The sequence below is a fragment of the Brassica rapa genome, chromosome A02, assembly GCF_000309985.2.
Source record: "Brassica rapa cultivar Chiifu-401-42 chromosome A02, CAAS_Brap_v3.01, whole genome shotgun sequence".
Classification (NCBI taxonomy): domain Eukaryota; kingdom Viridiplantae; phylum Streptophyta; class Magnoliopsida; order Brassicales; family Brassicaceae; genus Brassica; species Brassica rapa.
The window spans coordinates 19894503-19966370 of record NC_024796.2 but is presented as its reverse complement, the minus strand read 5'-3'; the positions used below and the strand labels follow the sequence as shown (position 1 = coordinate 19966370).

Sequence of the window (71868 nt, the reverse complement as noted above, 5' to 3'; positions counted from 1 at the left end):
CAAGATGAGGGAAATTTGAACAAATTCTTTATTGCCGAAAAAGTGTCAAAAATATTGAATACAAGGCAAATATTTCAGAATGCGGGAATATACAAGTATTCGTATAATTACTCACTCCCCCCCCCCCCTCTTTTTGAAGAGGGGCAGATAGCTGAACTCGTCCTTCGTCGAGCTGCCTACATACCCCTTTCGGGGATCAAGCCATCTTGTAGTTATGCTGTTTGTGCGAGTGTGTTTACTCGACTATCGTGTTCGCGTCGGCCGCCTTAGTTGCAGGACCGACGTCTTCTACCGGTTTTTTTCTCCTCCAGTTGGGTTGACACGATGGGCTCCAAAACTGGTTGTTTCCTGGCCGTTGTTTGAGTCGACGATTCTGGACCATCTTTTTCCAAAGCGTTATCAGTTAGTGCCTGAGTCAGCTTCGCCCGTTTTGGTTTCACTATTGTGGATGTAGTGATTTGCCTTAGTTTGTGTTCGGCCAGGAAGCAACTATCTTTACTGTGTCTAGCATCCCCAGATTGCGGCAATTCCGTTATTAGTCGAGAATTTGATGCCTAAGTGATAAGTCGGCTGGACTGCCTTCATGGCGTTTGGCCAAGGCATGCCCATGATGACGTTGTAAATGGCCGGGTAGTTAATGACCGCGAAGTCGACAATCTTCGTGACTTCTTTCGCAGTGACGGGCAGTTTAATCGATCCGATAGTCATTGACGTCGTGCCCTTGAAACTGGTTAGCGGCTTGGGCGATGGTACGACTTCTCCTAGCTTAACGTTCATTCTCTAGAGAGTATCGCAGAATTGCTCCTCGGCCAATTCTTCCTGTTCGTCCCAGAAGATAGCTTCTTCCTCTTTGGTCATAGGGGTATCGGATGTGCTCCAATCCATGTATCAGTACATGGAACCAGTTCAGCATGGAGATCAGGACGTTCTGAACAATTCAACCGAGGTTCGCCCATCCGACCGTACCAATCGGACTAACCGAGCCGTGTACCGGATCGACCCGCGTCCGAAATGGAGTTTCAGTTTGAACCACAACCAGACGACCACACCAGAGCTCGTCTTTCCCGACCATCTCGACATTCTAAGGACAATAGTCGAGCCATACTTAGCTTGGGTCGTGAAGAACCCAAAGACGGACATGCATTCTCACCCGGCGAACCATTCGAACAGTCCCGTGTGTCCTTCTTCTTACTACCATGCACCCATCTGGTTCGGATGAACCTGGACAGTAGCCGAAGGTTCATCCTTGACCAATTTCTACGGAAGACTGAGTCTTTGACTCATTTATTATATCTAGTCAATATCTCTATTTCCAATGTATTATTTTCTGTGTTCTTATTTATTTCTATTTACGGAATGACAAGATGATTAAGCTGCGTTTTTCGTGAGTTAGCGTATGGTGCAGAAGGAAGGTGATTGTTGGGGTCAAAAACGGTTACGACGGAATTACCACCCGAAAATCCTCGGAGATCGTATTTCCGAAAGAGTTACTAAAAGAAGGGATGTAATTTTCGTAAAAATAACCTATACGAGGTTTTTACGAAGAAGTATCCTTTGGGATTCAAACCGAACAAACCAAGCTCGGTCGCTACGTAGCAACCAAACCCGAGCCAAGCTCGGTCGCTACGTAGCGACCGAGCGATCGTCCCGCTCGGTCGCTACGTAGCGACCGAGCTCGAGCCAAAGCTCGGTCGCTACGTAGCGACCGAGTGATCGTCCCGCTCGGTCGTTACGTAGCGACCGAGCTCAGCCAAGCTCGGTCGCTACGTAGCGACCGAGCGATCGTCCCGCTCGGTCGCTACGTAGCGACCGAGCTCGAGCCAAAGCTCGGTCGCTACGTAGCGACCGAGCGATCGTCCCGCTCGGTCGTTACGTAGCGACCGAGCTCAGCCAAGCTCGGTCGCTACGTAGCGACCGAATGATCGTCCCGCTCGGTCGCTACGTAGCGACTGAGCTCGAGCCAAAGCTCGGTCGCTACGTAGCGACCGAGCTCAAGCCAAAGCTCGGTCGCTACGTAGCGACCGAGCACTCGTTTCGTTCGGTCGTTACATAGCGACAGGGCTCGAGCCAAAGTTCGGTCGCTGTGTAGCGATTGAATCTTTCCGAACATCGATACGACACCAGTCCTTGCATTCTTGTCAAACCCTCGAATGCTATCTCCCGAAGACCGTAGCAAGCTTAGTCCATGTTTCCCGCTATTCTAATTCATCGATCAAACTTCGCGGATTAGAAACCGCGGAAAACTCGTAGTAAACGTGTCGAGTCGGAAGACGGCCCAAAGGGACCTAAAACACGACTCGAGGCCCATCCTACGATTTTTCCTAACCAAAAGCTCGTGAACCACAGCATGGTTCACGCTTGGCCCACGAGGAAAGATAAATGTCAAGTTTCCGCGGATAAATACGGAAGTTTTGAAGATAATTGTGAAGATCGGGAAAAATGGAATATCTCCATTTTTATGCTATGACGGCTTAAAGGCAGAAGAGTAAAAGCGTAAACCGACCTTGGAGCTAGTATATAAGGAGTCCTAGGCGAGGAGCAGGAAGGATAACTTTTTCAGAGCAAACTTAGCACTTAGAGCAATTTAGGCAATTTTCCGTTTTTGTTATTTCGAGCTGCGACTCAATTAGGTTTAGCCGTCTTAGGGTTGCTAGAACTAGGAATCTCGCCGACAGCTCTCGAGCCCAGGCTTATACCTTGTTGTAACGCTCATACGCAGATTCGGAATAAGATCTACTTTGCTCTCTTTTCGATTTCTTATTTTTATCGTTGTTATTCTCGTGTTCTGATTGCTTGACGTGTGGTAATTAACAGATATCCGGGTCCTCTGGGAAATTAGGGTTTTCCTAGTTTCCTTATTTAAACGGAAATCGACAGTGCGAATTTTGGTTCCCACAGTTTAGCGCTAGAAGGAGGGGGATTTACGGATTAATCTAACCCGCAAAAGCCACACACAATCTGACATATCAACCAACGACGCGGATAACGTGCAAACTCCTCTTAATGGAGGCAGCGGCACCGATCTCCACACTCCAGTAGCGGACGTATCCGCGGCCAACGCGCAAGCCAACGCCGCGACGCTCGAGGAGTTCAAAAAGATGTTCGCCACCTATGAGAAAAGGTCGGAAGAACAGGACAAGCTCGTGAATACCTTGACCAAACATGTTGAAACCTTAACGGCAAGGACCCAAGCTATCCGTCCCTGCGGAACCACCAAATTCCGCGGGAAGAGGCTCGACTTCACCACCCCACTCGATAGAGCAGGACTCACGCGGGAACGACCTTCTGGTCAAAACCCTAGCGAGAAATCTCTCGTCGAAAAGGGGAACCCTGAAAATCTTCCGCCCCCCGCAAAGGACTCGGAGGATAACAAAGCCGAACGCATTGACCTGGATCCTAGCGATGTCTCCAACGACACCGACGAGGATGTCGACAGACATCCAAGAAGGACTAGAAGCCGATCCGCTCGGGAAGGCTCCCCGTTCGAAAAACCAATGACGGAAGAAGAAGAAGTCGCCTATTGGAACGAACAAGAGGAGCTGGCCGAAAGGCAAACCGAGCTCACTCGCAGTAAACGCCGACAGGCTCGGAAATCCACTGACGAGACATCGGATATCCGCGATCTTCGCGACTACATCACTAAGACTGCGGCAGAAGTGAGAGCCGTAAAGTCTCAAATCCATCATGCTACTAGTGCTGCCCCCGAGATCGATCGACTGCTGGAAGGAGCTCGAAAGACCCCCTTTACCAGTCGCATTTCGGACATGAGGGTGTCCGATCCGGGAAAGATCAAAGTACCCAAGTACGATGGTACGGCCGACCCAAAAGCGCACCTTCAGGCTTTCCACATCGCGATGGGAAGAGCAAGACTGAAGGACGGCGAAAAAGATGCCGGCTATTGCCGCCTGTTTGTCGAAAATCTTGAAGGAGCAGCGCTCGAATGGTTCGCACGCCTTCGTCGCAACACCATCGGGAGTTTTCGACAGCTCGCATCGGAATTCCTCAAACAGTACTCTGTATTCATAGACCGGGAAACCTCCGATGTTGACCTCTGGAGTCTCTCCCAGAGGGAAGACGAACCCCTCCGCGAGTTTATCAGTCGGTTCAAGCTGATAATGTCCAGGGTCAGCGGGATAAGCGACAAAGTGGCCATCGACGCGCTGAGAAAGACGCTCTGGTACAAGTCGAAATTCAGAAAATGGATAACTCTCGACAAACCGCGAACGATCCAGGACGCCCTCCACAAAGCAACGGACTACATCATAGTCGAGGAAGAAACTAAAGTCTTATCGCAAAAACATAAGCCGGCAAGACCATCCTCGAAAGACGCAGATCCGAAGGGGAAAAAGAAGAACTCTCGTAACGACAAGTACGTCCATCACGAGGGGGAAGATCTCCAAGGAGCGCATAACTATGCGATCAATTCGGATCAAGGCCGGACCACGGGCAACACATGGACTCGCAATCAAGGGTATGACGAGAACACCTTCTGCGAGTTCCACCAATCCCGAGGACACTCCACGACCAATTGCAAAGTCTTGGGAGCAAGACTGGCCGCGAAGCTACTCGCTGGAGAGCTTTCGGAAGTAACTAGCGTCAAGGATCTCATCCTCGATTCTGATCGGCCTCCAAAGACGGATAGAAATCCGCCCGCTGAAAAATCCCCTCAACGAAACCAACCTGGGGATAAACGCGGTAGGAGGCCGGATGACAAAGGGAACGATAACAATCGTCGCAGAGTCAATATGATCATCGGAGGATCACAATACTGCGGCGATACCGTGTCGGCCATCAAGGCTTACCAACGGAAGGCAGAATCAAGCGCAAATTGGCCTACATGGTCTCCTCCTCGAGACGGCCAAAGTTTCTCGATCACCTTCACAGAGGAAGAAGCCGGCGGTATCGACCAACCTCACTGCGACCGGCTCGTCATAGATCTCGTCATACGAGATTTAGAAGTCGGAAGGGTACTCGTCGACACGGGAAGCACGGTCAACGTAATCTTCCGCGACACTCTCAAGCGGATGAGTATCAAACTCGGAGAAGTAATTCCAACGCCAAAACCACTCACGGGTTTTTCAGGCGAAGTGTCGATGACTCTCGGATCAATCCAATTGCCAGTCTTGGCCAAGGAGATCACGAAAATCATCGAATTCGCGGTAGTCGACCATCCCGCTATCTACAACGTGATCATGGGAACCCCATGGCATGCAGGGAGTTCCTTCAACTTACCACCTGGGTCTCAAGTTCCCAACGCCGAGCGGAGTCGCGGCCATCTGGGGATGCCAAAAACAGTCGCGACTATGCTTCCTCGCGGAGCATAAGTTAAGGCAAATCACGGCTCCTGCAAACGGCAAACGCGCGAAGATAGATCGATCTTCAGCCAAAAGCGCCCCGGGAGAGGACGAAGTAAAATCGTCTATCAACGCAAACGCATCGGACGTCGAAGCTCGACATAAATCCGAAGCCCACGCGACAACTCAACCGGAACATCCGGAAAATAGCGTCGACCCAGCCACGATCGACACGGTCAAGGCGGACATCGCGACATCTACCGCCGAGTAAGAACACTCGCGGCATGAAACAGAACTACGAGATGGCTTGATCCTCGAAAGGGGTACGTAGGCAGCTTGTCAAAAGACGAGTTCAGCTATCCCCCTCTCTAAAAAGGGGGGGGGGGGAGTGGGTGCGTATACTCGTATACTCCCACAATCGCCATTATTGTAATCGAGTTTTTAGAAACTTCAAAAAATTTTACAATATACACTGTCTTTTTTATCGAAAACGCTTACGCTTCAATTTACGCTCGTCTGCGGCCTCATCCGGCCCAAAAATCGTAAAGATTATCATCTTTCAAACACGCAAAAATACACGTATAATCCTCGAAATAACTGCGAGACGTCGCAAAAGTTAAAATTCGAGGACAATGCTAACAAATTGTCCGAACGCGACCACCAAAAACCTTACACCCCGTTCGTCGATTGGCCCCGACGAACACGCCAGCCGTCTTAAACAAACGCAATTCGATCACTCTTTTGATCTTTAAAAACGTCCAGCACAAGGACAAAAGCGCGCTACAACAAAAATCCGAAATTTTGGTTTAGCACTTCCAGTTGATTCTGAGAAGATGCTCGATTCGTACCATACAAGTCATATAAGCCGAGAACATATCGCGGACTTTAAATCGGTGCGAGTCAGGAAGAAATCGCAACAGGAAAAACGATAGCCGGCTAGTCACCGCACAAACCTTAACCGAAAGTAAACCTAGGTCTTGCCCTAAACCCAACGCTCTGGTCTCAAACATCTCAAGGCATGATATCTAAAAGATACGAGATCATAAACCATGCCTCTCCGTTCGTATCTCAATGTTCTCGAAAATCGTAAAGACAGATAAATTTTTACGAAAATCACGAACGAACCAACAGATTGAACGTCTAATTAGAACTACATACGAGACGACAACTCGTATTTACTTCAACCCTACTCAGGAAAACTCGAAACATTTATCATATAAATAAACCGCGTAAAGCGGCAAGGGATTCAAAGCCACCAACGGCCAGTCCCGGAAATACAAATACGGCCATCTAGGCCTAAACGAAATCCAAATTCAAAGGGCCACATTGGCCGAAAACAAGGATAACTGATCCATCCCTCATAATCCAAAGTCAAAGTCCCCGGACAACGAAGCACCAAACGCATCCGCGGGACGATCCACTTCCTCGCCACCATCGTGAAAATCGATCGGAACCTCCTCGGTATCAGGGGAAACCGGGATAGAATCTCAGAACCCTTGAATCCTCTCGTCGATCGGAGAGATAAGCGCCTCAGCGCGGGCACGGTCACTCATCCCACTCTTCATCAAGCTCATTTCCTCTTCAAACACGTAGTCATCGGCTCGCGTCCTCCAAAGACTTCCGACCGAACCACGGCACTCGCGAAAGTCACCCACCGAGGTAAAGGCATTATTGAGGTTCCCGTACTCGACCTGGAACTGCGATGCACGAGTCTTCATCACCTCGACGATTTTCTTTTGCCTTTCCTCTCCGCTTTACGAACAGCCCGCGCATGATCACGAGTAAGCTGCGCCTCTCGCTCCAGCATCTCACCTTGCACGCGAGCGAGATCCCGCTCCGCTTTCTCCGCCTTGAAGCGGTAGACCATGGCTTCTCTATGGCCCGCCTCAATGGCCGAGCCCAGCAAGCTCAGGCCCTGCAAAAGCGATTGGCATGATATGAATATATACATGGGACAATCACCAAAAAATTCTCAAAAAAAACTAACCCCATTGATGATGCGAGATCCTTCCGCAACGACTCTCGGCCTCGCCGATTCTTTCGTAGGAGGAGGAGCATCAAAATCCGATGGCAGCCCAGGAAAGAAATCATCGAAATCCGGAATAGGGGCCTCGCTCGAACCGCTTCTGTCGCCGTAAGCAAGGTTCGGATCCCATCCTGGAAGCATAGAGTCATCCATCGAAAACTCTATGTCGCCAAGATCGACATCTTTTCCCTTCCAAGAGCTCGACTCCGGCGCAGCTGTCGGAGCTTCGACGGGATTCTGGTCGTCGGGTTCGGAGTCGCTTCCCGTGTCCGCGTCCAAAGCAGGACCAGGCTGCACAAATCTCAGTGCCTTCCGAACCCTCTTCGGCGTAAAAGAAGTCTAGAAGAAGGGACCATTCCTGAGAAGATCCCTCACCGAAATGATGTCCTCGGGGAATGGAGCAAAAGGGTTGATGAAGGGACGATCATTCGGCAACCTCCGGAACAATGGAATGCAACTCCCTTCGATGGATGCAGCGTCTATACGGACAAAGAAAAAGAACTTCTTCCACGAGTTGAAGTTCGAAATAAACTTCTTAACCACTGACATAAATTTACGAGGGACCAACCTATGCTTATCCGTATCCCTGACAAGTTGAAGCCTCAAAAGCGCTTCATAATGATCGACGGAAAGGGAAAGGCCATGCTCGTAGCATAGGATCAGGATCCCAATAAGGTGCTGAATGGCAAGGGGTGTCAACTGACTTATCGCAACTTCGAAACGATCCAACACTCGGACGAGAATTTCGGGTATGGGGAACCAGAGGCGACAACGCACTACGAACGCCTCATAACAAGTAAAGTAACCCTCCGGGGGGTTGTTAGCACATTCCCCGCGGCAGGGAACCCGAAACTCCACAGCATCCGGGATGTGGTAGAACGACCGCATCGTCGCGAGAAACTCGTTAGTAGTCCTGCTTGCATCCTCTTCCTCGACTCCACGATGGACCAGGACCGGGAACGGCTTCTCCTTGGGAGGGGTCAACGAGCCATAATGAGCAACCCACCATGCCTCGTTCTCGGCAGGATGCACCGAGTGAGGCACGAACTCCATCTTCGGAACGACGAGCTCTTCGTAAGGACTCGCGGACGAAGATCCTTTTTTCGCAATCTTTTTCTTGCTCGACATCTTTACACTTCTCTTGAGAGAATAGAGGAAAAGGGTGGAGAGAAAGATAAAAAGTTTTTTGAAAGATCTTAGAGGAAAACAAGAAAGTGAAAAAATTATGGAACAAGTTACCTCTCTTCTTATAAGACATGAGTATTTACTATTCAAGCTCGGACTTTCGGATATTAATTCCACCCATCACGCCTAACTTGCCAAACATGCCTAACCGCACGCTAGGATCCTACGATGCATGATCCTAACGGGCTGGGGGGCTAACTGTTGGGGTCAAAAACGGTTACGACGGAACTACCACCCGAAAATCCTCGGAGATCGTATTTCCGAAAGAGTTAGTAAAAGAAGGGATGTAATTTTCGTAAAAATAACCTATACGAGGTTTTTACGAAGAAGTATCCTTTGGGATTCAAACCGAACAAACCATGCTCGGTCGCTACGTATACACGCCGTCCGGTCGCTACGTAGCAACCAAACCCAAGCCAAGCTCGGTCGCTACGTAGCGACCGAGCGATCGTCCCGCTCGGTCGCTACGTAGCGACCGAGCTCGAGCCAAAGCTCGGCGCTACGTAGCGACCGAACGATCGTCCCGCTCGGTCGCTACGTAGCGATCGTCCCGCTCGGTCGCTACGTAGCGATTGTCCCGCTCGGTCGCTACGTAGTGACCGAGCTCAAGCCAAAGCTCGGTCGCTACGTAGCGACCGAGCACTCGTTTCGCTCGGTTGTTACATAGCGACCGGGCTCGAGCCAAAGTTCGGTCGCTGTGTAGCGATTGAATCTTTCCGAACATCGATACGACAACAGACCTTGCATTCTTGTCAAACCCTCGAATGCTATCTCCCGAAGACCGTAGCAAGCTCAGTCCATGTTTCCCGCTATTCTAATTCATCGATCAAACTTCGCGGATTAGAAACCGCGGAAAACTCGTAGTAAACGTGTCGAGTCGGAAGACGGCCCAAAGGGACCTAAAACACGACTCGAGGCCCATCCTACGATTTTTCCTAACCAAAAGCCCGTGAACCACAGCATGGTTCACGCTTGGCCCACGAGGAAGGATAAATGTCAAGTTTCCGCGGATAAATACGGAAGTTTTGAAGATAATTGTGAAGATTGGGAAAAATGGAATATCTCCATTTTTATGCTATGACGGCTTAAGGGCAGAAGAGTAAAAGCGTAAACCGACCTTGGAGCTAGTATATAAGGAGTCCTAGGCGAGGAGCAGGAAGGAGAACTTTTTCAGAGCAAACTTAGCACTTAGAGCAATTTAGGCAATTTTCCGTTTTTGTTATTTCGAGCTACGACTCAATTAGGTTTAGCCGTCTTAGAGTTGCTAGAACTAGGAATCTCGCCGACAGCTCTCGAGCCCAGGCTTATACCTTGTTGTAACGCTCATACGCAGATTCGGAATAAGATCTACTTTGCTCTCTTTTCGATTTCTTATTTTTATCGTTGTTATTCTCGTGTTCTGATTGCTTGACGTGTGGTAATTAACAGATATTCGGGTCCTCTGGGAAATTAGGGTTTTCCTAGTTTCCTTATTTAAACGGAAATCGACAGTGCGAATTTCGGTTCCCACAGTGATGAGTTGTCGTCTCACATCCTTCTTCAATGTGAGATGTTTTGTTCGAGATCTGTTTCGAGAGTTTTTCCGCGAGATATAGACTTCGCGGGGTATCTGAAGATGTTGAATATAAACATAGAGGCATGGTTTTAGGATCTCGTAACTTTTCGCTATCATGCCTTGAGATGTTAGAGACCAGTGCGCCGGGTTTAGGGTAAGACCTAGGTTTACTTTCGGTTTTAAGATTTATGCGGTGACGAGCCGGCTATCGATTTATCTGTTGCGATTTTAACATGATTCGTACCAATTTAAAGTCTGCGATAGGTTCTCGGCTTACACGACTTGTTTGATACGAATCGAGCATCTCTCCAGAGACAATTTTTAAGCCAACTGGAAGTGCTAGACCAAAATTTCGGATTTTGGATTTCTTTTATAGTGATATTATTCTTGTGTCGGATGTAAGAGAGTAATCTTCGTGAGATGGCTATGTCCGTTTTGGACGTTCAAGAGTTCGATGTGATCTGCACCGGACTTGGCGGCAGATGTCGCCGTTTTGAGTTTTTGCGCAAAATAAATGTTTGGATGAGGTGTTTAGCATGTTCATTGTTTTTCGTGATGAAGGTTTCGTTTTGTCAGTCGGGAAAAAATAACTCTTCAAGCATGTTTGCGACGTCTCGCGATGCCAAAGGTTGCTTTTCCCTAGCGACTGATTTGTTTTCAAGGGCGTGAAAATAATTTGCGGATAAAAATGTTTCGCTTGGTTAAAATGTGTCGGAAACATCGAGGGCGTGGTCAGATGTTTCGAATTTGAGAGTATACGAGTATACATATCAATTCCCCCCCTTTTTAGTGAGGGGGGACAGCTGAATTTGCCTTTCGACAAACTGCCTACGTACTCCTTAAGTAGATCAAGCCGTCTCGTAGTTCAGTAATTGGGAGGTGGTTTGTTTAGTGATAGTATTTTTTGAGATGCATTGCGTTCCAGGTTCTTGGAATTTTTACGCCTTGTATGGTGGCTATTTCGTAGGAGCCTGGTCGGATGAGCTTTTCGATTTTATAGGGTCCTTCCCAGTTTTCTCCAAGTTTTCCTTCGTTTCGTTCAGCGGTGTTTTCGAAGACTTTGCGAAGGACCAAATCCCCTTCATTGAATCTGCGATTCCGTACGTTGGAATTATAGTACTTTGCGGCTGCGTGTTGGTAATTTTGGATTCGAATGAGTGCTCGATCTCGTCGCTCGTTAATGAGATCGAGATCATCTAAGAGCATGGCGTCATTAAGCTCTTCTCGTTCGGGTAGCAATATTCTTCGAACACCGGGGAACTCAACTTCTGCGGGAATCATGCATTTCGTTCCGTACACCAGAGCGAAAGGTATTTCTCTTGTTGCTCGCCTTGGGGTGGTACGATGGGACCAGAGGACTCCCTCGAGTTCGTCGGCCCACCTGCCTTTTTTAGCCTCTAAGCATTTCTTAAGTCCGTCGAGAATGGTCTTATTGATCATTTCAGCTTGTCCGTTACATTGCAGATACCTGGGCGTCGACCTGTTTAGTCGTATCTTCCATTTTTTGCAAAATACCTCGAACCGGATGGAGATAAACTGAGATCCGTTATCGGTTACGATGTCGTAAGGAACTCCATGCCTACAGATGATGTTTTTTCATACGAAATTTTTGACTTGGACATCTTTTGTACTTGCGTACGAATCTGCCTCTACCCATTTTGAGAAGAAATCAGTGAGGACTACGAAGAACCGCTTTTGCTTTAAATTATGAAGAGGTCCAACGATATCCATGGCCCAGCGCATAAAGGGATATGGCGATGTGATGGAGGAATGAACTTCGGCTGGTTGTCGGATGGTAGAGCATGCCTTTGGCATTTTTCGCATTTTCGCGCGAATTTCTCGCAATCTCCGATCATCGTTGGCCAGTAGTATCCATGGCGTTTGATTTTTACCGCTAGCGATCTTCCACCGGAGTGGTTTCCGCAGGACCCATAATGTACTTCCTCCATCACTTTTCTCGCTTTTTCCCCTTCCAGACACGTCATGAGTGATCAGGAGAATCTCCATTTGTAAATTTCGTCATCAGCTGTTACATAACGCGCGGCCTGTGTACGGACTTTGCGGGCTGCCCATTTCTTGGTAGGTAGCTATCCGTCGGTGATGTAGGCTCAAATTGTCTGCAGCCATGGAGTATCGCAGCCGTAATCGGATTGCTCCGATTCCGGTTGTATCGTAATTTCTTCTTCCTCGTTATCTTGACCTTCTATGAGGTTGACGACGATTGGTGGTCCAATGCTCGGGTGTTCGATTAACTTGACCGGAATCACTCATTTAAGACGAGGGTCGGAAATTGACACTAGGGCCGCGAGAGCATATGCCTGGACGTTTTTAGAACGGGGGATTCGCGTAAGAGCAAAAAAGTCAAATTCTTGAGCTATATTTTGGACCAGTTTGAGATACGTGTCCATCCTTTCGTCCCTTGCTTCACACTCTCCGCTAAATTGACTTGCCACTAACTGGAAATTCACACTGTCGATTTCCGTTTAAATAAGGAAAGTAAGAGAGCCCTAATTTCCTAGAGGTCCCGGATATCTGCTAATACCACACGCTAAGCAATCATAACACGAGATGACAACGACAAAGTATAAAAATCGTAAAAAAGAGAGCAAAGAGAAGTCTTATTCCGAATTTGCGTATGAGCGTTTACAACAAGGTATAAGCCTGGGATCGAGAGCCGTCGGTGAGATTCCTAGTTCTAGCAACCCTAAGACGGCTAAACCTAATTGAGTCGCAGCTCGAAATAACAAAAGCGAAAAGTTGCCTAATTGCTCTAAGTGCTAAGTTTGCTGTAAAAAAGTTCTCTCCCATGCCTCTCGCCTAGGACTCCTTATATACTCGCTCCTAGGTCGGTTTACGCTTTTCTCCTTCTGCCCTTAAGCCGTCATAGCCTAAAAATGGAGATATTCCATTTTTCCCGATCTTCGTAATTATCTTCAAAATTTCGTATTTATCCGCAGAAACTTGACATTTATCTTTCCTTGCAAACCAAGCATAAACCATCCCATGGTTTACGGGCTGCTGGTTAAGAAATCGTAAGGTGGGCTTCGAGTCATGTCTTAGGTCCCTTGGGTCGTATTTCAACTCGAGGCGTTTATTACGACTTCTTTCGATAAAAAATGAACTTTCCGTGGTTTTTATCGTAAAGTTTGATTGATGACTTCGAATGGCGGAAAACATGAAATGGGTTCGCTACGGTCTTCGGGAGATAGCATCGAAGGATAGACGAGAATGCATGGATTCATGCCGTATCAACGTTTCAGAAGAGCTCGGCCGCTACGTAGCGACCGAACGGAACGCATGCTAGCGACCGAGCTTGACTCGAGCTATTCGGGCTTTTGTCCGATGTCTCGTGTTTCCTCCGCAAAGCTCTTCGTATGAATGAATCTTTTCCGCAAAAGTATTTGTCGAAGTAAGTTCTTATTTTCTTCTTCGGATGTTTTGAGTGTTAACTTCGTCACAACCATTTTTAACCCTAACAGTTAGCCCCCCAGCCCATTAGAATCGTGGATTCTAGCGCGCGGTTTGACGATTTAGGCAAAGTTAGGCGTATTGGACGAAGTTTATACTCTAAACCCTGCAGAAGAAAGTCATGTAGAAAGTATATGTTTAAAAATAAAAAAATTCTAAGCCGATACTTCAATAAGTAGTGAGCTCTTGTCATTCATTTCCTTCATACCTTCTGTTCTTCAAACCTTCAAACCTTCTCTAGCTCCCAAATTTTAGCTTTCAACATGTCTTCCTCCCAAGGTGGCAAGAGAAGTTCCGACGTTGAGATGGGCGAGGCCACCTCTCCGGCTCCGATTCCGACTTCTCCCGTTGAAGCGCCGGCTTGCATTGCTGACCATCTCTCCTTCCGAGAGAAACTAGCTCGTCGCAAAGCCGAGAAGGAACCGGTTCAAGCTGATACCGAGATTCCATCCTCTTCTGCATTGGCCGTTGCTCCGGGTCATGGGACCGAGGTCAAGGTTCCGCAAGATGCAGGAACTCTTGCTGGCGCGGGCAGTCCAGATACTTCGGCTCTCCCCGCCGAATCGTCCACGACTCCGATCCTCGTCGAGGATAAGGAGAGGGCCGCTGAGTCCATGCCACCTCCTCCGGTCAGGAAGGAGATCATTCTAGTGCTGTGTGCTCCTAGTGCTGTTCCGGTTGCTCAGCCTAAGAGCCGGAAGAGGAAGTTCACCAAGGGCGGTGATGGGGAATCTTCGCAATAAGGAGGCCCAAGTTTAGCGTCAAGGCTCCGCGGAAAGGTCTGTCGCCTACTCAACTCCTTTTTTTTTAATGATGATTGATTTTTTTTAATCTCTAACTGTTTTCTCGTTTCGCAGTTCATGTCGTTGATCGATGGGATGATCAGCGAGTGCGGTTCTGAGGCCAGTCGTCTTGCCGGGGAGTTGTCGGAGCTGCAGGGTAGATGGTCTGAAACCGAAGCCATGCTGATGGTTGTCAATGATTCTCACTCCGTGAAAGTGTCCAAAGTCGATGTTGAGATAGTTGAGCTCGAGAGGGACCTCGGGAAATAGGCGAGCTCTCTGCGTAAAGAGAAGAAGGCCAGGAAGGCCAAATCTTCGGAGGTGCATCGGCTTCAGCGTCAGATCGAGAGTGACGCAGGATTAGCGAGCCGCGGGATCCGAGAGGCCAGGGGCACTCTTCGCTCTGAGTTTCAGGCTCGCTTGGCCAAGATCTCTGCCTTTCTGGGCTTCCTCGAGTGCATCCGGAACATGGACTTGGCCCTGGCGACGATCGAGGGCGGGATGACCGTAGTTCGGGCGTTCCAGAGCGAGACTCCTCCGTCCTTAGAGGCCGAAGAGGCCCGGCTGTCCGACTGCAAGGGGGATTTGGCAGCCGTGGATGGAGATTTCGATCTCGTCCTAGCTGACCAGAAATCCGCGTGCTTCCTTCCGACGTGTTCAGAAGACCCAGAGGAGAAAGATCCCGTGGTCAGAGAAAACGGGGGTGACACGGCTCCAGGCTTGGACGAAACATTGGGTGAAGAGGGAGCGTGAGTTCTGAAGATGACTGTGGTTTAGATCTCTTGCGTGAGATTTTTTTTTAATTATTTTTGATGTTTTGGTCTTACATGGCTTTATTTCATGTCTCGGGACTGGCCGTGTGTGGCTTTGAATCCCTGCCATTCTACGGCTTTCTTTTTTATAACAAGATGATCCAGTTGCGTTGTTCATGGGTTTGCATATGGTGTGGAAGGAAGGTGATGAGTTGTTGTATCATATCCTTCTTCAATGTGAAATGTTTTGTTCGAGATCTGTTTCGAGAGTTTATCGAAATGTAAACATAGAGGCATGGTTTTGGGATCTCGTATCTTTTCGATATCATGCCTTGAGATGTTAGAGACAAGTGCGCTGGGTTTAGGGCATGACCTAGGTTTACTTTCGGTTTTTAGATTTATGCGGTGACTAGCCGACTGTTGATTTATCTGTCGCAATTTTAACCTGATTCGTAACGATTTAAAGTCCGCGATAGGTTCTCGGCTTACACGACTTGTTTGATACGAATCGAGCATCTTTCCAGAGATAATTTTTAAACCAACTGGGAGAGCTAGACCAAAATTTCTAGTTTCTTTTATAGTGCTATTATCCTTGTGTCGGATGTAAGAGAGTCATCTTCGTGAGATGGCTATGTCTGTTTAGGACGTTCGAGAGTTCGATGTGATCAGCACCGGACCTGGCGGCAGGTGTCGCCGTTTTGAGTTTTTGCGCAAAATGTGTGTTAACATGTTCACTGTTTTCGTGACGAAGATTTCGTTTTGTCGGCCGGGAAAAAATAACTCTTCAAGCATGTTTTGCGACGTCGCGATGCTAATGGTTGCTTTTCCCTAATGACTGGTTTATTTTCGAAGATCCGAAAATAATTTGCGGATAAAAATGTTTTGCTTGGTTAAAATATGTCGGAAACATCGAGGGTGTGGTCGGATGTTTTAGAATTTTGAGAGTACACTAGTATACGTATCCACTCCCCCTCCTTTTTAATGAGGGGGGACAGCTGAATTTGCTTTTGACAAGCTGCCTACGTACTCCTTATGGAGATCAAGCCGTCTTGTAGTTCGGTGATTGGGAGGTGGTTTGTTTAGTGATAGTATTTTTTGAGATGCATTGCGTTCCAGGTTCTTGGAATTTTTACGCCTTGCATGTTGGCTATTTCGTAGGAGCCTGGTCGGACGACCTTTTCGATTTTATAGGGTCCTTCCCAGTTTGCTCCAAGTTTTCCCGCGTTTCGTTCAGCGGTGTCTTGGAAGACTTTGCGAAGGACCAAATCTCCTTCATTGAATCTGCGGTTCCGTACGTTGGAATTATAGTATTTTGCGGCTGTGTGTTGGTTGTTTTGGATTCGAATGAGTGCTCGAATTGTATGCACCATGAAGCATCGCAGCCGTAATCGGATTACTTCGATTCCGGTTGTATCGTAACTTCTTCTTCCTCGTCATCTTGACCTTTTATGAGATTGATGACGATTGGTTATCCGATGCTCGGGTGTTCGATGAATTCGACCGGAATTACTCTTTTAAGACCCGGGTTGGAACTTGACGCTAGGGCCGTGAGAGCATCTGCCTGGACGTTTTCGGAACGGGGGATTCACGTAAGAGAAAAACAATCAAATTCTTGAGGTAGATTTTGGACCAGTTTGAGATACGCGTCCATCCTTTCGTCCCTTGCTTCATACTCTCCGCTAAATTGACTTGCCACTAACTGGGAATCACAGTAAGCGTGGATATTGCGTATCTTCAAGCCGTGAGCTAAACGCAGCCCAGCGATGAGTGCTTCGTACTCGGCCTCGTTGTTTGAGGCGTGGTATTCCAGCCTGAATGATTGCTCCAAGATCTCGCTTGTCGAAGATGTGAGGCGAATTCCGATGCCTGATCCTTGCTTGGATGAGGATCCGTCAACGTGAAGGAGCCAGGTGGAATTTGGTTCCTCGTTAGTTACGTTCCTCGTTAGTTACGGTCCCCGTTGGTAGTTCGACCAAGAAGTCTGCGAGCACTTGTGATTTTCCGCTTGTTCTTGGCCGATACTCGATATCGTACTCGCTCAACTCGACCGCCCATTTGGCTAGTCGGCCTGACTGACTTGGTCTATGCAGAATCGTTCGTAGGGGTAAGGTCGTGAGAGTGACGATTGTGTGGAATTGGAAATACGGTCTTAGTTTTCGGGCCGATGTTACGACCGCGCATGCTAATTTTTCCATTAGCGGATACCTAGATTCGGCATCCAGCAAGGTTTTGCTTATATAGAAAATAGGTTTCTGTTCGCCGCGTTCTTCCCTTATCAGGACGCCGCTCATAGCTGTTGCCGATACAGCGATGTACAAGAACAAAGGTTCTCCCTCCACAGGTTTTGCGAGGACTGGAGGAGAAGCTAAATACTGTTTTAGCTGTTGGAAAGCGTTTTCGCATTCTTCTGACCATTCGAACTTTTTATTTCCCCGTAGGACATCGTAGAAAGGCAGGCACTTGTCCATCGACCGTGAAATAATCGGTTAAGTGCTGCGACTCTACCGGTCAGCCTTTGGACTTCCCGCTTATTCTTTGGTGAAGCCATCTCGATCAATGTGTTGATCTGTTTTGGATCAGCTTCGATGCCGCGATATGTGACTAGGTAGCCGAGGAACTCCCTTGATGCCACGGCAAATCTGCATTTTGTCGGGTTGAGCTTAATGTTATGAGAATTTAGCTGCGCGAAACATTCCTCGAGATGTGATACGTGATCTTTTGCTTGGAGGGATTTGACGAGCATATCGTCGATATAAACCTCCATCGTTTTACAGAGTTGTTTGGAGAACATACGGTTAACGAGTCGTTGGTTAGTTGCGCCGACGTTTTTGAGGCCGAAGGGCATTACCTTGTAGCAATAGGTCCTGCGATCAGTAATGAACACAGTCTTCTCGCGATCGTCGGGATTCATCATAAATTGATTGTAACCCGAGAAGACATCCATGAAAGACAGAAGTTCGTTGCCCGCCGTCGCTTCTACCAATCGACAGAGGGAAACTATACTTTAGACATGCCTTGTTTAGATTGGTAAAGTCCACGCAGATTTGCCACTTCCTGTTCTTCTTTTTGACTACTACAGGGTTGGCGTGCCAGTCTGGATATCTTACTTCTGTTATTGACCCAACTTTAAGCAATTTATTAACCACGTCGTTTACCGCGGAAGCACGTTCGGGGCCTAGCTTTCGTCTTTTTTGTTTGACGGGTTTGAAAGTCGGATCGATATTCAACTCGTGACATGTTATGTTGATGTCGATCCCTGGCTTATCTTCCGCAGCCCATGCGAAAGGATTGAGGTTCTTTTCTAGACAGGTTATGAGTTCTGTCCTCAAGGGCTCGCGGAGATTGGCACCGATCTCGACGCAGCGTTCTGGGAATGCTTCGTCGATACAGACTGTCACCACTGCTTCGCAAGTTGGTTCGCGTTTCTCCTATAGGGCCGCGTTGTTATGGGATCGCCAGAAGAGTTCTGCTAGATCTTGACTTTGCGAATTTTCGTCAGAGACCTTTCTCTCCACTTTTCTAGGAGTTGTTTCGAGGTCTGGTCTTTTTCGTTTTTTTTCTGCGGCGAAACACACCTGCGATACTATCGGATTTCCCCATATTACCTCAATTCCGTTAGAGGTTGGGAACTTGATGCAAAGGTGGTACGTTGACAGGATTGCACGCATGGCGTTCAACCATGGCGTTCCCATGATAACGTTGTAAGACGCGGGACGGTCGACGACTAGAAACTCTGTGACTCTTGTCATGGTCCCAGCTTTGAACGCGAGATTAATAGATCCGTAGGCCATGGTCGTTTCTCCCGAAAGTCCCAACAGTGGGCTAGGATATTTTACGACTTCGGATTGATCGATCTTCATTTTTTCGAGAGTATCTTTGAAGATGATATCAGCCGAGCTTCCGGTGTCGATTAGCACCCTAGCGACGTCGATATCTCGAATCGTTAGCTCGATAACAAGGAGGTCATTACGAGGTTTTGCACGATCGACCGTTGCTCCCCCTTTGAACGAGATGACGTTCGCGCATGTCGAGTCTTGCATATCGTTCCTGATCGTTGAGTGGATTTTGCGGGTTAGATTGATCCGTAATTCCCCTCCTTCTAGCGCCAAACTGTGGGAACCAAAATTCGCACTGTCGATTTCCGTTTAAATAAGGAAAGTAGGAGAGCCCTAATTTCCAAGAGGTCTCGGATATCTGCTAATACCACACGCTAAGCAATCAGAACAGGAGATGACAACGACAAAGTATAAAAATCGTAAAAAAGAGAGCAAAGAGAAGTCTTATTCCGAATTTGCGTGAAGGACAGCAGCAACTCAATGTGGACTTCAATGGAAAGATAGATTACGCCTACAACATTCTGAACACAAGAATTGAGACCTTAGGGACTCAAGTGAGGAAGCTTTAAATGCAAGTGGGTCAGACTGGAGACACTGTAAAGAGGCAATAAGTCTTGGCTAGAGAGGTAGGAGTTGAGAAAGCAAAACACCACGTGAGTGCCATCCTAGATGATGATTTCTGACAAGTGGTGAAGCATGAGAAGCTTGGAGACGGAGACTTCGAAGTTGAAAGCTCCATGAGTTTCGGCGGATCACACTGGTGTCGACAGATGTCAATGTATGCACATCGCTCGACAGACCAAGACGAAGATCGATCGACAGATTACTCTAGACATCGATCGACGTCATCTACTGAATCGGCTGCGGAGTGTAGTGCAGTTCAAATAATGACTCATGAGGAATTCGCAGAAAAAAAACCCTCACCCACCCTCCCCTTTCTACGTCAAAATTGATCGACCGCATGAGCAAGCCATCGATCGACAAAGAGAGACCGACATCGATCGACAAAGAGAGACCGACATCGATCAACCCCCCTCACCGAGTGCGATTACCATCAATTGATAGTAACCGAATCAACGCACTAAGACCACCACCTAAACCTTTAGCAAACCCACCAGAACCTACAACCAATCCTTCAGACACTACACCAGAGCCTATGCAAGTTGATGAGGCAACTGAGGGAAGAGTGTTAAGGAAAGGGAAGGAGAAGACTCCTAAGAACCTTAAGAGGGAAGCTATTGAGAAGGAGATGGATGGTTTCACTAAGAGAGTCCTCAAAATCCCAGTGGAGAAACAGTTTAATGAAGTTTATTTCACACACCGATTGTGGATGTTCTTCAGGGAGACTAAGGAAACTGAGGAGGACATTAGGAGAATGTTTCATCATGTCAGGGAAAGGATGAAACTAAGGATCACATTGAAGAAGAAGAGTGATCCTGGGAAGTTTGCAATACCATGTCTTGTAAAGGGTATTGAATTTCCCCATGCACTTTGTGACACAGGAGCATCAGTCAGTATCCTACCTAAGGTTATGGCAGACCAGCTGGGTCTAAAAATTGAGCCCTCATCAGAATCTTTCACTATCGTGGATCTTTCAGAAAGGAGCTCAGGAGGCATCATAAGAGACCTTGAGGTACATATTGGTAACGCCCTTGTCCCAGTAGATTTTCATGTCCTGGACATCAAGCTTAATTGGAACTCTTCACTTCTGCTTGGAAGAGCTTTCCTAGCTACATTAGGAGATGTATGTGACATGAACACCAACAGATTATGTCTGACACAGATAGATCCAGACGTCTACTATGACCTAGTTCGAGTTGTGAGACAACATGTCAACCTCGTGGAGCGTGGAAATGATCTTGGCTACATTGCAGCATGTCATTGTGGAGCAGTGTACGAAACCGAGTACTCGGAATAGATCGATACTCACACTGTCACATAGATCGATTCCAATGAATCACCGACGACCGATGACGCTATCCCACGTCGCTCGACAGAATGCAGCCGGTAGACCACTCCACAATACCAGATCAGTATTATCCAGACATTGGCTTTCAACAACACAACAAGAACGGACGAGATGACTATTCCATAGGCAGTTGGGCAGATAGTGGATTCCATAAAAGTTTTGCAGTGGAGACTATGATTCTTTCATCCAATGAGGATCTTACTGAGCAGTATGATGAGGATTACTGGAAGGAAAAAGCTACAGAGATTGCTATGCAGGATGAAAGATATTCAACCCATTCCTTCAACATCACGCCTACACCATCGATCGACAGCATCTAGTCAGCATCGGTCGATTCCCACCCTCATCCGGCATAACGATCATCTGCATCGATCGATACCACACCTGGTACATCGATCGATATTAAAGTCGCCGCCTCAGAAAAGGAAAAAGAGAATATTTGTATTCCAAATAGGTTTACCAACACCTATATAAGGAGTTTTGCACCCAGGAGTACTTCTCACGAAACAGAAGCAGAAAAGTTGAAAGCTCCCACACACCAATCGGAAGGAACATCCAGGAGAAGCATTCGATCCAGAAACCCTAATTCAGCAGACAAACGTCTACCATCGATTGATACCTCAGTATCAACTTCGATCGATACTCATTCTAAACCTTAAATTTCTTTATCTACTAAGAGTATGAGTAATGATTACGACTTTCTATTGCCTAATGAATTTGGTATTTTCAGGGACCAAGATGGCCATGCAAGAGCTATGGATGGAAGGATTCAATAAGTATTCAGAGAGGAGATAGCAGATATTGTTCAGATGGCTAATGGAGTGGACAACTTGTTTACGCAGCAACGCAGCATCCCAGACAACAATCCAACTGTTCTAGACGTATATCCAAAGGCTACAACAACAGGAATTGGTTCACACCAAACATGCAAACCTGTTAGCCATGCATCGATCGACGAGGCTGCTTCTACATCGCTCGACAGGGTAACACCAACATCGCTCAATAAAGAACCTTCACCATCGATCGATAGGCGTTATGAATGTGGACGTCGCGCTTATGACAGCTACGGAGCCAGAAAGTTCAGATGGGAACAGACGGATGAATATGGAGTCTACCGAGACGAGTCTTGACATGCAAGGAGCGCAGCTGGTGATATGATTCCTGTTACCAAGGATTACATCAGGAAAATTCTGGAGAGAGCATCCCTATTTGGAGAGGGTCACATATGTCTTCCAGAACATGCCAATACCTTCTCACCTACAACACTGGCACCAAAGATCTACACCAAGGATGAGATCAATGAGATGGTGACTGGTATTTGTGGAACTCAGGAAACGCTTGGAGATGAACTCAAGACATTGGTAGATGACACTTATCAGCCTTTGGACAGAGGTTACAATGAGCTTTTCAGATGTATGGCAGAGCTGAGGACGGAGATTGAGAGTATGCATCACAACCGTGAGAAAGCAGCTACGACATCAACATCGATCGACGTCAAGCCACAGACATCCTAGATTCCTGCAGAACCGGAAAGTTTGGCAGAGAAGAAGGATGAATGGGAGATCACATACATCAACACGAGGATTAACGACGTTTACAACCCTCGCAACAACAACGTGGACTGGTTGAGCACGAGAATTGATCTGCTACAGCAAGAACTGGACACCATTCGCATGAATGATCCACAACCAGCCACATCGATCGATATCTGCAACATCACATCGATCGACGCAAGGTTCGCAGCAATAGAGGATAGGTTGAATCGTATGAGGATATGCACAACCGTTTCACCTCACCTATCATGCGCTACTTGGACACCTTGTCTACACAGATGATGAATGTCCAGAAGGACATTGGCAAGCTTGATGATCAACACGATTTTCAGGAAGAAGGTTCAACATCGATCGATAGACTCCGCAGGACATCGCTCGACGGCAAGAAACCTACAGAACATCTTCCCTACACAGCAGAGACAATTGATCAGATTACATCAAAGCTTTACAAAGCTATAGACACCTTGGAGGACCGACTTGAGAAGCGGTGTGATGACATCTACTTTACAGTGGACTAGATAGCCAAGCCGAATGGCTACAGAAGGAAGTCAAAGCCATTCAAAGGCAACTCGCATCTCAACACCAGATATCAGCATCGATCGATGGAGCACACTCCAAATCGATCGACAGTGCTACACCAGCAACGATCGATAGACAACTGGTTGCATCGATCGATACTATGTCCATACCAGACGACGCACAGCTGATACCAAACCACTTGGAGTTAATGCAGGAACAACTGAACGAGCTATCAGAATACGCCTACAACAAGATAAGTTGGTATCAGTTCAGCATTGAAGACATCCTAGAAAGGCTACATAACATATCAAATCTAGTACAAAAGATGGATGAGAGATGGACCAGAAATGATGAGACCACAAGAAATTTCATTGCAGCTTGGTCCAGAATGTGCAGAGATGAGGTGGATGCTTGTTTCCCAACAAGTAGTTGTTTTTCCACCAACTAGCCACATACTTCCAAAGTTAAGCTAAATGACTATAACAAAGCGCTGAATGGGAGGCAACCCACTATTAGGTAATTTTAATTAGTTTTCTTAGTTATTGTTATTTACTTTTGTTTTTATTCTTTTAGATTTATTGCAAGACCCAAGTAGGATGATTACCAACATATCTGTGGGGACCGAAATTTGCACTGTCGATTTCCGTCTAAATTAGGAAACTAGGAAAACCCTAATTTCCCAGAGGTCCCGGAGATCTGTTAATACCACACGCTAAGCAATCAGAACACGATATATCAAAGACAAAGTATAAAGATCGTAAGAAGAGATCAAAGTTGATCTTATTCTGAATCTGTGTTTGAGCGTTACAACAAGGTATAAGCCTGGGCTCGAGAGCTGTCGGCGAGATTCCTAGTTCTAGCAACTCTAAGACGACTAAACCTAATTGAGTCGCAGCTCAAAATAACAAAAACGGAAATATGCCTAAATTGCTCCTATGCTAAGTTTGCTCTGAAAAAGTCTCTCTTCATTCCTCTCGCCTAGGACTCCTTATATACTCGCTCCTAGGTCGGTTTACGCTTTTCCCCTTCTGCCCCTAAGCCATCATAGCATAAAAATGGAGATATTCCATTTATCCATATCTTCGTAATTATCTTCAAAATTTCGTATTTATCCGCGGAAACTTGACATTTATCTTTCCTTGCAAACCAAGCGTAAACCGTCATGCGGCTTACGGGCTGTTGGTTACAAAATCGTAAGTTGGGCCTCGAGTCATGTTTTAGGTCCCTTTGGGCTGTCTTTTGACTCAAGGCGTTTATTACGGCTTCTTTTGATAAAAACGATATTTCCGCGGTTTTTATCGTAAAATTTGATTGATGACTTCGAATGGCGGAAAACATGAAATGGGTTTGCTATGGTCTTCGGGAGATAGCATCGAAGGGTAGACGAGAATGCATGGATTCGTATCGCATTGACGTTTTCGGAAGAGCTCGGACGGATGCTCGGTCGCTACGTAGCGACCGAGCGGGACCGACGCCCGGTCGCTACGTATCGACCAAGCTTGGATCGAGCTCGGTCGCTACGTAGCGACCGAATAGTGTGCACGTGCAGTAGTCGCGTAGTGACTGAGCTTGGTCTGTCCGTGCTTCGATCGTCATACTCGAACCTATCCGTAGCTGGTTTGGGTACGTTTCCGTTGCCTTGGGACAGCTCATGTTTAGTGGTTCGATTTAGATTTGAACAAGATTTTACCGCAAGGCTCTTCGTAAAGATTTCTTTATGAAGATTATTTTTCTTAAATCGTTCATGCCGATTTTTACGGACTTTCAGACATTGATTCCATCGTGACCGATTTTGACCCCAACAATATCAACCGTGGACGAGAAGTCGACAACGATCGACACATACACACAAACGATGATCGATGCATACCTATGCACATCGATCGATTCCCACTCCGGTCAGGTTTATCTTCCTAACTTGTTGTTGAGAAGAGATCAATATATAGGAAGAGAAAGACATGAGGAGTTGAGTATGATGAAGAGGCCGTAGTAATACTAGTTATCCGAGTAACTTACAAAGGGTAAACCAAAGTTACCCTAAAAATACTAGTATACTAGTTTACTAGTTACCCGGGTAACTTTGGAAGAAGAAGAAAAGCCATATTCTCTTAGCTAAGGCATCCGTCCATTGCAAGGGAAGAGGAGGCACGTGTAACAGGCTGGAGAAGAGCTGGATAAAACAAAAGGAGCTTTATGCACAAGGAAGAAGCTCTTTGGATTGTTTGAATTAACCAGTGGTACATGCGACAGCTGATCACTGAGTTAAGCGCTCTAATATATCATGCATGCAACAGTTAGGCATCTATAGGTATTACAATCTCCAACACCTGAATAGTGGCCCTGCATCTAATATCATTTCCAACCAAGTTTCATTTATATTTACTCGCTTGTTACTATTGCTATTCCATTTAAACATTTACAACCTTTAAAATTAATAAACACTAAATTTAATTGTTCCCTAGCTCCTTGTGGATTCGATCCCTAAGTACTACATCTGAACCTCTTTTGATGAGAGTAACACTCCTTAGGGTAATTTGAGTGGTATCAATGATTACTACCTAATCTCTCTATATATCTCCCACTAACCTTCTCTAATCTACCTCTAATCTCTCAATACCTACTATATTCTCTAAAATCATATGGTATCAGAGCCAGGTCGGCTTTGGTATTGAGAAACCGTGATCCATTTCTTCATTTCTCTAGCTCTTGTGTCCTTGTGTTCTTAAGGGTTCTGTGAAGCTGTGTGATAAAGTTGAATCCTGTGGTGCTGTGCTTTGAGTTCGTGTGTTCTTGAAGTCTGGTACTGTGCGTTCTTCAGCTGAGTTGCATGTTTGAAGCTTTCTGGTCACTTCTGGTTCAAGCAAGAGAAGATGGAAGGAAACAACTTCACCAAGCTAGTTACTGTCCCGGTTGCGTTGAAGGGTGGTTCAAACTACCTCTTGTGGTCTAGATTGGTGAAGACTGCCATTGGAAGGCTAGGGCTGTGGAGCCACATCACTGATGATGGTCCGAAGCCAGTGGCCAAAAAAACTGAAGAAGGTGAAGAGGAAAAGACTCTCACCAAAGCTGAAGCCAAGAAGTGGGTACAAGAAGACTTGATGGTGCTCTCCGTGCTGCAAGGATCTCTTGATGTTCCTTTCCTTGAAGCTTACAGCTACTGTGAGACTCCCAAACACTTGTGGAAGACCCTTTCAAAGACATTTGGGAACGTCTCCAACATCAGCCGTGTGTTTGAGCTGAAGAGAGTCATTAACTCCATGAAGCAAGATGGAGGAGAGCTCACCAAACACATGAGAAAGTTTGGATCATTATGGTCTGAACTTGAAAGTCTAAGACCTAACACCACTGATCAAGCAGCTCTTATGGAAAGAAGAGAACAAGATAAAGTGTTTGGGTTGTTGATGACATTGGATCCTTGCTACAAGGATGTCATCAAACCATCTTGAGATCGCCTAACCTATCATCCTCACCTCAGGCCACGTGGGGTCAACAGGGATAGGGAAGCAAAGGCTCATCTTTCTGCTGAAGCAAATGGTGCTGGTTCATCCGGAGCTAGCTCAGGCGCTAAGGTGGGTGAAAGTGAAGGTAGAGCCTTGGCGTCTCATCAATTGATTGAAAAGGGTATGGATCAGGAGGTGTTCAAGAGAGCTGACCTTGAAGCCTTCTTCAAAGCTCTTAAGGAGTCTGGTAACACCCTCGGAAACACCCTTGGATACTCATATGCTGCTCATACATTGCCTAGTAATACTGATAAATTGCTAGACATTTTTATAACATCTTACACTGCTTCTAGTAATCCTAGTAATATTGATAAGTTACTAGACATTTTTAAAAGCGCCTACACTACTGCTAGTGAGTCTAGTATAACTAGTAAGATGTTAGGATTACTAGGAAACCTGATAAAACAAAATGAACCATCAAGGACTGAGATTACTAGAAACATGCATAATCCTCTGATCATTGATTCTGGTGCATCTCATCATATGATTAGTGATAATAACCTGATTAAAGACATAGAACCGGCTCATGGACATGTTATGATTGCTAATGGAGATAGAATTCCTATTAGAGGAATTGGTAAACTAAAATTGTTTGATAAGGATTCAAAAGCATTTTTCATGCCTGAGTTTACTTCTAATCTTTTATATGTCAAAAGGTGCACCATTGATCTTCAATGCAATGTTATCTTTAGTCCTGATGATGTGAAGTTTCAGGATATTAAAAGCAGTAAGTTGATTGGACAAGGAGCAACCAATGGAGACCTTTATATGCTTGAAGATCTTAGTCTCATCTCTAATTCTTGTTTCTCTTTTAGTTATGTTTCTTCCTTAAGTAAAGATGCATTGTGGCATGCTAGATTTGGACATCCACATGTTAGGGCTTTAAGCATTATGTTACTAGGTGTCATGTTTAAAAATAATGATTGTGAGGCATGTATTTTGGGAAAACATTGTAGGACAGTGTTTCAAAGATCATCCACTATGTATGAGAATTGCTTTGATTTGATTCACTCTGATGTTTGGACTGCGCCTTGTTTATCTAGGGATGATTATAAGTATTATGTCACATTCATTGATGAAAAATCCAAATACACCTGGTTAACACTCATCAAAACAAAAGATAGGGTTCTTGATGCATTTAAAAATTTTCAAAGCTATGTTACTAACCATTATCATGCCAAGATTAAGATTCTCAGGTCAGATGATGGTGGGGAGTACATAGGCCACACATTCAAAGATCACCTAGCTCAACATGGGATTCTACATCAGACTAGCTGCCCTTACACTCCACAACAGAATGGAGTTTCTTAAAGGAAGAACAGGCACCTCATGGAAGAGGCCCGTTCAATGATGTTCCGCAAGAATGTCCCTAAGAGATTTTGGAGTGATGCTGTGATGACTGCTTGCTATCTAATCAACAGGATACCAACCAGAATCCTAGAGGATTAGTCTCCATTTGAGGTACTCAACAAAACTCGACCAGTTCTAGATCACTTGAGGACATTTGGGTGTGTGTGCTATGTACTGGGGCAAGGAGAGATGAGAAACAAAGAGCACCAAGGCTATGCTTATTGGCTATTCTGCATCTCAAAAGGGATACAAGTGCTTTGATCCCACTGCTAGAAGAGTCTTGGTGTCTAGGGATGTGAAGTTCATGGAAAATAATGGGTATTATGAAGAGAAGAATTGGGAGGAGCTTGAAGGGCTTTCTCAACAATCAGATAGAGCTGCTAGTTTGAGAAACATACTAGAAGAACTCGGTATTGGCGCGTCCCAGGATCAGAGCAGGCGTGAAGAGCCTACTCATGTGGCCGCTGAAGAACCAACCCACTTTGAACATGAGGGGGGAAGTGAATCTGAAGCTGAAGGGTTAAAAGATCAAGGTTCAGAAGAAGCTGGAGGTCTAGAAGATCAAGGCTCAGATTCTCCTGTCCAAAGTAGAGATGAATCAGGAAGAGAAGTTCAGAATGAAGGCCATGAAGCTGGAGAAGAAATCCAGATACAAGAGGAAGCTGTTGAGGAACAAGTAGAAGTTACTTTGAGAAGAAGCACACGGGTAAGGAGGGATGCTTCCGAGTGGGCAAACACAAAAAATTGGGTAAACACGAGAGTGTTATACAATGCCCAGGCTGTGGAACATCCTTCCCAAGCTGTGTGCTCCTTTGCTGAGTTTCCGGAAGAACACTACTCCTTTATGGTAAGCTTAGATGAAAGCTATGTGCCAAGAATCTATGAAGAAGCAATGCTGATTCAAGAGTGGAGGGATTCAGTCAATGATGAGGCTGATGCCATGATTAGAAATGATACATGGTATGAGAATGAGTTGCCTAAGGGGAAGAGAGCTGTGTCATGCAAGTGGATCTTCACCATCAAGTATTTATCTAATGGGAAGATTGATAGGCGTAAGACAAGTCTGGTAGCAAGAGGTTTCACACAAGCCTATGGAGAGGATTACATTGATACTTTTGCGCATGTTGTAAAGCTACATACCATTAGGATTGTGCTATCAGTTGCAACCAACCTTGGGTGGGATCTTTGGCAAATGGATGTGAAGAATGCTTTCCTCCAAGGAGAGCTAGAAGATGAAGTCTATATGCTACCACCTCCGGGTCTTGAAGGAATAGTGAAGCCAGGAAATGTTCTTAGACTAAAGAAAGTCATCTATGGATTGAAACAATCACCTAGAGCATGGTACAATAAGCTAAGCACAACACTGAATGGTAGAGGCTTCAGGAAGTCTGAGCTTGATCACACTCTCTTCTCTCTCAATACTCCATCAGGTATCATTGTTTTGCTTGTGTATGTGGATGACATCATCATAACATGCAGTGATAAGGAAGGAATCCGAGCCACCAAGGAGTTTCTGAAATCAGTATTTGAGAATAAAGGATTTGGGAGAGATGAAGTAGTTTCTTGGGATTGAGCTGTGCAGATCCAAGGAAGGGTTGTTTATCTCTCAAAGGAAGTATGCATTGGATCTCTTGAAGGGTGCTGGTGCGTATGGAGGAAGAACAGCCAAGATGCCCATGGAGGATGGGTACAAGGTTCCACGTGAGGGGGAGATTGAAGACAGCAAGATGGTCCATGATCCAAAGCTGTATAGGAAGCTTGTGGGGAAGCTGATATACTTGACCATCACTAGGCCAGATATTTTTTTTTGCTGTGAATCAAGTGAGTCAGCATATGCAAGCTCCAAAAGAGGATCACTGGCGCATGGTGGAGAGGGTTCTCATGTACCTGAATGGAACTCAAGGGCTTGGAATATGGATGGGCTGCAGTCAAAGCACTGAAGTTGTGGGTTATTGAGATGCTGATTGAGCTAGTGATATAGCAGACAGAAGGTCTACAACAGGCTACTGCACTTTCATTGGAGGAAACATCGTTACTTGGAAGAGTAAGAAGCAAAAGGTTGTATCATGCTCTAGTGTTGAAGCTGAGTATAGAGCTATGCTAAAGCTCACCAACGAGTTGATATGGATCAAAGGGATTCTTAGGCCCTTGGAGATTGAGCAAGCAACACCAATGACTATGCATTGTGACAATCAGGCAGCTATTCACATTGCTACAAACTCAGTGTTTCATGAGAGGACGAAGCACATTGAAGTAGATTTCCACAAGGTGAGGCAGATGACAGTCTTAGGAGTGATCTTGCCATGTTATACAAGAAGTGAAGATCAGTTGGCAGATGTGTTCACCAAGGCAGCAAGACAAAAGACTATGGAGTCCATTCACATCAGATTAGGACTCATAGATCTTAGGAAGAGAAGGAGCTGATCCCCTAAGTCATGAGGTCTTTACTCTTTTTCCTTCATCAAGGTTTTGTCCCAATGGGTTTTCCTTGGTGAGGTTTTTAATGAGGAAGATCTCATGGCTATCCAAGCTTAGACTTTCACAAAGCTAAGCTTGAGGGGGAGTGTTGAGAAGAGATCAATATATAGGAAGAGAAAGACATGAGGAGTTGAGTATGATGAAGAGGCCGTAGTAATACTAGTTATCCGAGTAACTTACCAAGGGTAAACCAAAGTTACCCTAGTAATACTAGTATACTAGTTATACTAGTTACCCGGGTAACTTTGGAGAAAGAAGAAAAGTCCTATTCTCTTAGGTAAAGCAAATCTTGTAACTTTGGTTGCAAGGGAAGAGGAGGCACGTGTGACATGATGGAGAAGAGTTGGATAAAGCAAAAGGAGCTTTATGCACAAGGAAGAAGCTCGTTGGATGGTTTCAATTAAAGCAAATCTTATCTCTTGTAATAGTGCCACTTTATGAAACCCTCATCCTAGTGTTGCCTCCTCATATATATTGTAAACTCTGATCAGATTAATAATTAAGAAGTATGAGATTATCTCTCTAGACTCTCTCTCTTGTTCATGATGATTCTTAAATACTCTTAAACATGATTACTACCTAATCTCTCTAAAAATCTCCCATTAACCTTCTCTAATCCACCTTTAATCTCTCAATACCTATTCTATTCTCTAAAATCATACTTGTTACATTTTTACTTATGATTTATTTCCACTATAACTCCGACTATGTTACACTGGGACAGTGTAGTTTAAGTCTGGGGGGGGGGGAGGTTTACTGATATGATTTATTCTGATTCTTATAAAAAGATTTTTTTATAAATTATGCTTAGCTATGTGAAAGAGACTATGATTTTATTACTTGAATGTCTAACCACTCTTTAGCTCCATTCTAGATTTACTGATTGGAGATAGTACTAAAATGCTAAAGTGGGTCAACCTGTCAACTATACACACTTGCCTTGATTGTTTGAAAGAACCAAAGCTAACCTCCAATACTAAACCTAACATAACCGCTTGTCTTGGGGCTTGGTATACATGGGATCGGATTCTTCAGACAAGTCTGGAAGGTAAGGCCTTATGTAGATTTATTTATCACAATTTTCTCTCTCTATTTTGACCCTAGAGTAGTTAGTATTAGTATTAGTTTTTATTAAAAAAAAATTCCAAAATTTAGTATTTAAATAGGACTTAGGATTTAGCTAGGTGGAATCTGAACAGGGTTTGGTGGGTAAAACCATTAAGGCTTGCTTCATAAAGATTCCAATCTTCAAGGCTCGCTTCACAAAGAATTCTTGGATATAGGTCAAAAAGAAGTGAACATGGCTTGGTGGCAACCACCATTAAGACTTGATTCATGGAAGCATGTCCAATCTTGGTCACTAATCCTGCAATGGAAGCAGACTTTGACTCAAGAGAGAAATTAGAGAGAGAGAAATTAGGAACTAACTTTTACCTGCAGGAATGTGCATTTATAAGCAGAGATTGCTTGAATAAGGTCTTGCAACATGTCGTCTTCTAGTGGTGCCGAAACTTGATTTAATACGTGTTGAGTCTTAAGTGGTGCCGAGAATTGCTGTCAATGACTGTTGTCGTTTTTATGCAGAAGTCTACATGTGGGTCCCATGCGGGCTCCGCCATTATCGGTCGGGTTTCTCTCGGGAATTCTTGCATAGCTTCTTTGCGAGTCTTCTTATACAGATATACTGTATATTATTTTGTAGAGAGTAGTAATAAAATACAGAAAAGAAAATATAGAAATAATGTACAGAGTCTACTAGAATATACTTGGAAAAACAGAAATTTTAAATATAGACATATTTTCAGGTTTTTTTTATTTGATTTTTTTTTTATATATCATATGGATCCTGGCCAAATGGGCCGCCTTAAGGATCTTCGGGTTGCGTAATGTCAACTTGTTGGCTATCGTCATCGGTATCATTATTTTCCGCCTCAAATTGAGCTAGCATTGCGTCGAAAAGTTTCTTCATTTTTTCTTTTCTTGATGATTTCTGGGAAGAGGAAGAGGTAGTTGAACTTGTTGGACTTGATGTTGGTCTTTTTTGCGGGGTTGGATTTTTTTGGGATATTTGGGTTGGGTTGAGAAGAGGTATAGATTTGGATATAGTTTGGATTGCTGTTTTGGCTTGATTTGTAATTTGGAAGTATTTTTGGATATTGGCGAGGGAACATCTGTCGAGGTTATATTTTTCCCACCATTTGACTCTGAATTCTCGGAGGAGAGAATAAGGCATGTCTTGAAGAGCAATAGCGAGGGTAAAATGCCATGAACATATCCATGGGATGCCCATGTCAATATGAAACCATATTTTGTTAGGCCCAATTGGTTGATCAAATACATGTTTTTTTTGTAGAATGGGTAGGAGGTCTTGAGTACTTCTTCGGGGTAGATTGGATCTGCTGGTCCGAACCAGTACCACCATTTGTTGAACCATCCTGGTATCATCTTTGTGCAGTTTTGATCAAAACTGAAGAATCAAGAGTGGTCATAGGGTCTGAGTAAAAATCTCGGAAAAAGGCATTTTTGTAATCGGTATAGGTGTAGCCGTCGATATGATAGCCTAGGGTGGAAAAAGGTATTGTTGTATGATGATGAATAAAACCAAGGTCTTGGGTAGAACAAATTCAGGAATTTGCAGGTTGAATAGTTGATGAGGTTTGGGTTTGTCTTGTCTTTATAATGGGTGATTTCTATAGATTTAGAGTCTACTAGAATATACTCATAAAAGGATTGGTTTTTGGTTATGTTGTCTGTTGGCCAGGGACTGTCCTCGTAGAAGACTCGATTGATGAAGGTTTTTAGTTGAGTAAGGTTTATTGGTTTGGTGAATGGGGTCGTTATCAGGTGTTGCTTAAAAGGTTTGGTGTAGTAGACTGGTTTAGTGTTTGGGGTAGTGTTTGAGGTTGCGTTTGAGGTTGCGTTTGGGGTTGCTGTAGATGATTGTGTTTCCGCCTTTGATGACTTTTCAGCGACTACTTTTGAATAGGATAGACGAGGATATTCAGCTAATGTTGAGTAAGGGTTTGGAGTTAAAGTCTTTCTTTGGATATGTGGTTGGTTATTGATATAATCCGATGCTGTCATCGGTTTTTTCATCTTCTGGTCACTCATTTTGAATATCTTGTTGTTGTTGATTATCTTTTGATTTTCCCTGCAAATATTCTCTTGTTAGAAAGTCGGGTAAAGAATTTTTTTCTCCTTTAATATATTGAATATCAAAATCGAAAACAGATAATATTGCTTGCCATCTAGCAAATATTTGTTTTGATACTAGATTTTTGACATCTTTTTGTAATATTTCTTTTGCTGATTTGCAATCTACTCGCAATAAAAACTTTTTGTTGATTAAGTCGTCTTGTAATTTTGATATACAATTAACAATTGAGAGAACTTCTTTCTTAACTGTTGAATAGTGCTTTTGTGGTCCTAACCAGACTCCTAAATGGAATCGAATTATAGATTCTTGTTTTGATTGTAGTAATTTTTGCTTAAGAATTCCTCCATAACCTATCTCTGAAGCATCAGTTTCAACTATCATGTGAGCTTCAGGATTTGGTATGGAAAGGCATGGAGGGTTTTAACCTTTTGCTTAACTTGTTTAACTAAAAGAGTATGTTGATTAGTCCATGGTTTTGGATTCTTTTGTAACCGTTTAAATAATGGCTGAATTGTTTTCCTGAGATTGGGTAAGAAGTCTGAAACATAGTTTAGACATCCTAAAAATCTTTGTAATTAGGTCTTTTCTCTTAATTTGTCAGGAAATTTATCTGCGAATTCAGTTGATCTTGAAATAGGTGTGATTGTTCTTTGATATATATTATGCCCTAAAAATCTTATTTTTTGTTAGGAATAAAGAAATTTTCTTGGCTGATATAACAAATCCATGTTTTTTAACTATATTGAGGAATGCGTTTAAGTGACTAAGTGTTGGTTATTGAAGTTGAATATACTACTACGTCATCTATGTAGACAATTGTAAATTTTGAATAATTATTGAATATATCATTCATTATGTATTGAAATTCAGAAGGTGCATTTTAAAGGCCAAAAGGCATTACATTTCACTCATAATGTCCAAATGGTACGGTGAATGCTGTTTTATATTTATCTTTTTCGGCTATTTGTATTTGCCAAAAGCCACTTTTCATGTCAAATTTTGAATAAATTTTTGCATTATAAAATTGTTTTAATAAATATCTTTTGTTAGGTATTGGATATCGTATCCATTGTAATACATTATTTAATGGTTTATAATTTATTACTAATTGTGGTACTCCACGCTCTTTTTCTGCTTGATTATTTACATAAAAGGCCGAACAGCTCCATGGAGATTTGGATGGCCTGATTAAATTTTTGTCTAATAAATCTTTTATTTCTTTTTTACAGTGTTCTAATAATTTCTTATTCATTTGAATAGGTCGTGCTTTACTTGGTATATTTCTTTCGTTAAAATCTTTTATATATGGGAGTTCAACTGTATGCTGTTTTGTTTCCCAAAAGGCATCTGGTAATTCTGAGCAGATTTGGTTTAATATATCATTTTCAATAGCTTTTATCTTGCTTATTATGTAATACATCTTAAGTTGTTCTTCTATTTTTTGTATGCTATTTCATTTTGTAGATATTGTATATGATTTTGTTTTCCTTTTATTAAATTAATGGTTTTTTGAATGGAATTTTTCTGTAATTTTAGTATTTCTTTGGTTTTCATAGGTGATAAGAATTCAAACGATAATTTTGTTCCTACTACTTTCGTGGTTACTCCTATTTATGTTACTTTGAACGGATATATTTGAGTAAAAAATGGAGTTCCTAATATTACTTCTTGTGTTAAGTTTTTTACTAGAATAAATTGATTTTTGAAGCAATATCCTTGGTTACATATTTTTGCACATGTCAATTTATATTGAATTTTTAAATTACTACCGTTTGCTCCACTTAATCTTTCAGTAGTTTTTCATAATATTTAGTTGGTATAATTCCTTCACGGATACAGTTGTAATCAGCACCTGTATCCATTAATGCTATTATATTTATTTTGAAATCATGTCCCACATGTAAGGTAATATTTGTATACCATTTTTGATAATTGATTTTATTAATTATTTGAATATAATCTTCGGTAGGTTCATTTTGCTTATTTTCATCATTTTATAGATTTGTATTACTTGTGGATGCTTAATTTAAACTACTTGTAGATGTTGGAGTAGTATTTTTTGCTTCTATTAATGATAATCTAGCATCTGTTTGCAATTGTTTTAATTCGTGTTGATTTACTATTAATTGTAATTCTTTAATCTGTGTCTTTAATTGCTTAACTTCATTTTGTAGTTCTCCTGTAGTTACTTGCTTAAATAAACTTTGTCAAGGGTATTTGTCAAATATTTTATTTAAACTAAAGGGTTGAGGGCTAGATAATTGGTTTTTCGGTATATTATATCTTTCAGTTTAGTTAAATATTCTTTCTTAATTTTTGGGTCGTCAATTTAATCAATTATGTCTAGTAGAAATTGTTTATCAATATCTTTTGCTATAACGTTAATGGTTTTACAATGGCATAGATTATCAGACAATTCTTGTGATTCTATTAAGAAATATTTCCTATCTCATTTATAGAGATATCACTACTCGATTCCTCTGATGTTTCTGGTTCTGATATTAATAGTTTAGTTAATTTTTCTTGTATATCTGGTTGATCTTGAAATATTTCATTTATCTTCTTTTTCATTTTACACTCCGTGGATTTATGTCCAGATCTTTTACAATTCCAGCATACTATCTTTTGTTTATTATTTGATTTGTGCTTATTATTCTTTGCATAGTATTGATTTGTTGATTTTTTATTAAATTTATTATTTTTATAAAAATACTTAGTTTTATTATGCTTATGCTTTCGTCGTTTAATTCTTGACAGAGGGTTAAGTTGATTATAGCCATACTGATCACAAAATGATCCCATAGTTATTTTAAATTTAAATTTATCATTTCGTTTTTTATCTTTATGTTCTTGACATATAGCTAATCCTTCTTTCTTTATAAATGCAAATAAGTGACAGTAAGTAATTGTATTCCAAGGGAGTGGTTGTCCTCCTCAATACTCTTTTAATTTACTGATTATTCTTTCTGTAAAAAAAAGATGGTAATCATGAGATAAACCGCTCTTTCCAAAATGCTTGATTACAATCGTTTCTTTGAAATATGTTAGTTATAAAAACATCTTTGTACCATTTAAAATCTCTTAATGTTGGACACCTTAAATTTGTTAATATAATTTTTTTACTTTCTAATTCTTCTTTAGGATTTTCGATATAAAGCATTGTTAAAGTATGTATTAATACTTCTACTGTGTTTTGTACTTCTATATCATTCATAAATCCTTCTTCATCTTCTTGTTGTTTTATTTCAACATGATTAATTATAGATTCTTGCGTAATTGCATCTAATGAGTTATCTCACCAATATCTTAATGTTCCAGTAAATCCATCTATTAATAAAATGCATGACTATTGATCATTATTTCCTCTACCTTTGTAAGCCATTGTAGCCATTCTCATTTCTTGAAATAAATTCATCATTTCATATTCTGATCGTCCATCTATATTCCATTTGTATATACTTTCTCCAGAGTATTTTTTACTAGTATATTTGTGATCTTCTTCAAATAATAAATCAGGTGGAGTATGCCTAGGATAATATGGTTTTCTTGATTTATTATTTTTTATTCGATTTATTTCTTGTATATCGTTTTCTGATTGTGATGATATTTGGATAGATTCATTGTCATCTTCATCTATAGTGTTTATACCTTTTCCTTTATCTAACCTGTCTAATCTGGTCGAGATTGATTTTAAAATTTTATTTTCAGGAAATTTGATTTGTCTTGTTGTTGGTTTAAAGATTGGGTAGGTTGTTGATGAGAAAGGGTGTTGGTCCACTTTTCCTTTTTCATTAATATTTATTTTATTATCAATGCTTTCTATCTGTTTAGAAATTGTATGTAGTATTTGACTTTGATTATTGTTCTGTTGATATATAAATTTAATATCTTGCATTATTACTGGTTCTTTATCATCTTTGTTAGCTCCAGTTTTAAAGGGCGTAGCTAAAATTTGTCGGTTTAGGGTATTTATCTTTAAATCATTTAAAGGTGGATGAATTGCTTTAATTTTATTTCCATCCACTTGTTCCCATACTTGGCTTAATGATGTACTTGCATTAATCGTCCTGAATGGATAATTGATATTATGAGCTATTGAATAAATTTCAAACCATATGAAAAATGGAATATTCATTTCTTTTAGTATCATACAATCATACCATTTTTCTCTATACTCATTGGTCTGTTATTTAGAAAAAGTTTTAAAATACCAACTTCGTTTTTCTTCATTTTCTTTTGAATAAAAGTCTTCTCTTATATATTGTTTATCAATTTCGTATTTTTTAGTTATAACATTTATTGATCTAAAATCTGATGGAGTAGGTGATGTTGGATACGCATCTTGATCTGGTTCTGCTATTGGTGCTTTAAATTTTATCGGTTCATCTTGTTTAGTATTTTGATTCACACTTTCCGTTTCTGAATTAGTACTGGATTGACCCGTACGATATTCAGAAAAAGAGGCTCTTGAATGATATGAACATATTCTAGATGGACGTGGATCCCTATAAGATCCAAACCTTAATAATATTTTTCCATCTTTCTGTTCAATTATTTTGGATATATTCTTTTGTTCAAAATTTCTAGGAGGTTGAGTAATTTCAATTTTCCATTTATCTGGAATAGTTATTTCATCCCATTTTAATTGCTTTGGTGTGTATGTAGCTGTTGGTGTATCTTTATCTCATGCTATAATTGTTGTTTCTCCTTTATCAACTTGCGATAGACATCTTGGGTTAAATTCAGAAGTTGATTGCTTAAAATAAACTCAATAAAGTAGCAGATATCCATGTCGTTCATTTTGAAATTTTATTTCAGGTAAATGTACATTTAAAGTTAAAGTATTGAGTATGATTGGGTCATGCTAGCTTACTTGAAAGTTAGACGCACAATTAAAATATACAGCCCCATTACATAAATTTTATTGTACGGCTCCTAGAAGAGAATCTTCAAATTTTAAGAGAGTTTTATCTCTTAATAACATTAATATTGGTGAGTCTATTCCTGTTCTCGATAGGGGTTTTATAGCGATTTGGATTAGGCCAAAATTGATGGAATTAAATCCTTTTTGCCTATATTTATCCAAAGCTAGAGAAGATAATAACTTGATTTCTTCAAATTCTTTTTGTAGAGACAAATTTTGTTCATGATCTTTAATTGAATAAGCTGTTTTAAAATCAAAAGTTCCTATTTGATATATATGTTCTGGATTAATATGCGGTAAATGATCTTTTGATATTTCTTGATTAAACGTTGTTATTTTTTACATAATTTCTCTTGAGTTAATTGTTGAATTTGAAGAGGCTGATACATTTTTGATTTATAAAGTTTTCTAAACGAAGATGCCATGATTTAATCTAGGTTTAAACTCATTATCGAAGAGATACTAACCGATTCTAATTGGACACAACTGAGGTTTACCAACGGTCTTACTGCGTTCTCTGGATTTGCTGCCTGGAACATCTACAATAACAGTATTTCTTTAGATGGTAAGGATCTTATCTTGACAAGTTTAAATCAGATTAATACACAGAAATCTTGTTTCTAAAACCTTTTAAACAAATTGCATCGTTTGAATAATCGTTTTGGCTCTGATACCATTTATTTTTACTGATTCCTTAATAATTTGTTTTAAATATTGTAACTTTGTTATTATTTTGATATACAAAATTTTAGTATTTGATATTTATAAAGATTTGAATGTTGTACACAGAATATGATTAAAACTTACTTTTATTGATCTTGATTTGGGATACAATTTTTGATACAAAAATACAAGCTTAAAACTCAGAAAAACACTTGGAATTTTTAGAGAGAAGGGAGATTTTTAGAGAGTGAAAGTTTAGAGAGTGAAATCGCTCGTGCCCCCTTCCTTGATTATAAATGTGTATTTATAAGCAAAGATTGCTTGAATAAGGTCTTGCAACGTGTCGTCTTCTAGTGGTGCTGACACTTGATTTAATACGTGTTGTGTCTTTAATGGTGCCGATAATTGCTGTCAGAGACTGTTGTCGTTTTTATGCAGAAATCTTCATGTGGGTGCCATGCGGGCTCCGCCATTGTCGGCCGGGTTCTCTCTCGGGAATTCTGGCATAGCTTCTTCGCGAGTCTTCTTATACAGATATACTCTGTATATTATTTTGTAGGCAATAGTAATAAAATACAGAAAAGAAAATACTGATTGCAGATAGTACTAAGATGCTAAAGTGAATCAACATGTCAACTATACACACTTGCCTTGATTGTTTGAAGGAACCAAAGCTGACCACCAATACTAAACCTGACATAACCGCTTGTCTTGGGGCTTGGTATACATGGGATCGGATTGTTCAGACAAGTCTGGAAGGTAAAGCCTTATGTAGATTTATTTGTCACAATTTTCTCTCTCTATTTCGACCCTAGAGTAGTTAGTATTAGTATTAGTTTTTATTTAAAAAAAAAATCCAAAATTTAGTATTTAAATAGGACTTAGGATTTAGCTAGGTGGAATCTGAACAGGACTTGGTGGCTAAAACCATTAAGGCTTGCTTCATAAAGATTCCAAATAAAAAATTCGAACGGGACTTGGAGGCGACAATCTTCAAGGCTCGCTTCACAAAGAATTCTTGGATATAGGTCAAAAAGAAATGAACAGGGCTTGGTGGCAACCACCATTAAGACTCGATTCATGGAAGCCTGTCCAATCTTGGTCACTGATCCTGCAATGGAAGCAGACTTTGACTCAAGAGAGAAATTAGAGAGAGAGAAATTATGAACTAACTTTTACCTGCAGTTCCAGATACTTGTCTGAAATCCTTGCATCCTGTGATCGATACTCCCAAGGTAAAGCATGCACTTTTATATTTATGCTAAGAGATGAAGTTAGTAGAGGGGAATGTCAGACATGATTTGATAAGTTGTAGACTAGTTGAACTCGGTTGCTAAGCTAGGATATTGCATAATGTGCTTTTGAGATTAGGACTTTAGATGTGGTTTGCGAAATTGTAGAGGTGATGATTTCTATGTTTGATATCTGTAAGTCTCTGCTGTTTTCAAACCTCTTTCAGAGAGACTGCCTATTTGTTTTGCTTGAGGACAAGCAAAATGGTAAGTCTGGGGGAGTTGATATACCATGGATTTGACCCATTTTCACCCATGGTATATAAGTATTTTACTATCTATATATTAATTCTATCCTATTAGGTATGTTTTCAGGTTCAGAAGTATCTTGGAGTAAAGTGATGATTATGGAGCATTTAGGAGCTTAAATGAGTATTCATCTGAGCTGACCATTAGAGGTCGATATGAAGAAGACACAATCGATCGATGCAGATCCAGTGTCATCGATCGATACAGAAGAGAAGCCTCGACGTTGAAGATTAACATCGATCGATGTACATACTGTACCATCGCTCGATGTCAAGACGCGGAAGCACGACTTGGTTCCAGACGACTTTAAACCCAAGACTTCACCAAATTACAAGATTACCCCTGACGAGTTTTTAACCTAATAGATATATACTTGCCTAAGTGTTAGGAAGCAAGAGAGCTTTAAGCCACCTTTGTATTCTTATTTTCAGCAGAGATTTTTAGGAGAGAAGATCATAGAGAGATTTGTGATTGGAACTCCATTGATTCATTTATTCTATTCTATGAAGTTTTTATTTACATTTTGTGTCATACATTGCTTAGCTATGTTTGAGTAGTTTACTTGTTAGATTCAGGGTTCAAATAGGTTAGAGAAATTAGCCCCAACTATGGATTGCTAAGTTGTGGTATTCATTGATTGATTGTTTTTAATGCTTGTTCAAGATTAGCTACCTAGAATATTGAATCTAGGAATCTGCATGAGTTAAGCATCCTTGACTATCCAGTCTTGAACCTAATCTGTCATACTAGACAACTGGAAAAAGGCTACCGCTGAACTAGAAAGCTAGTGAGCATTATCAACTTACGCCTAAGGCTTAACTAGAAGCATCATCGATACTGTCTTCTGACAATCGATCGATATTTGTGAAAGGTGTATCGATCGATATCCCTATAGGACTATCGATCGACACTTTCTTCTGGTCAATATACTACAGTTGAGATCCAAGATCTAGTTAGTTAACCAGTGAAACATTGCCATCGCTGATCACTGTGTCTAAGGGGTTGAGCTCTAATATATCATGCATACAGCTTATAGGCATCTATAGGATTATAATCTCCAACACCTGAATAGAAACCCTGCATCTAATATCTTTCCAACAAGTTACACCCCCAAATCATCTTTTTAGTTGAGCAATAGACTTGCTCAATTAGGATTGCTATTTACTTTAAAACCATAAAACAACAAACACTTAGAATTAATAAATTACTAGATTTAATAGGTTCCCTAGCTCCTTGTGGATTCGATCCCTAAGTACTACAATTGAACCTCTTATTTGAGAGAGTAATTCAATCCTTAGGGTAATTTAAGTGGTATCAGATGTCTCTGCGGCCAACGCACCAGCCAATGCTGCGACGCTCGAGGAGTTTAAAAAGATGTTCGCCACCTATGAAAAATGTCGAAAAAACATGATAAGCTCGTGAACACCTTGACCAAACAGGTCGAAACCTTAACGGCAAGGACTCGAGTAATCCGTCCCCGCGGAACCACGAAGGTTCGCGGGAAAAGACTCGACTTCGCAACCCCACTCGACAGGCCTGGAACATCATAGGAACGACCTTCGGGCCAAAACCCTAGCGAAACATCCCCTGCCGAGAAAAGGAACTCCTAGAGTCCTCCGCCTCCCGCGAAGGGCTCGGAGGTTAATGATGTCGAGCATGTCGACTTGGATCCCAGCGACATCTCCAACGATACCAAGGAGGACGACGACAGACATCCGAGAAGGACCAGAAGCCGATCTGCTCGGGAAAGGTCTCCGTTCGATAAGCCAATGACGGAAGAGGAGGAAATCCTCTATTGGAACGAACAGGAAGAGCTGGCTGAAAAGCAAACCGAGATCACTCGCAGCAAACACCGACAAGCTCGGAAATCTGCTGACGAGACGTCGGACATTCACGATTACATCACCAAAACTGCAACGGAAGTAAAGGCCGTGAAATCCCAGATCCATCACGCTACCAATGCTGCCCCTGAGATCACACCCTTCACCGCTCGCATCTCCGATATGAGGGTATCAGATCCGGGAAAAATCAAAGTACCAAAGTATAACGGTACAACTGATCTTAAGGTGCACCTTCACGCTTTCCACATCACGATGGGAAGGGCCAGACTGAAGGACGGCGAAAAGGATGCCGGCTACTACAATCTATTCGTCGAGAATCTGGAAGGACCGGCGCTCGAGTGGTTCGTACGCCTTAAGCAAAACTCTATCGGAAGTTTCCGACAGCTCGCATCAGAATTTCTCAAGCAATACTCTGTGTTCATAGATAGAGAAACATCCGATGTCGACCTCTGGAGTTTGTCCCAGAGGGAAGACGAACCCCTCCGCGAGTTCATAAGCCGGTTCAAGCTGGTGATGTCCATGGTCAGCGGGATAAGCGACAAAGTGGCCATTGACGCGCTCAGAAAGACGCTTTTGTACAAGTCGAAATTAAGAAAATTGATAACCCTCGACAAACCGCGGACGATCCAAGACGCCCTCCACAAGGCAACGGACTACATCATAATAGAAGAGCAAACAAAAGTCTTATCGCAAAATCATAGGTCGACTAAACCATCCTCGAAAGATGTAGACCCAAAAACGAAAAAGAAAAACTCTCGTAACGACAAGTACGTCCATCATGAGGGAAATAACTCCCAGGGGCGCATAAGTATGAGATCAGTTCAGATCAAGGTCGAACCACGGGGAATACATGGACTCGCAATCAAGGATACAACGAAAACACCTTCTGCGAGTTTCACCAGTCCCGAGGACACTCCACGACCAACTGCAAAGTCTTAGGAGCGCGATTGGCCGCAAAGCTACTAGCTGAAGAGCTCTCCAAAGTGACCAGCCTAAAATATCTCATCCTCGAGACCGATCGCCCCCAAAGACGGACAGAAATCCGCCCGCGGAGAAGTCCCCTCAAAGAAACCAGTCCGGGGATAAATGCGGAAGAAGGCCGGAGGACAAAAGAAACGACAACAATCGTCGCAGAGTCAATCATGATCATCGGAGGATCGTAATATTGCAATGATACGGTTTCGGCCATCAGGGCTTACCAACGGAAGGCCGAATCAAGTGCAAACTGGCCTACATGGTCTCCTCCCCGAGATGGTCAAAGCAACTTGATAACTTTTACGAAGGATGAAGCCGGCGGGATTGATCAACCTCACTGCGATCCACTCGTCATAGATCTTGTCATACGAGATCTGGAAGTCGGGAGAGTCCTCATCGACACGGGAAGCACGGTCAATGTTATCTTCCGCGACACTCTCAATCGGATGAACATCGAGCTCAGGGAAGTAACTCCAACGCCAAAACCACTTACGGGTTTTTCGGGAGAAGTATTGATGACCCTCGGATCGATCCAACCGGAAAACCCGGACAAAAACATTGACCCTGCCACGGTCACTGTTGGGGTCAAAATTGGTCACGACGGAATCAATGTCTGAAAGTCCGTAAAAATCGGAATGAATGTTTTTAGGAAAAGTAATGTTCGTAAGAAATCTTTACGAAGAGCCTTGCGCTAAAATCTTGCTCAAATCTCTATCGAACCACTAAATACCGATTGTCCGAAGGCAACAAACACATATCTAAAGCAGCCACGGACGAGCTCGAGTATGGCGATCAGAACACGGACAAACCAAGCTCAGTCACTATGCAACTACCGAACATGAACACTGTCCGGTCAATGCGTAGTGACTGAGCTCGAGCCAAGATCGGTCGCTACGTAGCGACCAAGCACGCGTCCCGCACGGTCGCTACATAGCGACGAAAACAAGTAGGACTCTTCTTGGCTTGGTTCCACTCGCTACGTAGCGACCTGTCAGACCTTCACTCGCTACATAGCGACCTGTCAGGCCTCAGAAAGGTCCTCCTTTGGGTTTTCTTTTAAATCCTCATCGAAATGCTTTTCGTTTCGTCTCAATTGGAGTTTCCATTGAGATTTTACGATGAAAACAAGTAGGACTCTTCTCGGCTTGCTTCTACTCGCTACGTAGCGACCTGTCAGACCTTCACTCGCAACATAGCGACCTGTCAGGCGTCAGAAAGGTCCTCCTTTGGGTTCTCTTTTGAATCCTCATCGAAACGCTTTTCGTTTCGTCTCAAACGGAGTTTCCGTTGAAATTTTACGACGAAAACAAGTAGGACTCTTCTTAGCTTGCTTCCACTCGCTACATAGCGAACTGTCAGACCTTCACTCGCTACATAACGACCTGGCAGGCCTCAGAAAGGTCCTCTTTTGGGTTCTCTTATGAATCCTGATCGAAACGCTTTTTGTTTTGACTCAATCGGAGTTGCCGTTGAGATTTTTCGACGAAAACAAGTTAGACTCCTCTAAACTCCTTGGCTTGCTCGTCCTTACCTCCATCTTTGTGTTCTCCTTCGAATCTCGGCGAAACATCTCGTGTGTCGTATCGATTGGAGTTACCATTGAAACTTTATGATTAAAAAAAAAATACGCAAAGACTTGTTTTTCGCATGGATTCAAATTAATCGTATAAAACGGCAACAGTCAACTTAACACCTTAGCCGCCTCAACTATACGATTTTGTTGAACCTTTTTATAAAAATCGATGTCTTATCTAAGAAGAAGATAACAGTCAAGTTCGGAAGATATATGTCAAGTTTTGAAAGATAAACACCAATATCTAAAATGGCAAACATACACGAGAACAGGAAGGGGAAATAAGCAAGCAAAACTGTGAAGAGACAAAACTGCATCTTCGAGAGAACTTAGGTATTTCCGACTTGAAATTTTTTAAATCAGACTTGGAATTTTTGTAGGAAATTACTAAGAAATAAAAACGCCTTTGAGACTGCCATAGAACTTTAGGGAACGTAAAACCTAGGTGGATAGTCTAGCGAACTAAGTCTTAGGCGATTTTTCCTGTCTCGATATATCGTTCCATAACTGTTCAGCCAGATCTTGCAAACCGATCTAAACTCTCCGAAAATCGAGAAACGATCGCCACGCATATCAAGCTCGCTTCCTAAAGAAAGAAAAAACTAGAGACATGAATATCGGCTTAAAACCGATTCGTTACTAGCAATTTTCTCGGAACCGACATATTCCAAGTCGTCTACGTGGAAACAACCAAATCACAATCCAAGCGTCATCTTTAAATCATCCCGGATTATCGATCATTCCAAACCTCAGAAGAAGAAACGTACACAACCCTTGAAAGTATCGGTTCAACCGTTGTCTTTCGTAAAAAAAAAAGGGGGAGTAAGTACGTATATTATACTCGTATACTCCCAAACTTCAAAAACCTTTACAAATAGTCAAGAAAACGATTTTGTCAAAGCAAATCGTCCCAAATAGGCAAACGACAATCTAAAATTCGTCTAAGCGCTAGCAACATATCCAGACGATCACAAACATAATCTCAAAGACTAGAGAAAACCTGTATCAATATCAAACTGAAACTCGGCGATTAGCCAAAGTTTTGAACCCTTTTTCGGCTTTAGAAAGCAATTTTCGTTTAAAAATTTCTACGAGAAATCTTCAATCACCAAAGCGTTTCTTTCAGTTTCCGTTCTACCAAGTGAGTCACGGAAAAGCATCAAAAACATTTGCGACGAAGAAAACACGAGAATAGATGTAGCATCGTGCACATTAAAAGGAACACTTTCCTCCCGATGGTTAGCTAGATCCCCCTCTGGTTGACCAATTCGTTCCAGAAACGAATGTGTCATGAGAATCCGCTCAAAAAACCTATGAAAAACGTTCTGCGACTAGATCGTAATCAAATAAACTTTGGTAACACTCCATGAGTAACTCCAAGCAACTTTCACCTAAGATCGAAATCACAGCAGAAATGTTTCATGTAAAAACCGCAGAAACAATGCTACTTTGACATATCTATACGTATCACTGATTTACAACCTTCGTAAAACCGGTCCCCATTACTTACGCGAAAAATCCTTCGTACAATCAAACCAACTCTTACGAAGAAACTTTCTAAAGTTAACATAACAGGCCTTATGAAGAAGAATGTCTTGTATAGCAAACCTCTTGGGCTTCATCTTCCTCAGACAAAAAGACTCGATTGTCATAAGACTATAGGTCACATTATACGAAATATTCGTCGTATAACTGAAACCTAGAGCGGAGAATCGTTTTCTACGACTATCTGCCATATTACCATGGATAACCCCGACAAACTTGGCCTCAATCTCGACAAGCGCTTTTTGGCCATCGGTCAATTACGCCTTCCACTAAAGGTCCAAACCAATATTTGCCATCACCTTTAAAGGACGATTGTAAACTAACATGACCTTAAATGTTAAAGTACCATGGTCTAATCATTGACCTACAACATCTTTTGATATCTGAGTGAACACATCCTTCTCGCCAACCATCGCTCCATCACTTAACAACTAAACGACAATCTACGATTTGTCTAAAAACGTCGTATGACTATTAAGAGAACAATTATCGTATAGTCCACAGTCGGAAATCATATGATAAATTCTTCGTAACGAAACTCAGTCCTAACAACCAAACGGTTAACGGAAAATCTAAACTTTTCAAAACTTGACCAAATTCAATACGCTCCACAATTCACTTTAAGCCCGCAACGTTTTACCCATAATACGCGGCATGTAAGGAAAAATTAGTAACAAAGCTTCTAGAGTTATACAAAACATCCTAAAAAATGCATGAAATAGATCTCGGAAGGCCAACACTTCACAAAGCGCTATGAAGGAAAACCCTTCTTCCCATGGATAAATTTACACGACACCTCAGTCCTAATTCCTCGATCGCAAATCAAATTATTAGCATCGAAACAGGAACAACAATTTTGGTTGCGAACATCCGTAGTCAAACCAGAATGTTTTTCAAACGCATGGCTAAGACTAAACCCTAGCAACATCGCGAAACATCTTCAAGCCCGCGGACATTTCAAGCACGAAACACGGCATACGAAAGAATAACGAATCTTCAGCATCGCGAGACGTCGCAGACTCTTGAAGATTCATTCTTCATTGAAATTTCCTTCCTCGATAAAAACACCTTCTTGGAAGACCATACATTCATACGCACTAACATCTTCTCAAAACATATCCTTTGCGAAGACTCAAAATGGTAATTTTTACCATTAAGTTTGTTGCTGATAACAACAAACTCTTAACGTCCTAAACAGACTTAGCCATCTCGTAAAGATGACTCTCGTACGTCCGACACAAGGATAATAGCGCTATAAAAGAAACCCAAAATTTTTGGTCAGCACTTCCAGGAGGCTTAAAATTAGTCCTTGGAGAGATGCTCGGTTCCAACCATACAAGTCGTATAAGCCGAGAACCTATTGCGGACTTTAAATCGGTATGGAATCAGGATGAAACTGAAACGGGATACGTAAGTCGAATTAGTCATCGCACCCTCTAAAACCAGGAGTAAACCTAGGTCTTGCCCTAAACCAAGCGCACTGGTCTCTAACATCTCTAGGCATAGTATCAAACACCCTGATTTGAGATCCCAAAATTTGTCTCTTTGCCAATATTCGAGCGTCTTCAGAAATCCCGCAAGTTTACACATTTCGGAGAACTCTCGGAACAGATCACGGATATAGCAGTTCATACAGAGTTAGATTATGAGATGACAACTCGTAGTCTTCCTTCTACACCCATTTGAAATGCCATCGGCAGCAACACGCCTGATAACCTCTACATAAAAACTAGACCGTAAAGGTCTCGCTGGAAAACTAGTCATAAGAACTTTAAGTCCAAGAGGAACTACGAAAGGCTTGATCCCTTCAACAAGGGTATGTAGGCAGCCGTCATAAGGTTCAGCCCCAATCTTATCGCGTTCTACTTTTAGAAGAGCGAGAAGACGACTTACCATGGACCTTTTCAACCATTAATTCCGCCTAACTCACCTAACTTGCCTAACTTGCCAAGCCACTCGCTAAAACCTCACGCTAAAAGCTCATGGTTCTAACGAGCTGGAGGGCTAATTGTTGGGGTCTAAATCGGTCACGACGGAATCAATGTCTGAAAGTCCGTAAAAATCGGCATGAACGTTTTTAGGAGAAGTAATCTTCGTAAAAAAATCTTTACAAAGAGCCTTGCGGTAAAATCTTGCTCAAATCTCAATCCAACCACTAAATACCGATTGTCCGAAGGCAACAGACACGTATCTAAACAAGCCATGGACGAGCTCGAGTATGCCGATCAGAACACGGACAAACCAAGCTCAGTCACTACGCAACTGCCGAACATGCACACTGTCCGGTCAATGCATAGCGACTGAGCTCGAGCCAAGCTCGGTCGCTACGTAGCTACCGACGCTCGGTCGCTACGTAGCGACCGAGCGCGCGTCCTGCTCGGTCGCTATGTAGCGACCGAGCATCTGTCCCGCTCGGTCGCTATGTAGCGACCGAGCGTGCTTTCCGTTCGGTCGCTACGTAGCGACCGAGCTCTTCCAAAACGTCAATACGACACGAATCCATGTGTTCTTGTCTACCCTTCGATGCTATCTCCCAAAGACTGTAGCGAACCCATTTCATGTTTTCCGCCATTTGAAATCATCAATTAAACTTTAGGATAAAAACCGTGGAAAGATCGTTTTTATCGAAAGAAGTCGTAATAAATGCTTAAAGTCGAATGACGGCCCAAAGGGACCTAAGACATAACTCGAAGCCCACCTTACGATTTCTTAACCAGCAGCCCATAAACCGTGGAACGGCTTACGCTTGGTTAGCAAGGAAGGATAAATGTCAAGTTTCCGCGGATAAATACGAAATTTTGAAGATAATTACGAAGATCGGGAAATATGGAATATCTCTATTTTTATGCTATGACGGTTTAAGGGCAGAAGGGGAAAAGCGTAAACCGACATAGGAGCGAGTATATAAGGAGTCCTAGGCGAGAAGTATGAGGGGGACTTTTACACAGAAAACTTAGCACTTAGAGCAGTTTAGGCAGTTTTTCGTTTTTTTGTTATTCGAGCTGTGACTCAATTAGGTGTAGCCGTCTTAGGGTTGCTAGAATTAGGAATCTCGCCGACAGCTCTCGTGGCCCAGGCTCTTACGTTGTTGTAACGCTCAAGCGCGAATTCGGAATAAGATCTACTTTGCTCTCTCTTTACGATTTCTTATACTTTATCGTCTTTGTTTCGGGTTCTGATTGCTTGGCGTGTGGCAATAGCAGATATCCGAGACCTCTTGGAAATTAGGGCTTTCCTACTTTCCTAATTTAAACGAAAATCGACAGTGCGAATTTCGGTTCCCACAGTCACCACGATCAAGGCGGTCAGAACGACGACAACCGCCGAGTAAGAATACTCACGGCATAAAACAGAACTACGAGATGGCTTGCTCCTCGAAAGAGGTACGTAGGCAGCTCATCAAAAGACGAGTTCAGCTATTCCCTCTATTAAAAGGGGGGGGGGGGGGGGGGGGGGAGTGGGTACGTATACTCGTCTACTCCCACGTTTTTAAAAGTTGCATCATTGTAATCGAGTTTTTTTAAAACTTTACTACAATACACATTTTTTCTTTTATTGAACACTTACTCTCCAATTAACGCAAAAAGTCTCAGGACACGCTTAAAAAGTCTACAAACATTTGATTCTTGTCAACGGCCTTATCCGGCCCAAATTGCAAAGCAATCATTCTTCAGCACCTAAAATATACGTATAGTCTTCGAAACAACTGCGAGACATCGCCAAGTTAAAATTCGAAACTCTGCAAACAATTGTTCGAACGCGACCAATAAAAACCCGAAAAATATTTACACCCTGTTCGTCGATTGGCCCCAACGAACACGCCAGCCGTCTTAAAAAATGTAACCTGATCACTCTTTTGATCCTCGAACATCCAACACAGAGATAAAAGCGCGCTACAAAAAAAAATCCAAAATTTTGGTCTAGCACTTCCAGTTGGCTTAAAAATTATCTCTGGAAAGATTCTCGATTTGTGCCACACAAGTCATATAAGCCGAGAACCTATCGCGGACTTTAAATCGGTACGAATCAGGTAGAATTCGTAACAGGAAAATTGATACCCGGCTAGTCACCGCACAAACCATAAAACCGAGAGTAAACCTAGGTCTTGCTCTAATCCCATCGCATTGGTCTCTAACATCTCAAGACATGATATCTAAAATATGATACGAGATCCTAAAACATGTCTCTCCGTTCATATCTTAATGTTCATGAAGGTTCGTAAGAATAATTTATTTTTACGAAAACTCACGTCTCGAACAAACCAACAGATTGAATGTCTCAACAGAATTAAATATGAGACGACAACTCTTTCAAACCCACTCGAAACAAAGTAACTCAAACAAACATCCATTATATATATATAAACCGCATAGCGGTAGGGATTCAAAGCCACCAACGGCCAGTCCGGATAAAGATAAAAGAGGCCAAAACAGGCCCATACAAAGTTCAAAGGCCACATTCGGCCGCACATAGACGAAAGCCACAAAATCAAAGTTAAAATTCCCGGACAAGGAAGCTCCAAATGCATCCGCGGGATAGTTCACTTTCTCATTGTCACCGGCGAACTAGGTCGTGGCCTCTATGGTATCGGGAGAAACCAGGATAGGATCCCAGAATCCCTGGATCCTCCTGTCGACCGGGGGAATGAGCGTCTCAGCATGGGCATGGTTTTTCATGCCATCTTTCATGAACCTCATCTCCTCCTCAAAAACGTAGTCTTCCGCCTGCGTCTTCCAAAGACTCCCGACTGAACCGCGACACTCACGGTAATCACCCACCAAGGTGTAAGCATCCTTGAGGTTCCCGTACTCAATCTGGAACTGAGAGGCATGACTCTTCATCACCTCGATGATCTCCCTCTTACTCTTTCGTTCCGCCTTACGAACGGCCCTCACGTGATCATGAGCGAGTTTCGAGTCTCGCTCCAACATCTCGCCTTGCATACGAGCAAGATGCCTCTCCGCCTTCTCCGCTTTGAAGCGATAGACCATGGCCTCTCTATGGCTCGCTGTAAGGGACGAGCCAAGCATGTTCAGACCCTGCATAACTAACTAACATGTTTAGACGGGAAAAGGAACATATAGATCTATCGGAAAAATTCTTGGAGGAGAAACTAACCCCATTGATAATACGAGATCCTTCTGCAACAACTTTCGACCTTCCCAACTCGTCCACAGGCAGGGGAGGATCGAAACTCGCGGGTAGACCAGCAAAGAAATCATCGAAATCCGGGATAGGGATCTCGCTCGTACTACTTCCATCACCGTAAGCAAGGTTCGGGTCCCATCTTGGTAGGATAGAATCATCCACGGAAACCTCTATGTCGCCAAGTTCGATATCCTTACCCTTCGAGAAACTCAAGCCCGTCTCGCCTGTGGGAGCAACACAGAAACCCAGAGCGTCAGGCTCGGAATCGCTGTCTGTTTCCGCGCCCGATGCAGGGTAGGGATGCGCAAGCCTCAACGCCTTTCGAACTCTCTTCGGCGTAAAGGAGGTCCAGAAAAACGGACCATTCCTGAGAAGATCCCTCACTGCGATCGTGTTTCAGGAAACAGAGCAATCGGATTGATGAAGGGACGATCATTCGGCAGACTCCGGAACAATGGGAAGCAACTCTTTTCGACAGACACGGCCTTTATACGGACAAAGAATAAAAACTTCTTCCACGAGTTGAAGTTGGAAAGAAACCCCTTGACCACCGACATGAAATTCTGAAGGACCAATTGGTACTTGTCCGTCTTCAAAATAATATGCAACCTGAAGAGCGCTTCGAAGTGGTCGACGGTAAGGGTGAGACCGTGCTCGTAGCTCAATATCATGACGCCAAAAAGGTGCTGGATACTGATGGGGTTCAGCTGACTTATCGATAGCTCAAAGCGATCCAGCACACGGACGATGATTTCGGGAATCAGAAACCACAAGCGGCAGCGCACTATGAATGCCTTGTAACAAGTAAAGTAACTCTCCGGAGGACTACTAGCATGCTCTCCTCTACAAGGAATCCGAAATTCCACCATATCCAGAATTCGGTAGAATGACCACACGGTCCGAATAAAGTCGCTAGTGCTCCTTCTTTGATCGAACGATGATTCATGACGGGGAACGATTTCTCGTTGGGAGGAGTGATCGAGCCATACCTCGCAGTCCACCATGCCTCGTTCTCGGCCGGGTCTACCGAATGAGGCACGAACTCGATCTTCAGCACAAGGAGCTCTTCGTGGACATCTGCGGACGAGGTGCCTTTCTTCGAAGTCTTTTTCTTACTCGACATCCCGTAAATTTCAAATGAAAACAAGAAGAAGAAGGTGGAGAGGAGGGAGAAAGTTCTTTCAAAGAACTCCTTATGAAAATAAGTAAGTGAAAAATTATGAAGAAGTTACCTCCCTTCTTATAGGCATGAGAAATTACTATTTACCCGCAAACTTTTGGATATCAACTTCGCCCAAATACACCAATCTCGCCATACCGCAGGCTAGAATCTCGCCAAAAATCCACGATTCTAACGGGCTGGGAGGCTAACTATTGGGGTCGAAAATGGTTACGATGAAGTTAATGTCCAAACCTCCGCAGAAATGAGTGTGAGTATCTTTTTACGACCGTTATACTTCATAAAAAATATCAAAACAAAGAATCTCGCGATAAAACCTTGTTCGAGTCTTGATTGAATCAAATACCGGCTGTCCCAAGGTAACGGACACGTATGTAAACCAGCCACGGACAAGTCCAAGTATGGCGATCGGAACACGGACAAGCCAAGCACGGTCGCTTCGCAGCAGCCAAGCATGCACACTTCTCGGTCGCTACGTAGCGACCGAGCTCGAGCCAAACTCGGTCGCTACGTAGTGACCGAGCACGTACACGTTTTGATCGTTACGAAGCGATCGAGCTTTCCCTAAACGTCGATACGACACGAATCCATGCATTCTCGTCTACTCTTTAATGCTATCTCCCGAAGACCGTAGCAAACCCATTTCATGTTTCTCGTCATTTGAATTCATCAATCAAGCTTTAAGATAAAAACCGCGGAAAGTTCATTTTTATCGAAAGAAGCTGTAATAAACGTTTCGAACCAAAATACGGCCCAAAGAGACCTAAGACGTGACTCGAAGCCCACTTACGATTTCTTAACCAAAGGCCCGTAAACCGTAGGACGGTTTACGCTTGGTTCGCAAGGAAAGATAAATGTCAAGTTTCCGTGGATAAATACGAAGTTTTGGAAGATAATTACGAAGATCGGGAAAAATGGAATATCTCCATTTCTAAGCTATGACGGCTTAAGGGTATAAGGGGAAAACCGTAAACCGACGTAGGAGCGAGTATATAAGGAGTCCTAGGCGAGAGACACAGGGGAGAACTTTTTTGAGAAAATTTAGCACTTAGAGCAATTAGGCAACTTTCCGTTTTTGTTATTTCGAGCTGCGACTCAATTTGTTTTGGCCGTCTTAGGGTTGTTAGAACTAGGAATCTCGCCAACAGCTCTCGAGTCCAGGCTTATACCTTGTTGTAAATGGTCATACGCAAATTCGGAATAAGACTTCTCTTTGCTCTCTTTTTACAATTCCATATACTTTATCGTTGTTATGTCGTGTTCTGATTGCTTGGTGTGTGGTATTAGCAGATATCCGGGACCTCTGGGAAATTAGGGTTTTCCTAGTTTCCTAATTTAAACGAAAATCGACAGTGTGAATTTCGGTTTCCACATCCGTGGTGTGGATAACCAAAAGACTCTTCTTCCTCATCATAGATCGGTCCAATATCCTCCTTGTCCTCCTGCTCATCCTCGGATGACCATTCTCCATGATAATTATCACCCGTTGGTTTGGACAGTTTTTGGCATAGTGTCCTAGACCTTGACACTTGAAGCACCTAATGTCTCTTGCTTGGCCAGAAGTCTCTACAGCTTTTCCTTTGTCATCCCGAGCAGAAACATCAGTCTTAAAAGCATTATGTATTGTGGTAGAAGACTTACCTTTAAATTATAAAGTTCCAACAGTACCTCCGATCGAGAAGAAACAAGAGTGAGTTTGATACAATCTCGGGAGAGGAGCTACGAGGACGAGGTGACGATGGATTCTGGTCAATCCAGCTTGGCAAACGGCCGAGCTGAATCCTGTGGTCGATCCAGCTCGGCGAACAGCCGAGTTGAATCTTGTGGTCGGTCCAGCTCGGCCGTTCGCCAAACTGTACTGGTCCAGCTCGATAAACGGCCGAGTTGAATCATGTGCTCGATCGAGCTCAGCCGTTCACCGAACTGGACTGGTCCAGTTCGGTGAACACCTGAGCTGAATCCCGTGGTCAATTCAGCTCGGCCATTCTCCGAACTGGACTGGTCCAGCTTGGCGAACACCTGAGCTGTATCCCGCGGACGATCCAGCTCGTTCGTTTCGAGGAGCTGAACATTAGACCTTTGGTATTTATTTCCGTTCTTTTTCGACTTCTTTCTCATTTTACGGAATAGAAGATTGTCTCGGGAAGTTTTCTGACGTTAATTTTGTTGTAACCGATTTTGACCCCAAACGTGGTCATCAAGCAAACCAAGAAAGATCTTCTTCCATTCAAAAACCAAACCAAACTCAAGGTGAGTAATGTTCTGATTATGATTCCTGTGCTTATAATCCTTTTCCTTTTAATGTTCCAGATTTAAGGACACATCATTTTGAAGAGGGATGGAATGATGTGCCTCAGTACATGGATTAGTACATGGAACCAGCTCAGCATGGAGATCAGGACGTTCTGAACAATTCAACCAAGGTTCACCCATCCGATCGTACCAATCAGACAGCCGTGTACCGGATCGACCCGCGTACTTCCGGAATGGAGTTTTGGCTGGAACCACGACCATATGACCGAACTGACCGTACCAGAGCTCATCTTTTCCGACCATCTCGACATTTTAGGGAAAATAGTCAAGACAGACTTAGTTTGGGTCGTGAAGAACCCAAAGACGAACATACATTCTCACCCGGTGGACCATCCACATAGTCCCGCATGTGTCCTTCTCCTTACCTTCGTGCACCCATCTGGTTCGGATGAACCTGGACAGTAGCCGAAGATCATCCTTGAACAATCTGCACGAAAGACTCAGTCTTTGACTCATTTATTATTTCTAGTCAATACTTTTATTTCCTATGTATTATTTTCAGTGTTCTTATTTATTTCTCTTTCACTACAAACACTATACATATGTAGTCTCATTCTATGAATAAAATCAGTCTAAGTTTGAGTTATATTTTTGTTTTCCTTTTCTCTGAGTGAGAGAGAGAGAGAGAGAGAGTTCTGTAGCTAGTTTGTTGGTGTGAACCGGCTTGTTGAATTGGTGGTCAGCCAATTCATCTTTGTGTGTTGTTTGGTGGTTAGCCAACACACTACATCCTTTCTTAGGTAGTTAGCCTTAGATCGTGGGTATATCAAGAGCCATTCCGCATCTCTTGACGATCTTTTCAATCCATCTCAGTTCCAGAAGTGCCATTTGCCTTCTCGGATCATATCCAACACCCAGCTAAAGTGATCCTTCAATTTAGGGCGTATCATGTTCGATCTGGTGCCGAGGTCCGATCTGGTACCGAGGTCCGATCTGGTATTGAGGTTCGATCTGACGCTGGAGCTCGATCGTGGGGTCCGATCTGATGTTGGAGCTCGATCGTGGCTTGACCCTCGATCCTGGTTTGAGGTTCCGATCGAAGGGATCTATTGCGCTTGGGTCGTTTCGACCGTCCCATCAGGACCCGTTGGTCCGGCGGGTAATTTTTCGGTTCTTGGGTCAGATCCGGCAAGATCTATGTCGTTGATTCTTGATTGTGTGGTTCTGATGGTTTGATTGGGATCCTTAGTCACGCTTAGGAAACTTAAATCGGTTTCTTAGCAAAGATGTTTTTCGTTTATCTTCCCTTCAATCGGCACCAAAATGTAGATCCTAAAATCTATGCTAAGTATTTTATAGTGATTTAAAGTTTAATCTGAGGAAGAAAAGATGATGTGGGCAACGATATCCTTAGAACACAACGATATAATCAGATTCCAGTAGGCAAAGATGGATTTTATGGATGAATAAGATCGAGTACAACAATATGAATATGATCTGACGTTACAAACAAAATCGATAAGAGAAAAGACTTAAAGCGACGTGAAATGAGGTCGATGTGTGTTTATATATCTCTAGGGTTTTCTTTATATTCTTCCTCGTGCCTATCGATCTCTTCTTATAATGGATTAGTCTCGGATTCTTCTAAACTTCTTCGCGATCTTCGTAACCAACATATCGATCTCCGGATCTTCCATCTCTTCGGAGAGCTCGTAATGAACCTCTTTTCCCGTCATGGATCGCCCGGCACAGACCGATATCGGTCCAATTCGGTATATGGACTAAAATTGGGTCCAACAACGCACAACAACATGATTAGCAAATAAAAATTTGAACACATCACAATAAATATAAAAAATATCAAATATTAAATTAAATAAATATAATTGTCCCTCGCGGAGCACATGCTCACTACTAGTACAAGACTAGGTTAAGACCCGCGCCTTGCGCGGGATAAACGTTAAATATATAAATTATTTTATATATTATATGTTTCTAACCTATTATGAAATAATAAATATATATTGATTAATTAAAAAGTCAGTAACTATTACCTATATAATTAAACTGGTGCGAACATATAAATAAATTTTAGGACAATTGCATCTCATACACACGGGAAAAAGATTATTTAGGTGACAGTTTCACCACTGTTCAATTAACCATATATCCCGATTATATCCCTATAACGTTTGTACTGCACGTGTTTGTACCCTAACCTATAGTAACAGTACGCTACCTAGTCTATGTAGTAATAATAAATCAAAGGCAACTAAATCACGCAACTGAGATCTTTACTACTGGAAATATCTGTTAACCGGTTCGTTATTATTTGCAAACACTATTCATATTTATTCTTCTTCTTTTCTGGGCGGAGTAAACTAAGTTCAAGTTCTTGGAGTAAAAAACGAAGGTTAAGGTCCTGACGATGGTGTGTGCACGCCTTATTGATTGTCCAGACTCACCGGAAGAGGAAGAAATGGGGCCGATTCCGGATATGTTGTTTGCAGGCGGCGAGGAACCAGTCGGTGTTCGTGTGTTGACATATCAATCATCTAGTGCTTTGAAAAGAATTTTTAATGCGTTAGAGGAAGAAGAGGTTGATATTATTAGGCGATCTTCTTTTGGAAAATTGATAGAGATTGCAGAGAAACCAGTTTTTTCTGGTAGATTTGCTCGATATATGCTATCGAGGCAACTGAAAACGAAGAAGAAACATGAAGTCTGGTTCCGATGTGCTGGGAAACCTGTTAGGTTTTCTCTAAGAGAGTTTGCGATTGTAACCGGATTACCATGCGGTAAATTTCCGAAGAAGTCGAAAATGAAGCTTAAGAAAACCATTTCCGAAAGGCCGTATTGGCCATCTTTATTTGGAAAAGTCGAGGTCGGGACAGTCTCATCTATCATGAAGATGCTCTATCGGAAAACAGTCAAGGACAGGGAAATCCGGATCAAATATGCTTGCCTGGCACTTCTTGAGTCTGTGCTCCACCCAACTAGTCTTAACATGAAGATATCCACAGAGCATGCTGAAGCAATTGGAGATCTTGAAGAATTTTTTTCTTATCCTTGGGAGAGACTATCATTCGATATGCTGATGTGTAGTATCAAAGAGAGAGATGAGGTAGGTTTGTCCCAAAATACAATTGCTGTTAAGGGATTTGTGTTAGATCTCCAGCTTGTTATGCTCGAAGATGTGCCTTCGTTGACAGAGGGGGTGCAAGAGATTGGTTCCTCTTCTGAGTCAGATAGCGACGAAATAGAAGGAAACGGGCGTGATATATTTACTAAGAAACAAAACCTTAACCCCGCCCACGCCCGAAATGTAGACAAGAGAGGCAATGTAAGTGATAGATGTTGTTTTAAAGTTATAAAGTTAGGTTGTGGCGTATAAATTATGGTAGTTGTGTACATAGTATAACCCTTGAGGCAAAGCCGATCTGATAACATTATTTCTATGTATAGGTGTATGTTTGTAGCATCCTATGTGAGGACTCTACCCGTCCGATTGATGAAGGTAGCTGCGAGTGGTCCGACGAAGAGGAAGATTCCAAAGTTGACAACCTCGTTGCGCTTATCAACGCAAACCATGAGTTCCAAACTTCTCAATTTCGTGGAGAAGTTAGGAAGAGTGATGTCGATCGTATGCGACAAAGGAGTAAATTAACTTCTAAGGGAAGGAAATCATCAAATGTCCAGTCCAATTGTGAAAGGATTGATCCGGGTAATGTTGCTGCCCTTGTGATAGAGAAAATAACACCTCAGTTAGCTATCATGGATAAGAACATTAATTCGGCATGTGCAATGGTTGATGCAATTGAGGGCAAAGTTGTCGTACACGTTGATGATTTGTTTGTTAAGTTGAAGGAAGAAATGATTAAATGTGTTAAGGATATGGTTTCCGCTATGGTGAAAGATGTATTCGAAGCGCAGAATGGCCCATCAAATATTCCATCAGCTGCTCCGCCCGAAGCAGCAGCTCTTTCTACTCATTCAACTCCTGCACGTGATCTTAATGCAAATACAATCGAAAACGTTCTAAGAAACTTAAGTGACTACTCTACGCCTCCACGATCGAAACATATGACGCAGGTTTGCAATTATTTCTATATAAACCTCGCCTTATGTTTTTTTAGGACTAGCTTGGATGTTTATGTCAAAACATTTTTTTTATAAGCAGGTGAATTTGCCATCAACGAACAAAGATGATGTGGCAACCGGGTTTGTATGTGTTACTCCAGAACCAGAGACCTGTGCACAATCAGCTAATAGCGAGAATCGGACACGGCAAATTTCGTTACAGCAACGTTTGGTAACATATTATATTTGTTTTCTTTGGGTTTCCATATTATATTATATCCTCGTTGTATAATTCCTCCAATAGATTATGGTAACTATTATTTTAATATTTTCGCTACAGGAGGCACATAAGAGGCAAGAACACAACATAACGGACGAACCGTCGTTCTCCCTGGGTTTAACTCAGGAAGAGATGAATCAGGGGCAGCTAAATATGGTGCCTGCAGAGGTTCCTCTACGTAAGACAACTTCTGAGATGAACGTTGATGACAATATAGCGGAAGGACAAGTTTCACGGAAAAGTAAGAGGCAGAGGACGGTTCCATCCACACTTGTTGATGATTACCAATGTGGACGTCATATAATGACGCGGGTTAGGGAATCTCAGAAGTTTGTATTTCCATTGGATAGTATATCTGAGATGGAAAGGAAGTATGTGCAGTTGTCTACCAAACTGAACGACAAGTTGTAAGTGTATCTAACTACATTCCATGTATCAACTTAATCAAAGTAGGCGTTACAAGTGTTAACGGATATATTATTACCTATAATTTGTGGTATAGCACGGTGAACGTTGCTGGACTTTTTGCTAGTGGAAAAGACATTCGTCTTATTCTAGAGAGGTCACGGTTTATGTCAGCAAAGGTTTGAATTATTTTTGTAACATGATTCCCATATATATATTGACAAATGTTCATTTTTTGCTCAGTCCTTGGTTATATATTGTGGTAGGTTATAGATATTCTAATCCGAGTTGTACGTCGGTCGACCCTTCTACACCTTTCTGAAGAAGGTCGATCTTCTGTTGCATTACTTGATACCAAGTTTGTAGCTGCAATAAACAAGACTTATCCAAAGTTTGTAAAGAGTAGAAACAAAGAGGGTTACATGTTTCCAAAAGGATTGCGGGATATTTTTCCTTCGGCTAATGACGCAGCGGTGCATCCGACAAGGTATTACTTTCCATGCAATCTTGGGAACAAACATTGGGTTGGCATATGTTTTGATGCTGGAATTGGGGTTATCACTGTTCTCGATTGCAATATATCACTGTATAAGGAGAGGTCGTTGGAGACGGATTTAAAACCCATCGTGCAGATGTTACCTTATCTCGCTAGATTTGCCTGTCAACCTATAGGAGATGACAATGTTATTCAGTGTTACGATGTTGCTAGGCCAAAGTTTGTCTCACAAAATAAAAATCCATCGGATTCTGGATTGATGGTTGTGCTTTTAATGGCCAACCACGCTGTGTATGGTACTGAAGCGTGTAAAAATATCAGCCATGAACGTCTTGAAGCAGAAGGGAGGCGTGCAGCGATATGGGTGTACGAGTTCAAGGACGAGCTTTAGATAAGGGTAACTATTGTCGGTTATTGTCTTTTTTATAGCTGAAATACTGTAATGTTGACTGTACTTGTTTCTAAAACAATGCTTAATCTTAATAACATTGTCATCTGTTTCCCATGTACCTACTTTATGTCATCTTCATTCCTGTTCTTGTGGATATCTTTATAACATTGTCGATTGTTGAAGTTTAATATGCTGAATTAAATGTGCTTTGTTAATTTAGTATCTGTGCTATATCTTATATTAGTTGGCCTTAATTTGATTTTCTTTTTATCAAGACCCTGTGTATCAAACTTTGAACGTTGTTATAATCAAAATTTAGTTTCTAGTTAACCAAATGAGGAGTCTGTTACTCCATTGTATATTAGTTCATATATATAGTTCGAACGAATGTTTTTGGTAAAGGTTAATTGTTTTTGGTAAAATTAATATAGTTGAGTTGCATAATTACCGGATTAAGACATGTTTGTGTCCTTCTTTTCTAGGAAGCTCGATATTATGTAGTAAATTACAACGTAATAGCTGTCTACATATTTTAAAGATCATGTAATCATTTAAAAAACCAAGATATTGAACACATTAAAAAAGCAGGATATGGAACACATTTAACCTACATTACAAAATAATACATATAGCTGAAAGTATTAGATGGAAATCGATTACTCCATGTGCTGGTCTTTTCAAGTCAGGCACGCGTATAGAAAATTGCTTTGGATTTCAAATTTTTCAAATAGAAGACAACACCTTATTGTCGTCTTTGCCAGAATACGAATATAATCATTATATCTATACTAGAGCAGAACCCTAATTTGTTATAATATTTTCTTATATGCCTACTTGTTGATCTTATCTTCTCCTTATGTTATTCCGTACTCTATAAATATCGTAAGACCAGTTTTAGGAATCCTCAAACAAGTTTCATCAACTTCCCATATCGTCGATATATCATAGAAGGTTTAAATTTGTATTGCCATGTTTATTTTCCTATCTAGTTTAATTAATGACCATCGTTTGTTTCATGCAGATGTCAACAGCACTACGTGTTCGTTTAGCTCATGGTGCATGGGACCGTAATGACGACGGCCATTGGACATTCCAGAGGAAGCCAACTGCTCTTGGGTATACGGTATTGATCAAGCCGACGGAGACGTTGGAAGATCTGGAGACTATTATCCGTGATCGTTTTAAATTGTACCCGGATACACCCTTAGTCATGGCCTACACCCTCCAGAATGGTTGCTTGAATCTGAGGGAACACGCACCCCACCGACTACACTGACGTCCACCGCCTCGGTTGAAGAAATGATGAGTCTTCGTTCTTGGTTTGTTGAACTTACCCTCTGTGTTTCCTCTGGTGCAGAAGATGTTGGTTATTACCAGTTCCTCTGCGAAACTACTCTCACCATTGGGGGGGCAACATTTGTGTTCGAAGGTTAGAATTTGTATACTTTTTATTATAAATAGCTTCTAATTCTATAACGTTGTTATAATCAAAATTTGATGTAGGACTTGCAGACAAAGAACTTGTCGCTAGTAAGGAAATACTTGAGGAGATATTTAGCGAGCAAGAGACGGTTGGAATATACAAGGCTCACTTTCAAATTGAGAAGGCTAAGAAACAGGGAAGACAGAATGCTGCCTCCTCCAGTGTTGCGAGCAATGAAGTTACAGGCGAAGGTATGACATGTACTTGTATATCGAAGTTATTATTAGAGTCACATGAGAAATTGATATATGGTTTTGAATTTCATTAGGTTCTGCCTCTTCTCCACCTGCATCAGAAGATTAAAAGAATGCTTCTACTGTCGGCCGCAAACGTACTAAAGCGAATATGGCTATGCTGTTGGTTTGTACTTCAAGTCTTAAAGTGTTGGTGTGATGTTATCTGAATAATTGAAGTGTATGCGGGTCTTCACTTCTTCCAGCTTTATGTTTAATATGTTCTTAATTTCCGGTTGTAAAAACGTTAGATGTAATGTTTGTTTATCAAAAACTTATATGTATGCATCTGTTATATATTATCTTCTATCTTATGGCGCTAAGTCGATTATCCTGTCGATAAGCTTAAAATAATTCATGTATGACTTCTATACATTTCTTAAGATTCACTTACAAGTACATAAACTCTAACCCAATTATTATAAATTTGATAACTTTTAATTGGAAATAGGAAATTAGAGTTAATTTATCTTTACCATAATATTGTTTAGGGTGAGCTGTAGTTATGAATTTTATGATTTGTAGTTCGGATATATAAGTCATCAGTCATTACATTGAATTTGTGTTTTGTTTGCGGTAAGACAGTTTCAACCTTGTCTTCCCTTAGCCGGTTGACATATACATATTTATTTCTCTTACTGTATAACCGGATTTACTATCTCCAATTAACCTCCTTATATAGCTCGGTTGTGGTTTATATTTATGCTTCTCTATACCCCCGGTTTAAATTTTTACAAAACCACTTGTTTCAGGAAAGCATAATAACCAAGTTAAATTATAGCATGGACTTATTATGTTTTTCATGTTTGAATATAAGTACATGAGACGAAATTTGGCATCTTATTTATTTGACAATCCCGGGAATTACTACAATCCTGCCTCGGTCCAAACATGGATAAACTGTTTTACATTCACATGTTTTCATTATTCTGTCATTGACAGTCCACCATACCAATCAAACACCTTCATCATCCGAGAATCGCCAACTTCGCATTTTTCCGGTTGCATTTATATCGCAACTTTGCAAGTTGCTTTGTTGTGTCCTGACGCGTTGCACCGGCTACAAACATGTCGTTTTCGTGGAGTTTTCATCTTGCAACATAAAAGTTTTGTTACTGGTTTTTCAGAAATATATACAAAACATATGATAGTGCAGTTGGTTACCCGTATTTCCCCGGTTGACAATATCCGGCTCTTCCGCGGTCTACCTGGAGGGCGTCTGCTTGAGGGTGGGAATATTTCGACCGCTTCTCCTACAACTTCGGTCGAAGCTCCACTTGTATTTCCTTCGTTGCTTATGGGTAATATATCTTCCCCATATACCAAAGATAGGTTTTCTACAGTGTAAAAGTCTGATACAAGGGATTCGATACTCACTTTCTCTTTGATTGCTGAGGCGATTGCATGGGAGCAAGGTATGAGGAGCTTCTGAAATGAATAACAACTGCAAGATTTGGTGGCTAAATTAACGTGGTATGAACAACCATCCTTGTCTTTCACCTCAAACCCAACATCGTTAATCCGTCTTACTAGTATTCCACCACTGTTTTGAAAATTTTCTTCAACTATCTCCTTCACACGTACCGTAAGTCTTCCATTCCCAACTTGTGGGACATTACGTCTTTCAGCAAACCAGTTCATTAGTTTTACTCTGATATACTCCACCAAAGCTGTTATCGGATATTCTCTTGCTTCACGAAGAACAGAGTTCCATGTCTCTGCGACATTGCTTGTCATTATGTTGTATCGATTTCCAGGAAAATGTGCCCTGGCCCAGTGCTCGAACCCTATTCCAATTAGGCATTCTGCACATGAAGCATTGATGTTTTTGATTTCGTTGAAGGCGGTGTAAAATTCAGTTAGTCCGACTGCTCTAGCTGCCTTGCTCACCAAGTATCCAAGGTTCTTGTTTTTGAAATAAGTCTTGATGTTCCGCTTCAGGTGTAGCACACATGCACAATGTTGTGCTGCGGGATAGACCTACACGTATATATATTTCAGTTATAGTAATCTTCTCATAACTATAAACATAACATTCCATGCTATCTACTTTTGTATTTTTACCTTGGATATTCCATTGTATATGGAGGTGTGTCTGTCCGGAACAAAAACAACATCATTGTTGTTGGGGATAAACTTTAACAGCATTTTAAAAAACCACTCCCAAGCTTTGTCGTTCTCACCATCAACAATTCCAACGGCGATAGGAAATACTTGGTAATTGCCATCTTGTGCCGAAGCAGTGAGTAAGCATCCCGCATATTTGCCTCGTAAATGTGCTCCATCGATGATAATGACATTACGCATATGTTTGAAACCATTGATACATGCACCGAGGGAAAGAAACATATATTTGAACCGATGACCAATCCCTTGTTCGTAAACCGTGTGCATTTCTGCCACTGAACCGGGATTTGCCACCACGAGTCTATGTAGGTATTCTAGAAGCAATCTAGAAGACGTGGCAGATGAACCTTTTGCATGTTCTAGTGCAACTTCTCTTGATCGCCATGCTTTCCAATAAGATATCCTTACGTTGTGATCACCGAGCATGACTTGTATGATTTCGTTTGGGCGTGGTCCTCCACCGTTTCCTGCAAACCTTGACTTTATCATTTCCCCAATGACCATATGTGTCGCTTGTGCTTCATAGCCTGCGTTTAAAAGTTTTCCAGTTATATTTATTATTTGTTTCATTTTTTCATAAGGTAACATGTTATGTGAAACTATCAATTTAAATTGAGTAAACAACTATTTGTAGCACTCCATCGTTACTAACCACAAAAGAAACTGTATATAAATTCTAAAGCTAACTTTTTCATACTATAATCACTCTGACTTGCGTACGTCTTTTACGTTAAGATTATATCAATCACCGCTTATTATTTGAAGGAAAATTGGAACAGCTTATGCTATTTATATGATTTATACCTGCTCTTTCGTCAACTGAACACGAATGTCCAGAAATAACTCTCCGTATTTCGTATTTTTCAACATTCTTCATTTTGATTGCGTAAATCCTCCATTTGCATGAACTACTTACGCATCTCAGGACCATTCCGCCGGGAGTTGATCGAGCATTCCTAAAATGGAATTTATTTCGCAAAGCGTATAAAGCAATTTGTTGTTTGAAATCAGCTCTACTTTTAAACACCTTCCCTTCATACAATGCATCCGCATTGTTTGTTTTGATTCCTACATATTATTTTGATGATAGTTATATTAGTATAATGCTACATCAGGAAGTACATAAACATATTTCACATTAATATTTTACATTACAAGGTCATATTACATATTGTCATTTCCGTCTTTCCGTTTACGATAACCAAAAAAAAAAGCTTTTCCCCCGCCCATATATTTCACATCAAAAGATAGGCAACTTAGTTATAATTTAGGTTATTTGTTTTAAATTAGGGGATCAAACCCACCACAACCATCTTCAGATTCGGACGAGGAGTCTCCGCCGTGACTGAGAGGCTCTGGATCAGCCCTGTTATTTCCTATTCCCACCCCGAGTGTGAGATCAAGGAAAGGTTCAGTAGTGGCACCAGTTGCGGTCGGAGACGTAGCATGTAGATTGTTAGGAGCATCAACAGTGTGTATTATTTTTTCCGCAGCGGATGGTTCACCTGTGAACAACAAAGCCTCGTTATATTCGGTACACTCCAGTTTATAAACAGAATATGTTATCATATTTTTAACTAAATACCTCTTGTGAGGACTGTTACGCTGTTGATAGTGTCCACTGTAGAATCAGGTTCTATCTGAACGGGTGGAGGGAGGGCAATGATGTTATCGAGTTCGTTGTTTCCATTGGTCGAGCCAGTGTACGAATTGTCATCATCATCGTCGATGACAATGATAGTTTCAGGTTGTGGGGCACATACCCTCCTATTGTGAGCAAGCGATAATCCTATAACTTCTTCTGTTGGGAGTGGGTACCGTGCAATATAAACCTCAAATGCCCTCTCTCCTTCCATCATGCCATCCCAGTACGTTTCATCCTCAGCCATGTTTTCCCACACGTGAAGGGGTTCTTGCTCAACGGTATCGCCTTGATGAACCATTGGGGTTGCTTCAAAGTTTGGAACTGAGTTTTGTAGATCCTCGATAGTTATCGGTTCTCCATAGAGCACTAACAAAAAAAGTTAGATTCAGGGCGTCAACACCTCATATATGTATCAGAACAAATCAAATATATATACATCGTTAAAATCCGGTTTATATTAATAAAAGATCCGTATAATGATAACCACATGCGCATACTTATTTTGACATAATAACCAAGATTTTTCCTATATATAGCGCGTATAAATTCAAATTTTAAACGGGTTTTAACATTCGCAATAATCAAGTTTGTAAGAAAATTAGATCACATAATATTGGATATTTTACTTATACAGTATGTTTACCTTCATCTTGAAGATTGTAGTTGTCGAGTGGATCAGGAGATAAGGGAACCGCTCCCTCAAAAGATAGAAAGTCACTTCCGTTTATGGTAAGATTGTCAGGAGGTTCAGCATTATGATCATCATCATTCTCTAGACCGTAGACCATCTCTATCTCTAGAGCGACACGGAAGACGAGTAGCAATTGTGGTTCATTGAACATGATCTCCAGCATATGCTTACTACACACGATCGGATGACCTCCAACCAAATCTTCCAAATAAAAATCATATACAGTTGGTTAGTGTAACAAAAATGTAACGTTTTAAAAATAAGTTAACTGATCAGACTGACGACACATACCAAGTATAGCTTGACGATGTTCTTCTTCTGTAACTCCCTCTTCAAGGTATGTCTTTTCATCGATTGTGAAGGGAGTTCTACATAAGAACTGGTATTTTGCGACAAGTTTGGGTCCACTAGTAACATACAGAACTGCATCTTCTATGTAATCGGTTACACTTGTCATGATTTCGACGTCTTTGTTACTAACCAAAGTGATCGGCGGAGTCGTTGGGCCATCAGGATGGAGCATCCACGGCGGGAGCTGATAGGTCAACACAACAGGAGTGAGAATACCTAGGTTGAGAGTTATACGGATCCTCTCAACGATACCATCTACAGAATCGGTCCTGTTGATAATCAACGCTTCGCCCTCAGAATTTGGGGTTTCTTTGAAATTCCAGACGCCGGTTGACGACTTACACCAAAGGCCCATGATGAGCCGAAATAACCTACCCATCTGGAACATGCACGCAAGAAGCGTCAACAAAACTATACCGTAATTAACTCTCTCTATATAGTGAATGTTGAATCATAAAAAAAATCTGCGGACGTACCTTTAATCCCTTCTTCGCAGGCTGTTGCCGGAATCAATCTACCAGAACTTGATTATTGGGGGAATTTTGTTTTGCAGATTTTAGGTTCTGGTAGCCTCCTTTTATAGCGAAAAATGGATGAAGACGGTGGAGTTTCTTCCACATAATCCAGCTTATACAAAGCATTAAATGCGGCCAGCTACCTAGTCCTAGACATAATGATTCAGCCTTAGGTTACATAAAATATCTCTGACACATTTGCTATATTTTGTTAAATAAGCATTTAAATTTCGTGTTTATCCAACCTGGTCTAGCTCAACTCAAGTTAAATAAAAATTTCATTCGGTTTAGTTTTCCCTTTGGTTAAACGTCCATATGGTTTAGTTCCCTATCAAACCTTATGTTTTATCGGTTAATTATTTCACTACTTCTTTCTCCTTACTTTTGTGGACTTCATTCAGACACGTCTACAAGTTATACACTTCAATCGATTTGTCTTATTTGCTTTACTAATGAAATGACCACTGTTGGAAGCTTCAAGTAAGATCCATTTACAAAAGGAACATATTAACGTTTTCTCTCAAACCATCCTTGTTGACCAAAGCGCATCATCATTTCTAACGTTGAACTTTCCACTCTATCGACATCATCGTTATACCATAACTGACGAGCCAAGAGAAAATAAAGGCAGCTTCTGCATATTTATTTGTATTGTTTTTTTTTAAATGAGTGGTCATGGTATAAGTTCAAAAATAGTTACCCAGAAATATATCATTCTATCAGTATTGAAGGACTACTTGTTATTATTGATAACAAAAAATTGTTAGGGTTCGTATACCACTCAACGCGCTCTATCGCGGTTTCGAATAAATACATATAGCCCATACATTTGCCAATATATGTAAGACAAAATGTCATTTTCGGAGACACCACCTGACACTAGTATCTAAACTAGATTTGCCTACCGTAGGAAGATATCAGGCTACGCTACTCAAGTTGGAGCTCTATGAGGACTACTACGTAATTTCCAATTTGCTGTGTGCTCCGGTTACCTAATTAATTTTTCCCTTGCATGCATACCTAATAATCTTATGTTTCGTTGTTTTCCAGCCAAATCGGCCTAAATTTTATTAATCCAAAAAGATATTTTTTTCTATTTGATATGGTATATAATTAAATTTAAATGATAGTAACATATATATATATATATAGTATATTTTAATATTAATATTTATCAAATGATGCTTTTTGCTTATGTTTTTTTTTATCATTTGTATATGTTATAGCAAAAAATTTAAATTACTGATAACAAAATTTTCATTGTGGGATTAATAATTTATGTAATTTATAATATTTTTAAAAATTAATTTGTTAATATTTTTTCAAATTTTTATCAAAAAAAATTGTTAAAAGTAAATTTCAAAATTAAGATATTTATTTATTTTCTTATATGACATATAATTTAATTTAATGTATATTTATATATACATATATATTTTTATATAATTTTTATTTTTAATACTAATTAAATGAGACTTTCAACTTATATGATTTTTTTAATTATTTGTATCATGTCATAACAAAAAGTTTAAACCATAGATCACAAAATTTGAATGTGAAACTTTTGATGGTTTTAGTAATTTATACTCGTTTCTAAAAATTCAAAATACAACATATAAAGAAATTTTTTAATTTTTATTAAATGGTTACTATAATTGTTTAATTTATTTTAATAGTTTAAAATTAAAAAAATATATTATAAGATACACTTATTTTTATCAAATCTTTATTATTCAAAGTCATTTATTGTCATATATACTTTAGCCATATTAGGTAATTCCGTAATTTTATTTATGGAAATAATGAAGCACATTAATAATGTATTTATGGTTAGTTTAATAAAAAGTTTATTATATATTTAGATAGACCAACATATTTCTCTAAGGATTTTAAGAATCATTTTAGTGATGACATGTGGCTACAAAAAAATGTTGTAATGCTTCTCAAATAATATATATATATATATATATATATATATATATATATATATATATATATATATATATATATATATATATATATATATATATATATATATATATATATATATATATATATATAGATTTGGGGATAAGATCAAGTACACATGAAAGAAATTGAGAAAAGACCTATTACGAGGCCAACATGACATCTGGTTGGATACCTCATTGGAGTGACCGTCACTGAGAACTTTGACCAATTCGTGTATCCCAACATGTTCTTTCTTCAAACCGAAGCTTACAAATCATCTAGGGTTGCTGGAACCATTAACCATGAATCTGGATAAAATTCAAAAGATTAGAAAGCGGATCATTTGTCAGGACATTTTTGTTGAACTTTCTCTCTTTGACTTTGACCTTTTTAATTGTTGTGAAGTTTTGTGAATTCACACATTCTTTTATTCTGTTTTTCTCTGTTTTTATTTGTGTAAGAATTTTCTTTAATAAACCATGTTTTTATTAATCACGTGGGTGTTGTCAGGTGGCAAATGTCGTCTCAGTGTTTCTAAGGGACTTGAGTACGAATCCTCACTAATTTAGATTTTCTAAAGGACCTGAGTTCGAATCCTCGCTAACTTAGATTACCCATGTTGTGGGTACGCGGATACGGATCCATGTTTTCGACCTTATTTGAATATCCGGAGAAAAGGTTCATCCGTGGAGTGCAGCTTTCCTCTTGGAGATAGGTTTGGGACACTGTCTGGGATACCCCCAGATTAAACAAAAAAAAATATGTTTTCAATCTTTCTTATTTGCTTCTTACAAATGATCACACTTAGTCTTTATAGTAGACTTCTTCCTTACTCTAATCGTAATCACATACTCACTTACACCTAACCCATATTTCTTATCTTTAGAGCACTCTTACACTACAAAATTTAACTATTCTAACAACTCCTTAACAACTCTCTTGCCAACTCTCTAGTCATATTTGAACTTAGTTAGCAGACTAACCAACTAACTCTTAACTTGTTTACTTACTTTAATTACTAGCTACATAACTAACTTCCTTGTTGATCTCGATCTTTGACTTCTCTTCTTCCTTCTTTCATTCATAGTACTTGATTATTCGTTCACTCTTCTTACTTTTTGTTTTTCTTCTTCTCACTATTTTTTTACCCTTCAAATTGCAGGTTTTACGCAAGGAATCACTTCTGAACACTCCCTTTTGATTCCTTGAGTTGTTGCCTCGGTTCCAACTCAAAGTTTTGAAGTTTGATATCTTTGATTTGTCTTTGTTTTGCTGTTGCCGGTTGAAGATGTGCTCATCAGAACACTTGCATATCTCCTTGGTAAACGCATTTTCTTAGTCTCCCTCTTGCTCTGGATCTACATGGATTCAGTTTCTCCTTTATGAGGTTTCTTTGCTCCCTTTTGAATAGATGTTTCTTCAGTCTCAACTGACTTCAGCTTCTCCTTTTTTGCAGTTACTCTGCTGAGAAGTCTCTATGTCCTATTTCTTTCTTGTTGATTTGTGTCTTTTCATACCCATGTAGTCTTCTTGACTTTTATTTACTTTGATTTTGAAGTTTACCTTGTTCTTATCAATTTTCTCTATATTTTTGAAGTTGAATCCTTTGTGCTATTGTTCTTGAGTCATGTTATTTTTTCCATTTGCTTTCTCTTCATTCCTCGCTTACTTACATAGTTTTTTTTGTTATTGATGTCTTCTTTGATCACCAAGTTCTTCAGTTTGGCTTCTTTAGCCATTCCTTTGGTTTCTGTTTCTGTTTTCATTTTCTTGCTGATCTTTTTGCCTTCTTGACTCTTTATAGGTTTTTCCGTCTGCAATAGTTGCTTTGATCTTTCATGGTTCTTGTTTTGACATGTTCAGTATATCCGATACGTTCAGCATATGTGACTGTTTCGAGATCTTTAGTTTTTTCCATCAATGAGGACAGAGATGCGTAGCTCTTTGACATCAAGGCTAGCATCTTCATAACCATATCGAAGTTAGATCTTCCTTCTCCGAGAGCTCTCATCTGGTTAGCTACAGCTTGAATCCTGTTAGAGAAGCCTTCACCTTATGGATATTGCGGATCAACAAGATAGTGGGCTGATGGACTGCGACGTGCATAACGACAATCTGATGGGGCTAGAGCTGGCGGAGATGGAGGAAAAGACA

At 41.6% G+C, this 71868-nt stretch overlaps 4 protein-coding genes and 1 long non-coding RNA gene across 6 annotated transcripts; 3 read left to right on the top strand and 2 right to left on the bottom strand.

The window, feature by feature from the left end:
* Positions 1–42321: 42321 nt before the first annotated feature.
* LOC103848590 lies at positions 42322–43930 on the top strand. The gene is made up of 3 exons (XM_009125469.2): positions 42322–43160; positions 43586–43781; positions 43832–43930. The coding sequence occupies exons 1-3, from the start codon at positions 42322–42324 to the stop codon at positions 43928–43930; spliced, it is 1134 nt and encodes a 377-aa protein (XP_009123717.2).
* Positions 43931–44560: 630 nt separating this feature from the next.
* On the top strand, positions 44561–45835 carry LOC117132178. The gene is made up of 2 exons (XR_004455712.1): positions 44561–45274; positions 45461–45835. It is a non-coding gene; the product is annotated as an uncharacterized LOC117132178 (long non-coding RNA).
* An 11660-nt stretch (positions 45836–57495) lies between these two features.
* LOC103848589 lies at positions 57496–60719 on the top strand. Its single transcript, XM_009125468.1, has 6 exons — positions 57496–58410; positions 58533–59159; positions 59248–59379; positions 59488–59834; positions 59930–60011; positions 60099–60719. The coding sequence occupies exons 1-6, from the start codon at positions 57496–57498 to the stop codon at positions 60717–60719; spliced, it is 2724 nt and encodes a 907-aa protein (XP_009123716.1).
* Positions 60720–60930: 211 nt separating this feature from the next.
* Positions 60931–68999, bottom strand: LOC103848553. Of its 2 annotated transcripts, XM_009125436.3 has the most exons (5): positions 67726–68999; positions 67190–67628; positions 66851–67099; positions 66148–66573; positions 60931–66067 (listed from the first exon to the last, which is right to left on the bottom strand). In XM_009125436.3, the coding sequence occupies exons 2-5, from the start codon at positions 67626–67628 to the stop codon at positions 65844–65846; spliced, it is 1338 nt and encodes a 445-aa protein (XP_009123684.1). In that variant the 5' UTR covers positions 67726–68999; the 3' UTR covers positions 60931–65843. The 2 variants fall into 2 exon arrangements, with proteins under 2 accessions (XP_009123684.1, XP_033141278.1); XM_033285387.1 differs by having other exon boundaries at positions 67190–68999.
* LOC103848588 lies at positions 63391–65066 on the bottom strand. The gene is made up of 3 exons (XM_009125467.1): positions 64500–65066; positions 63600–64415; positions 63391–63495 (listed from the first exon to the last, which is right to left on the bottom strand). Exons 1-3 carry the CDS (start codon positions 65064–65066, stop codon positions 63391–63393), a joined length of 1488 nt encoding a protein of 495 aa, XP_009123715.1.
* Positions 69000–71868: the final 2869 nt, after the last annotated feature.

Bases quoted from the DNA above. Each gene is read 5' to 3' on its own strand.
- LOC103848590 (XM_009125469.2), top strand. From the start codon at position 42,322: ATGACGGAAGAGGAGGAAATCCTCTATTGGAACGAACAGGAAGAGCTG. The intron at 43,161-43,585 runs GTACGTCCATCA...TTCGGCCATCAG, and splicing joins AAAAACTCTCGTAACGACAA to GGCTTACCAACGGAAGGCCG. The intron at 43,782-43,831 runs GTCAATGTTATC...CATCGAGCTCAG, and splicing joins TCATCGACACGGGAAGCACG to GGAAGTAACTCCAACGCCAA.
- LOC103848589 (XM_009125468.1), top strand. From the start codon at position 57,496: ATGGTGTGTGCACGCCTTATTGATTGTCCAGACTCACCGGAAGAGGAA. The intron at 59,835-59,929 runs GTAAGTGTATCT...TTTGTGGTATAG, and splicing joins ACCAAACTGAACGACAAGTT to CACGGTGAACGTTGCTGGAC. The intron at 60,012-60,098 runs GTTTGAATTATT...ATATTGTGGTAG, and splicing joins CACGGTTTATGTCAGCAAAG to GTTATAGATATTCTAATCCG.
- LOC103848588 (XM_009125467.1), bottom strand. From the start codon at position 65,066: ATGGTCATTGGGGAAATGATAAAGTCAAGGTTTGCAGGAAACGGTGGA. The intron at 64,416-64,499 runs GTAAAAATACAA...ATATACGTGTAG, and splicing joins TATACAATGGAATATCCAAG to GTCTATCCCGCAGCACAACA. The intron at 63,496-63,599 runs GTAACCAACTGC...ACATGTTTGTAG, and splicing joins TGTCAACCGGGGAAATACGG to CCGGTGCAACGCGTCAGGAC.
- LOC103848553 (XM_033285387.1), bottom strand. From the start codon at position 67,637: ATGTTCCAGATGGGTAGGTTATTTCGGCTCATCATGGGCCTTTGGTGT. The intron at 67,100-67,189 runs GTATGTGTCGTC...TTTATTTGGAAG, and splicing joins ACATCGTCAAGCTATACTTG to ATTTGGTTGGAGGTCATCCG. The intron at 66,068-66,147 runs GTATTTAGTTAA...TGTTGTTCACAG, and splicing joins CGTAACAGTCCTCACAAGAG to GTGAACCATCCGCTGCGGAA.